The 69,580-nt window shown below is 38.7% G+C and overlaps 1 protein-coding gene across 1 annotated transcript; it reads right to left on the bottom strand.

Moving 5' to 3' along the window:
* Positions 1 to 29,335: 29,335 nt before the first annotated feature.
* On the bottom strand, positions 29,336 to 66,787 carry SS18 (synovial sarcoma translocation, chromosome 18). The gene is made up of 10 exons (XM_010182009.1): positions 66,705 to 66,787; positions 65,386 to 65,470; positions 52,779 to 52,932; positions 48,152 to 48,373; positions 39,366 to 39,533; positions 38,554 to 38,658; positions 36,306 to 36,398; positions 35,462 to 35,584; positions 32,892 to 33,025; positions 29,336 to 30,748 (listed from the first exon to the last, which is right to left on the bottom strand). The coding sequence occupies exons 1-10, from the start codon at positions 66,779 to 66,781 to the stop codon at positions 30,722 to 30,724; spliced, it is 1,188 nt and encodes a 395-aa protein (XP_010180311.1). The 5' UTR covers positions 66,782 to 66,787; the 3' UTR covers positions 29,336 to 30,721.
* Positions 66,788 to 69,580: the final 2,793 nt, after the last annotated feature.

Here is a 69,580-nt window from a genome sequence, read left to right as displayed (position 1 = left end):
CTCCACCACCTCTCCTTGCTGGCCTTCAGCAGCACTGCACCTTGGCCCATCCCACTGCAAACAGTTGGGTGCAACAAAAGTGTGCGGTCACATTTGTCACAAGTGCAGTAGGAGCCTGAGTCACACAAGGAACATGATGCATCTAAATACAGGACAAAACTGTTTATCACCACGAATAGCCTGCATAGAATCAGATCAGAGAGCAGGAAAAACGAAATGCAGTAAGCGACAGCTGAAAATTGGTTTGGGCACCTTTCTTTATAGTATATAAACTTACCACCACCTGTTTGTTTAGTAGTAAGCAGAATCCATGAATTAATTTAAAAGGTGACTTTCAGAAAAATATTTAGCAGGAGGAGATGTCGTGGAGAGAAAGCTTAAATCTTCCAGAGTTACGATCTTTCCTGTGTGAGGATGTTGCGTGGCCTCCACAGCGATCCAAAGTGGCAAACGCTTCCCAGAATGCTCTGGGAGAGCTGACACACTGAACTAATCTTTAATTTATTGATGCACTACTTCACTGAGAGATGTAGTATATCAATAAATGGCTTTAGTTAAGAAGCTAAGGTCTAAGAAGCAGTGGTAGGAGCTTGCAAAAGTACATCAAAGCTTACAGAAAATAAAATCAAGAGCTTGTGGGAGAAAATTGATGTCTAGGAAGGACAGGAAGAACAAACATCACAAACTTTTAAGTAGGAGTTTTGTAGGAGACAGTGGTTTTGGCCATCTTAAGCACACATTTTGCAGGTTTCTATGTCCTTTTCAGTTGTTCAGCAGCTTATAAAAAATTATTATAGAATTAATAACAGCAGTTGCCAGTAACAAAAAACAATTGCCCTAGGATGAAATAGGAAATCACTGTCCTACTCAGGGCAATGCGTTCTGGTAACTGATAGCTTTTTTGAGATTATATACCCCAAATAGCTTAACTTGCTACTGCAGCTGGCAGTGCTTAGAGGCTTGTTTGGCTTGATGGTAAGCTTAGCAGACAGGGAAAGGAGTAAAAGTGAGTATGAGTTCACAGAACACAGGAAACAGTATTTGTGGCCTTTTTTAAAACTCCTATCTTTTTTCTAAAGAACAATTGAAAGTACAAGAAAACTAGTATATTCACAACAGCTCAAGAAGTGGACTTCATACCTGCAGCTAGTATCTCTGTATGTATTTGCTGTCTTTTCATCTTCTGCACATGAGTACTAAGGTTTGCTGCCCATGCCCAACCTATGGACGAGGTGCATTGCCCCTTGCCCATTCCCAGGCAAAGCTCCCAGAGCTGGCTCCCTCAGCCAACTCAAACCCTCCTTGCATTACCTCAAAGGACGTGCAGAGCTACAGAAGTCAGGTGGCACAGGATAGCAGGAGGACTCAGTGCCACAGCAAGTCCCTCACACTGCAGGTGAACACATGAATCATACAGTCCTATAGCATCTGTGGCACAGACAAAAGGATGTCCCGCATCTAAAGGTTTTTATAACATAGTTCCTAAAATCAACATCTGTAGATGACATTGGTGTTAGTGGCATTGCATGGAAAGCTGCTGGAGATAAAGGGAGAAGCTTTTGTATTTGAAGACATGGGCCAGGACACTTGAGGCAGGTCTTACTCCTTGCTCCTGGGTAAAACTATTCAGAAATGGGAAAATGCTTCTTCTATAACCTTGACGCATTCATGCAGAGCACAACATTTTTGTCAAATTTCGCTGGTAGAACCAGGCAAATTTCTCAAAAGCACTGGGTTTTCTGTCACCCCATCTCCCTGTCAGTCCTCCCCTGCACCACCATGAAATTCTCGGGAGCCCCAGACAGGACAAGGAATAAATGATGCCAGACACACAGAGCACAAAGCAGACAAAAAAGGAACCTGATCCTGCTGCCTAACAGCTGTGGCATTGCTGGAGAAGGTGTGTGAGTGCAAGCTCCAGCCCTGGTCTTCTGCTGCTCCCGTCTCTAGAGCAGCCATGGGGCACTGTGTCCCAGTGCACAAATTAACCTAACTGTGCCTGATCAGTGATGACATTCTTGATTCAGACAAAAAAACAAAACCAAACCAAAAAACAGTGATGCCTATTCTGCTGTTTGAGCTTCCCTTCCCTACTTCAATGTCCTCTAAAAGCTCTTCCAGTTTCCCATCCCTCCCCTGAGCTCTTCCCCTGACACAGCCCTTTCCCCACAGCCTATGCCATCTGGAGGATGCTAGGTGGGCTCCTCTGGACTCTCCGCAGCATTGGCTCTCTCCCTCCAGCTCCTTTTTTTTATTCAAAAGAGATAACATGAGCATCAACTGAGGAAGTGAGATGTATCTCTGCTAACAGCTGCTCCTTAAAAACTTGCAAAATTGGTAAGCCCTGGGAAGGTTTCTCACCCAGGGGTTACAGCTCTGGAGCACACCCTAGCCCTGGTCGTTTCCTCTCTGAAGGGTTCTTGAACTCTAGTGGAGCTGTTGAACAATCCTTTACTACATTCATTTTCTATGCCAGGCACATCTTCACAAATGCAAATCACCTATGCCCCAACGCAGTGTTTTACATTTGAAAATGCAATGGCACTCATTTATTGCAGATTTCACCTATTTTCACCTGTCCACACCCTGTATTCATGTTGCAGTTTCATTTAACATGTAGCTTTTAATGTCACAAGCATCCTCTAATATGTTAGGCTGGACATGCAGGTCAGGATGGGGATGTTTGGCCAGGCAAGAAGGTGTCTGACTGTGGAGGTCTTTGCTGTCTCAGGCTTTCAGACACCTTGCAGCATCGCTGCTCTGGCTTTCACTTTAAGTCAGTCCAGTGGTTACAGATTTCTACAATGCCTTTGCAGTTTCAAAGCTTCCTCTTGAATTTCATACTCGGGCAAAGCTGCCAGTGAAAACAATGAGCCGTTTGCCAGAGTAATGAGCATAAAATTGAAGCTGAGGTCAGTAAAAATTATTGCAGGAGAAAAGCTGTGATAACTGAGTATGTGCAGCGCTCCTGTTAGCTCCCTGTCAAAAAGACTAAACCCTTCATTCTGTAGATCTTTTTATAAATCCCCCTGGCTTACAATTTTCTCTATAAAACAACCATGGATTTAATATGGCTCTTAAAGAACAGAAGGAAAGGAAACACCCTGTACCTGATCTGCGTCTGAAAGGTAAAGAGGGAATTTTATATAAAGCAGAGCGAGTCGGAACTTTTTTATTTCCATATTATTGGGGCTCTGATTTTAAGTCGGAGAGCATTTCAGAGAATCTCATATTCTGCCGGTTTTTTTTCAAAATGATATGTTTTTAATCCTCGACTTCGCCAGTAGTCAGTTGCTGCTTCTGTCTCTTGCTGCCCACCTCTGACTTGCTGTCAGTATTTCTGGCTGACTCTATTTGCAGCTCTCCCTCGCTGCACTCAATGGCTGCACTGAGGTTTCTCCCTGCAGCCGCGGAGCCAAAAGCCTTAATACAATCTGGAAGCCAGGCAAAGTCAGCTGCGAGAGGCTGCATGGGAAAGGGGTAAAAACACCGAGTGGGCATACTGATCACTCTGTATTTACAGTAGGAGCTAGCAATAGGCACAGTAAACATTGACCTGAAAACAGGACACAACAATTTTTTTTTTAAATTATTTTTTTTAATGATACAAAATCTGTTATCTCTATAAACCTTTATTAAGGTGGGCTGGGCAAAAGGTTCTTACTTCTTCTTCTGAAGATTAAGCCACATCTGTCTTGACTTTTCAGGAGTATTTGTAGCCAACTGCAGAACCAGTATTACTGCCAAAATTGTGACAGAAACTAAACCTGAAAAAAATGAGGTTAATGTACTTAATGGTTAATGGTCAGAGGATTTAAAGCTATTTGTTATTTTCTCTTAGTATCTTTTTACCATACCCAAAACTGGTCAGAAGAAAAGATTTCTGCTATTCACTGTCTAAATTAAAGCCTGATTAACCTAATTGTTCTGAATTGTTCTCTTTTACTCAGCCAAAGTGATCTCCAGCAAAAATGAGGAAGATATCTATTCTTGTCCTTATTAATCTAGTGGAGTGAAAATCAAGTGTGAAAAACTCAAAATTAATATTTATTATTTAATTCTTCCTATACTTTATGCAAACCCTTTTTTTCCCATATTCCAGGGCACATTCTAGGATGCTACTTGTACTGCTTTCAGGAGAGGGCACATAAAAATTAGTCAGATCACTTACGCAAAAAAGCGTGGAGGCAAATAATGCACTCTTCCCCTCATTTTAATAGTAGTAATAATTATAATAAAAAATAAATAATAATAAATGATAATCATAATAAATAATAATAATTATTCAGAAGAACTCTCCAGCAGAAACACCCAGTATGAGAAGTAGAGGATGCCACACTCACTTTAAGGATCAGTGAAAGAACTCTTCTGAAATTTGGTAGAAATTTGACTTATGGATCTCAAAAAAGAGCACTTTTTGTCAGTGACAGTATTTTCCCAGAAGCTGGATGACAGGCTGAATAGGCCGCAGATTTATGTACAGCTAATCTGGCTGTGTAATAAATGTCCATGCTCAAAACATGTATATTATAGGGCAGGGATCCAAGTGTCATACAGAAAAAGTCAGTACCAAAGGAGGTGACACAAGCTTTTCCACCAGTTCACTGCTTTCAGCCCAGTTTTGGGAGGAAGCGATGTTTCCATGATCAGGCTGTCTGTCAGTCAGTCCTCCCCTAAGAATTCTCCAACCCATTAGCGACTTTCCGACAAATTTGAAAAGAGCGATAGAAGTCTCAAAGATATTAAGTTCCTACAAGTTTCATAAAAACGAACAGCTGGATAGAGGAGAAAAGCCCTGATTAGTGCCTCAGTGGAGGGGAAGGGAGGCAGCCCGCCTGTGCGAGCTCTGCTGCTCATCCCCAGCCTCCTGCCCCCAAACCTTGCCCCATCTTCCCCCCCCAGCTCTGCGGGATCTGGCACCCCCCAGGTCTGCCTCCTGGCACTTGCATTTGGAAACATCTGTGCAAAACTTGTCTTTTTTCTCCCAGTCTTGTTCAGTTAAATTCATTCCTTGAATCTCAGCTTCATTATGGAATAGCTTTGGTCAAACAGAAATAGCATTATTCAGTGAATAAAGTGTGTTCAACCAAAAATCTCACTTCGCTCTTCTTGTGGTTCTCAGTATTTCAATTGGCAGCCTATAAAACAAAGTTTTCCCCTTGTCTTTTCAAAGTCACCAGGAAAAAGAGCCAAAATGTCCGAAGGAGACATGCAACAGGGAGCTAGGGAAATTCTATTAAAGGGTTCATTAATAATTGATATATAAGAATATTTTCTTGTGGAGACAGGTTAATCTTAAATTCCTTCCAGGAGGAGCACAGTTCTGAAGAATGATGAGAATATTTAGGTGTCCCCATTAAAAAATGCAAAGGGCAGTAGTTAAGTTCCTCACCATAGTGGGTTTTATTAAGAAGTGAAAGGGAATTGAAGCTGTTTTTCAGAAGACGGTTATTCAATATGTCTTGTGCTAACAGTTTGCTGTTCCAGAGGAACTCTTTGGAGAGCAGAGTGGAGGCAAAAAGACCAACAGCAGAGGTACTGGCAGCAACAGGCTCCTTACGTCTAGCTGACAGTTTTGGCAGAGCAGAAGACCATCTGGGGTTAGATGTCATCGGCTATTTATGGGGATTTGCGTATTTATTTATTACAGTTTTGCATTTCGAAGAGGGAGAACCGCACTGTTTCTCTATTGACTGCAGGATGCACTTTTAAAAAAAGTCTAGGGAAATTTTAATACCCACAACCCAAGCTAACAATTAATAGGAGCTGCACGCATAAATTCTTATCCTCGTTTCCCGTTCAGATCCTGCTCCCTTCCCACAAGAAATTCAATTGCTGAGAGGTAAGTATTTTCTTTCCAGGGAAGAGAAAAGAAATCGCCTGACCTCCCAGTTGACTGGCATTGCCTGACCTCTCATTGACCTCACTGCAATTGCATACCCACTGCTTAGAAAAACAAAGCCACCTTTCAAAATAGGGCTGCTTAAACACTGTGCTTGGGGAAGATGACGGGGAAGGGAAGCGCTACCTGTTTGGTTTTAACATTTTAGTAAGTCGACAAGACATACCGAGAGGAGAGATGAAGTCCTGAGAATGCCTAAACTAAGTTTTCTCTCCATTGCCAATGCCCTTGCTACTGTTCTGCCATTATTTTTTCATCCTGCTATTGCAAAAATGAGATCAAACCCAAGCAAAGAGGAGACTTCTTTAGCTGTTGTCCTTTGGATCACTCTAAGAAAGTATGGGGGAAACTCTTAAGATGAGGACTTAATATTTTCCTTACTGAAGTCTGAAAAATCAGATGCCTTTAGAAAACATCTGAGCAGGTGAGCTACACAGACCAAACTCTTCAGACAGCAAAAGACAAATTTCTTTGGAGCTCCTTTGTCCACCAGAGCTCCATAAGGATGAATTCAGTTCTCTGGATCTTGGTGCCCCTCTTCCATTAGTAACAGACCAGTGCTCCCCAGTTGTCTATTTTAAAACACCTTTTCTGGAGAACGCAATATGAAACAATATAGTCTAGCAGTGCTTCTGACATGTTCCCCCACCTTGTCTGTTCACAGCCCCACAGGCCCTCTTTTGGGTAGCCAGGAACCAAGTGAGACAAAGGCTCGGGGTGCACAGATGCCCAGGAAATAGTTCCTATAGCAACAGCAACTACATTAAAGCATTTTGAACTTTCTTCGTACTCATCAGGCTTTAAGGTTCCCAATATCATAGAGACCCTGGAAAGGCAAACGCTATCTCTTGCATAGCAATCTCTGCACTGCTCCCATCAAAACCAGTTTTGTCTTGAGGGGAATTCTGCTTGGGATATTTGAAAGAAGATGTGTCACAATACCAATAAATAAGCACCTGAGGACAATGCTCACTGGTTAGGGGAAGGATGGACTAGGCTGACCCAGCAAATATATGCCACCTTTGGGATCTCTGATCCTAAGGATCTAAGTTTATGTAACTTAATATCTTATATTTCATTACCATTGGTTCTTATTTAAATACTGCCTTGTTCCATCTGCTTAGTAGCTATGCTACATGTGACAGACTAATAAACACAAAATAATACAAAAATGGGTATTTTATGTGGTATCTTCCTCCTTCAGAATCTTGCAGATGTTTGAGTCCCAGTGATATTTCTTAGAGGATAGAGTTTGCAACGCTATAATTAAGCAACACAGTACCATTAAGTCACTCGAGAGGAAATTAGGAACTAAACTAGTGCTGTGTGCCTAGGAAGCCAAAATTGTGAGCTGAGATCTTTATTCAGTGCATGAAAGTCTGCCTTTTTCTAGTTTACTTTAAAAGAGGTGTTATTCCTATTACACACCATCAGAAGATGTAAAAAGTGAATTAAATCTGTATTCAATGTTTATTTTACATGTAAATTGGGATCTTAAATTGTGGCAAAAATATGTTTTTGTCAACAATGCTTTCTGTTTTGGTAGTACTGTATTAGTTTTTAACGGGCAGGAGAAATGTGCCGGTTTGGAGGCTTTCCAGGGGTTTGGCAGTATTCCACTGTGTCAGTGCTGAGTAAAAAAAGAGATGTTATTCCTTCTTGTTACAATAAGAACTGGGTGAAGGTAACGTCCCTTCTCTGAGCCGTCCTGGCAGAGCTCCATCTGCAGATAGGCACTTAGACCAAAACAACCACAGTGTAAGGCAGGGAAATGCTGCGTGGTAGGGTATGAACTCCCAGTAACCTGACTGGGACGCTGGTACTAACACTGCTCATACATATCAGCTTCTGCAGCAAAGAGCCCTGTGGGGTCAGGAGCATCGTATCTAATGGAGGAGACGACGGTCTCCCAGACAACGCTGAAGGATTAGAGTTTGGATAATCCACTATCACAAAGAGCCTCACATCAGAGGACCTGTTAGCTCATATGGAGATTTACAAAGCAGGGGAAAGCTTTTCTGATTGCTTTCTTCGATGCTGATTTTAAGACACTCAAGGTGGCCCGTCTTCATACAGCTCTATTTGGGCATTTGCCTCTGCTTCCAACCAGCAGATCTGCATTCCTGATAGGTTATCACCTTCTCAGTTGTCTGCTACTTGCATGCCCACAAGGACTTCTGTTTTGTCTTTGGCAGCCACCAGACCACATCTCAATTGGATCCTTGGATTTGAAGCAGTGGCCATCCCCTGAAGAGCCACAGTATTGCCTGACTCCAAGAAGTCTTTGTAGATGCCGAACTTGTCAAAAAGTATTGTCCTTCCTCTCCCCTTTTCAGGTGATGTGCTTTCACTCAGCTACATATAGAAACACCAGCAAGATATTGATGTACGTTTTCAATTTGGTTCTTAGACTGATCTTTCTGCTCCTAAATTGCCACTTCAACAAATTGCTCCCCTCACTGGTCTTGACACATGTCTCCCCTGATCTTGCACTGGGCTAGAGTTTGGCAGCTTTCATAGATGTGGTTATCTATTTTTCCTCTAGTTTCCAGGCCCTCAGACACTCTTCTTTCCTCTCCACTCACTTACCTTGACTGAATAGGATTTACGTAAAAGGGAAGGATAGCTTTTATATTTATGTATATATGTATATTTATATATCTATGTGTATTTACATACAAGCAAATAAACAATTCCACCACAATCTAAGTGATCTCAAAGTCTTGCTGCACTCTCACAAACCCAGTCATGAATGTGTCACCTCCCTGTCACACTGCTCCCAAGGTCAGATTTCAAGCCTGGTCTTTCTAGAGTGAACTGTTGACTCCATTGCAGCAGCAACTTCCAGACACCATGAACATCATCCTGTTGTGTACACTGCTGTGCAAAACCAGTAAAATACAAGAGTCCTCTTCTGGCTTGGCAATCTAAATAGATAAAACAGATTAAGAAACATAGCAAAGAAGTTTTATATAGTGGTTGAACTCATAGACATTTAGAGTAACATGTTTATCCTGCTCTGTTTTTCCTCAGTGGGGAGTAGCAATGCCATTTTGATGTGCTACACTGGCACAACAAACAACATGCTCAGTCATCCTAATCATGCCATTTTTTGTGGTTAGAAAAGTAAGGTGAGGCTTCAGAGGGGGAAGGTGAGGACCTGAAACTGTCTCCAAAAGGTAGTCCTATGGGCTCCCTCTGCAGCTATCCAGATGCCATTCATCTTACCCTAAAAGTTGCTGCTCGTGTGCAGAGGTGCACTGTGCTCTGTGGTCTCTGGAGGTGCCAGGTGATGAGCTCAGCTCAGACCCATGGCTCTTCACTACCTTTACAGAGAGATGAGTCTCACCTTGTGCAGCTTGACAGCATGTCTGTGGCAGCTCTGGGAATGAGTCTTTGCCCAGCCCTCGCCTCCTAGAAGGACACGTTCATTGCTCCAGAGGAAAATAAGTCTTTGTGAGTTATATATAGGGTATGGCAGGACACAAAACATCCGATTATTTGGTGAAGGCAAATTAATCACACTAATTATTGGCATGCCAGACACTGTTCAAAGAGGTTTGAAAGGTGAGAATCACCTTTGTCTCATACAAACTCTCTGCATAGCAGGGAAAAAAAAATCCAGTTTGTCGGCTACTTCCTTGATTATGTTCAATAAGAGTACACAGGGCTGGTTTTATTTTCACTTGGCAATTTCTGTGTTGCTATGACTTCACTAATCTCCAGTCCATAAATCATTTGAGTAAACAACACACCAACAAGCTCAAATCCAGAGGAGATCTCTCCAAGGCAATTTTTTTTTTCATCTTTCTATTTTAAAAGGAGAACTCAGGAGATAACTCCTACACGAGATGTCACCATGAGAAAAAAACCTCCTGACGTTCCCAAGGTTTAGCTTTAAAGCATATCATTAAGTGTAGGTATTAAAGTGAATAGAGAATAGCACAGTATGGTCAGCTGAATTTTTTTCTCTCTCTGAGTTCTGCTCCCTCTTGACCCTTACATGAGGATCCTTCTGTTGACTGGAGGGTCTCTGCTTCTCCTCCCACTTCAAAACCCGTCCTCCTAGCAACAGAAAAACTATCGATGTGTGGAGGCTTTCAGCCCATAGCTGGGCTGCCTTGAATGTCAAAAGGGGTTGGTCTCACAGCTACAAATCAAATGTCATTTTACTTAATAATGTATTTCATAGTGGTCTGTATCTGGTATGGTTGTTTAGTTGCACATCTATCCTTTGAGTTTCCTGTGTAGCTGCAATCCAGTGCAAATAACCCTGGGATAGAGGAAATGTGCATCAGCTTTATAGCACAACTTAAAATATAATCCTGCAGGGAAAAACGCTTTATAGGAATCAGAGGCAGAAAAATCAAGAAGCAGAGATGCACTTATATGAACAAGTAGTCAGTTGGTCTAAGTCTCTGCTGCCTTGTATCTGGCTATTAACACAGTGCAGAATGAGTTCAAAATACGAGGAAAACAATGAAAGACCCGGAAAGTAATATTCACACCATTGCCCACTTTGTGCAAACATGAGTAGCCACACACTGTGAAAAACAAAACCAAACTGTGTAGCCACAGTTTTGTTCATGAGAGGGGGCTACACAACAAGATAACTCTGGAATACAATCAGAATTTTAAAACACACCTTTTTTGCAGGCTGTGAATGAAGATTTTGTGTGCCAGCCTTTGGGAACTCCTCACCTGGGCAGACTAATGGTGCCCTGGACTGGCTAGAGAAGGATGGCATGGGTGTCTTGTAATCATCTTTTCCTGGATGAATTGTATAGTCCTTTATAATTAAAGTATTTTCTTAATAGTTGACAGGGGAATGACCTGATGCATAGGGGATCCATGCCTTGGTATGAATTAGCTACATTGTGTAATGACAGCAAGAAACTTGATTTCCTTAGTGATTAGTTTGGCCATCTGTAAAACAGGGCTATGATTTTTCTCATAGTCAATAATGAAGAAGCCTAAGGAGTTCTTACTTTTATTCTCAGTCCTTTCAGTAGAAAAGTCTGTTTGTGTTACCATGTCAGGATTGGGGTTTTCTTTCTGACCACCAGCTTTCCTAATTCTCTTCCATTAAGGGATCTATCCTGAATTTTCCAGCATGTCATGATTTTTCCTAGCTGTTTGTTGCCCCTTTGATGCCGCAAGAGACAGATGCTGAGATAATATTTGACAGTCTTTGTTTTCGGCTCATCTGCTTGCATGCGTGGCTCAGTTTCCTCCGTTCCCTGGCTCTTGGCTCTCTTCAGCATTGCTCCAGGCTCACCACTCACAGGAGCCATAGAGGCTTTCTGGCCTGTCAGTTTTTGAGAGAGTTTGCTCAGACGTATCCTTGGGAGAGTCTTCACTTCATTCCAATAACAGCAAGAAATCCCCAGTACGGAGCAATTTAAAGGATGGTAAGAGGGTGGAGACCCGCATCACAGAAGTCCTGGCACAGAAAAGGAAGCCCCAAGACACAAATCTCTTTTCTGTTCCTGTTAGGCGTATTTCCCCTTTGCTTCCACTTTTCTTCTTTCACATGAGATGATCTGCCAGAAAATATTTCCTCAACTATCTTCAAGTGTTCATCTCTTTTTTTGACTGCCCCAAGGGCAAAGTCAGTCCCTGTTTTATTATCGTCTTTTTCTTTTTTTTTTTTCCCACAGAGCCAGTGTAGAGCAATCTCCAAATAAAAGCACTGCTTTTTCACCCCAAGTTGTCAAACTGCTTTACAAAGGTGAGCAGGCAATGAGGGTCCCATCTGCCCAGCGAGGCCACACAGCGGGACCTACCAGAGCTCACGCTCAATCTGTGACTCCTCCTCTCTGTCCCACCTGGAAGCACTGTTAAATCTGGACATTAAGCAAACACAGACAGGAGAGCTAGGTAGAAAAGTGGACCCTCTCTGGGCACATCACTTCAGAAAGTCCCATAGGAAAAAAATCCAGTTGTTTTTCAGAATGAGAAGTTGTCTTTAACAAATGTGAATCTGTCCAGAATGAGCTCTTCATTCTGATTTTTAGAAAGAGATTACACTGATTTCCCCCCCCCCCTTCATGCCATCATCTGAAGACATCTCAGTAGCATCACCTGTTTTCTGTATGGAGAGTCTTTACTTGTGGGTACCTTCTGCAGCTACGCTATGCTCTGTGCACCAGTAAAACAAAAAGAGAAATTAAATTATCAATGAAAACGTCGAGTGTTATCATTTCTCTCCCCTTCTCTTAGAAAAGTTTCCCTGCACACTCCTAGTCCTCTTTTCATCTGCTTCCCTCAATCTTCTGCCTCCCTTCCACAAAAAAACACAATATAACACAGCTTAAAACCAAATGAAAATTATTGTAACAAAAATGGTCAGACATAGAAATTTTTTTTTTTAATCTAAAAGTGGGATGTAATTCTTCTTCCCAAAAGTTTTCTATTGGATGGAATTTTATGTCACTGGAAATTTTTGAGCATCACAAGAACTCTTAGTAAAACATATATTGATATGTTGAGGTAACACATTTTTAAGTTAAAATATGTTAAATTATGTTAAAATTTGGGAGTCTATCTTAAAACAAACACACACACACACAAAAAAAACCTAAGATATGCCCAGGGAAGTTGTGGATGCCCCCTCCCTGGCAGTGTTCAAGGCCAGGTTGGACAGGGCTTTGAGCAACCTGGTCTGGTGGGAGATGTCCCTGCTCATGGCAGGGGGGTTGGACTGGATGAGCTTTAAGGTCCCTTCCAATACAAACATGATTCTATGATATTCCTTTTTAATATTTACTTTCCAAACAGAAACTATGGTAAATTAAAATTTGTTTTAAGACAATTTTACAACAGAAGTTTGCAAAATTTCGAACACATTCATAGTGAAAATTCTTAATTAGAAATATATTCTTTTGGTCAATTAGTCAATTAGGATGACTAATGACAGTGTGTGCAAGTGAAAGGGCTAGTATATGTGTACGACTGAGTCTTAAGCGTGTTGCTGCTCGCCATTTATATTGCCGTTTGTAGTTTATTTGTGTTTGTCTTTTATCTACGGCTGCTTGGAGTGTGTAAGGATTTAATGCAGTCAGACATTCCTACAAAGAAGACACCTGGTTGGAGTAGCTCGCTCACCAAAATCCAGAACCTACCACTCCCAAAAGCCTTGCAGCTACTACCAATTGTCGTTGCTCCTAAAATGATGAGTACTTACCTTGCAATTAGGGAAGCCACCCAGAATAATCAGATGTGGAGGTGGTGGTCCCCACAGCTGCAGCAGCCACAGCCACCACAGGCGACAGCCACTGCCTCTGTGGTTCGCTGGGACTGAGACCTTGGGGACAAGGGGGGACAGAGCAGGGAGAGGGGGGCAAAGAAAAGCTGGGACCCCCTCCAAGTGCCTGGGAGCAGGACACAGGGCAGTGAGGGGGAGGTACAATGGAGTCTAAAAAAGAAAGCATTGCATTGAACAATTAATTACCAGTTTTTAAAATAAACCAAATGTCATCTAATCACCAGCTTATTTAGATATTTGTGCAGTTGATTGAAAATACGCAAAGAAAGCAACATTATTTAAAATTATTTTTTGAATGTTTGGAATTTATTAGAGTTGACTGTGGAAAGGAGATAATTAAGGATTCTAAATATAATTAATGTGCAGATTTATAAAAAGCACTGCTTAAGTTAGGGATTTTCCAGCAGTTAGCAAGATAGTTGATACTGTAATGACAACTTTACATTTAAAGATGTTTGCAGTTCACATAAATATGTATAAAAAAATAATTTCACAGTGGGTGCATATATACCTCCATCTTCATTTCTGAACCCCTATACATGAGCAAGTATAGGGGAGAGATGAGGCCATGGCAGAGAAGAAAGTCCAGGCTGCTGCATGACATGGATTTCCCTTGTTTTCAGTATGTGTAGAGTCCCCACTTGAGCAGGCAAGGCGAAGTGTTAATTTCTGGATATGTTAAATGGTGTTTTTTCAAATAAATTTGATGTACAAACAGTGCAAAGGAAGGAGAGAAGAGTTTAAAACATAAAGGATTTTTTTTTTAAAAAAAGACAACAACCACTATTTAGAATAATTTATTTTAATCTAGCTCATGATTTTTGGTCACTTGAGGCCTGAGAGGCAGGGAGGCATCCTTCAGCAAGAAGGGGTCCTTTTTAATGGAAGGTTCAAGCAAGAAGGCAAAAGTCTTCCTGCAAAGAGGTGAGTTTTGTTTGGTTCTGCATATGCTCTGTACACACTTGTGTAAGAAATCTTTGGTTTTCAGGCCCTTTGCCACATTTACTTGTGCATTAAAGTCCCAGCATGCCCAAAGCAGGGCATTAAATCGGTCCTAAGGGATCTAAAGCAGTTTAGATGCAAAGTCCCTTTGCAGAGATGATGCCAGACGTGCTGCAGGGAGCCCACGAAGAGTGGATGGATGCTGTGGGCTACTCACACCCAGGACATCAGCCTTAGGAGTGGTCCAGGAGTCTGTTAAATGCTCAGAGGGGGAAGTCGTCCAGCCTGTGTGATGGACCACATCAAGCCATCGTACCAGCCAGGCACCAGATGCTGTGGACATTCTGGAAGGCTGTGAAGCTCTGGTGAAGGACTGCTATGGATTTAAATAGCTTTAGGCTGGGCATCCACATCAGCTGCTGGCAAAATGAACACTTCTAAAGCAATCTTAAAAATGCCCAAAGCATTACAAGCATCAAAACTGTATGGAAAGGCCAAACTTCTCTGGCTAGGAGCCTGAGATTTGGCATAAAAGGACAGGCACTCGCTGATTTCCAGTAGGTTATAGATACTTGGATCTCTGTGCCACCTTTTAAACTGGCACTTAACATCTAAAGCTATCAAAACATAGAGTTTGCCATCAGGTACAGTGAAAGGTAATACTTCACCCATCAGGAGGACAAAGCTTGCCAGATTTCCCCTGCACTGTGCTATTTGGTCTTTGTTTGGATAGGATGCTCATCGGTCCTCAGGAAAAGAAAATTCAGACTGTGCAAGGGAAAGCAAAGTGCAGATGGCGAGCTTGAGTCTGCAGGAGGAAATTCATTCTTCTCTGAAGGAAAAATGCCAATATTGCAAATAATGTTTCCACAAAACAGATCAGGTAGGTAAAAGAAAAGTCTTATTTCTGGGCAGACAAGGACTGGGTTTGTTTTTTTGGTTTGTTTTTAAGATCCTTACTGGATCCCTGCTATTGCCTGACTGGCTGCTGCACCTGGAGAGACTCCCTCACATTTAAGATAACCACTTAGCCTTCTGGAGAACAAGAGCAGTCAGGGCAAGACTTGTGTAACCTCAGCAAACTGAAATCAATCCCTCCTGTAATGGCTTTCCCAACTCTTCACTTTTGTTTTTCTCCAAGCTGAAGAACATGTCTGAAACCAGCAAAGGAGGATTTGATACACGGTTCCCCTCCATGGGCATTTCATTACTACCTTTAAAACATGGGCTTACAGTCACTTTCTGAAAGTCAGATTTCCTTTTCTCTAGTGCTTTAAATGTGAATTTGAGGCTGTAACTTCACACAGGCTTTAAATGAACTTTAGAGTCCTCGATGCTCTGTGTTCAGTTTGAATGAACACATTCTAAAATAATGAGGACAAAAAGTTCCTTGAGCTGATGTTTTCCACCAGCATCTGCGATTTAAATACTACTACAAGCCATTTATTGTGGTAGACCTTCACTGATCATAGCAGTGTTCAGTGTCTACCCTCTGCTGCCAAGCACTGTTACTCAACTCCCTGTTTTAGGGTACCTTGACTTTGCATGGGTATAACAGCAGAGGAACATCTGACACCCCAAAATGAGTTGAATATTGCAGGCATTTATTACTAAGCTATGCAAACACCCTACCCAAGGTCCTAGAAAAAAAAACATTTGCTGAGGTGTGAGCTAACATAGAGCTGAGACTGGAACCTCAGAGCCACCTACATCCTCTAGGTGTCAAGCTTTTATGTGGAGGCTCTGCTTACCTGTCTCTCTGCATAGCAGGATACTCACAAAATGAAAACACATCCCTAAAAGATTACTGCTACTAATGGAAGATAATGCTGTGGAAAGGAGGAAGATAAAACTCCCAGATATATGTTGCCTGGCTTTAGGGCTTTAATGGGAAAGAAGAGACCTCCTGAGGGGTTCATGATACTCAGCCTATTCTCCAATTGCAGTCTTGCTCTTGTTTAAGATCCTGATGTTTGGCAGAGAAAATCCTACCGAAGAGGGAGTCTCTCCCACTGGAATCTAATGAGATCCTGGTTTGGGGAATAAACCAGAGATCTGAGCAGTAGACGCAGCTCTCAAAATTCCAGCTCTGGGATTGCTCCTCAGCCACCCCGTGAAGCAACAAGCAGTGCTGAAGCCCGCGGCCACAAAGTCAAGGTGTGAGGGCAGCACACCAGGCAGCTGCCAGCTCTGACCAGGGCTTCCTCCTCAGGGGAGGAGGTGGGAGCTGAAAATGCAAACCTCAAACTTGTGGTCTTTGTTACCCCACAAGGGTGAGACTAAAAATAACCCATTAAAAATCACAATTACTCCAATCAGAAACAAAATAAATCATTGTACCTCTCTGGAGCAGCTGTTCCCCTCTGCCTGCGAACCCCAATGACAGGAGAAGGGTGATTCACCAGACTGAAGTGAAAACCTTGGGAGGTGGGAGGGGAGCTGCTGCGAAACTTGGTGCCACCGAGGAATGGATGTGACAGTAGGTCACAAAGATGTATCTGCACCTTGGCTAGGGTCTGGGGTAGCTGAGTTTCGAAATTATATCTGGGGTTTCTAAAGCTACCCTGCTCCATCCTGTGTAGATTTCAGATATAATGCCTCTGGTTTTCTAATTAAGGGGAAAGCCACAAGCAAGGCAGAGTCAATCTCTTGGAAGAAGCTTCCCTCTTCTGCGGTTGTTTCTGTCAAAGGGAATGATTAAGACGACTATAAATGGTATTAATGTTGTCCTTAAAAAGTCATAAGGAAATCTGCTGTGAGCCAGGCTGCCGTTCCCCTGGAATCCAGAAATGTGCCTGTTTGTTTCCCAAACAGCCATTTGCCACAGACGGAGAGCAAAAGGAAATACACGATGTGGGATGGTGACTGGAAGAGCGGGAGAGATGGGCAGTGCTACTGGAGTGGCACAGCCAGGGCTTTCCTGTGGCTCCAGTGCTAGAATGTGTGACCCCTAGGATCTGCCGTTGCTACGGAGCTGGTGAGGTTCGGGAGAGTCACAACAAAATACTTAGTTTAGAAATAATTTTGTTCCCATATCATATTAGCTGTATTTCCCTTCTGTCATTGCCATTTACAAGGATATTGACATATAAACCAATGTTAGTTTTGTTAGGCTCGTTTTCTCTTCCTATCTATTTCCCCTCTGAAATCATGAGGTGAACTATTTGCAGAAACAATGCATTCGATAAATATACTCCTTTTTCCTTTTCACACATTATCTGGGAACAGACATTGATTTTTTATTACTTTGTTCATTATCTAAAGTATTTGTCAAATTGTTTACAATAATATTCCAAACCATGCATTGCTACCAAGCAGCCTGTCACAGCTATCATTAACAATTTGACTTAGTGATTTATTTTCTGGAGTCGAATCTTGAATAATTCTTCATGTCATTTCCAAATCCCAAAGACACTGTTAATTTGCTTTGCAGGAGAATCTTCTAGTCCCTGTCATGCATCAGGGTGACACTGTGCTAGGTGCTGCATAAACACAAATCAAAAAAATTCTTATTCCAACACGCAGTTTAAGTCTAGAAGCAGCTGGATATCACCAGAAAAGCCAGAGCACAGGAAAAGGTGAGTGTCATGGACACCGGTTTAGCACAAGAGCAGTCAAAGAGTTGTCAAACATTTTGTAGGCATCATAGCAAAAAAGAGTATCTCTAAGAAGAGACTGAAAAACAATGAGATACTTTACTTAAATACCTAACTAATTTTTGTTTATTCATTGATCTGATAGTTATCTCCCCTATGTTATTTAATATCGCTTGAGTTCTTCTCAAATCTTGCAAGCTAGCTGCATGAACAACTCAGGCATCAAAAAGTCTAGAAAAACAATATTTGTAGAGACATTTGTGATCTCCATTACCATTTCATGTAATTACATTTTCAGAGAGTAAAAGAGATCACGAACACAATCACAGCAAACATTATAAAATGTACTTTCTCAACCTTTAGTCTAAAAGACAGTTTCCTAAATTCAACCAGGAAACACTGTCGTTTTAACTGCAGTCTTCCTGCCTGATAAGGAAAGAGTCTACAGAAAGAGATGGAGAAAAGACTTCACATATGAAGAATTTTCCCCATAATTTTCCACAAGGAGCTCACAGCTCTTTAAAACTAATAATCGCCATTTCAATATATAAAATCAAGCTTCAGCAGAATCAGGCCGGAGCATATAATATGTGACTGCTGGGATTATATAATGGGAAAGTCCTCATTGATTTTTATAAAGTGTTGAATCCCAGAGATTTTAAAATTAGGCACTGAGGTTGACCCAGTTTGGGTGGAAAAAGCTGACAGAATCCCAGGGAAGAGCACAGCCCAGGGAGAAGTCTCAGGAGGGACAGTTATCTTTAACCTTTCAGACCTGTGCGACAAAGAAAGAATTCTGAAAACTCTGGGTAGAAAGGAGGTATTCAGTTTCAAAATTTTAGAATCTGCTACCCCCTCCCCTAGATCTTGACCCTGGTAGAAAACTTGTACATCAAACTTTTTTTTCAGAGTAAGAAAAAATTTTGGAGTTGACTGAAGCTGCCATTTCATTCATTGCTCCACAAGCGTGGAAGACAAAAGTAAAATATTTTCCAGGATATGATTCAACTAAAGAATAGAATATGCAAGGCTAGAATACCAAGACAGAAAGGGTTTTCATTTTAGCTGGAATCAAGAAAGTTAAATTCGTAACCAAATGTGGCATAGATAAACTGTTGAAATAAAAGATGCATTTACACTCAGAATTAATGTTTGAAAACTGCTCTAAGAAATGCAGTTTTCCAGCAACTTAATGCTCACCTCATTAAATGAGTCAAACAAAATTTGATCTGGACAAGTGTTCTGTTGAAATCGCAATTCAATTTTCTTTCAACCTATTGCAGGCTTCAGCCCTTCTTATAAATGTGACAGGACCATTAGCTGAATAGATTTGGTTATACGTGCTGAACAGCATTTCAGATATAAATTTGTTTATCTGTAGTGCAGTAATATTAAACAAGCATTTGTGTTTCAAATCAGGTGGGGATGAGGAGTTGTATTGGTACCTGAACTTATGATACCAGTGGATGTATTTTTAGCTGCTCTGAAATGGGAAGAGGACTGAGTACACATTATTTTGACAATCTAGTTATATAGTACTTGCCATTTATGGATTAAAATCCTCACTACTGTTTCAGCCTCATTATATTATATAAAAGGGCTAGACTAGGGCTTTAACACATTATTTACCTGATCTATAAGAAGGAGAAAGGTAGAGAAATCACAGAATCGTTAAGGTTGGAAGAGACCTCTAAGATCATCAAGTCCAACCATCAAACCAACACCACCATGCCCACTAAACCAAGTCCTGAAGTGCCACATCCACGTGTTTTTTGAACACCTCCAGGTGCAAAATCCATCAACAGAGGAGGCAGAACAAGGATGGATACCTTGGGTCTCATTTCCAAAGACGTCTCTAAAACCCTGGGCACAAATAGGACAGGGAGTCATCAGTGAGGCAGGGGAGCCCAAGCTGGCTTATGACTTGTCAGTGTAGGACTTCTGTGGTATATCACACAGGCATTTTAAGGCTGATTTTATTTGCCTGTGTGGAAATTTGACACCATAGGACTTTGGAGGAGCTCAGGAATCCCATGGCCTGGCCAGCAAGAGATGGGAGAATATCTGGAAGTGGAGCTCACCCCTTTCCTCTAGCCCTGCCCCACACTGGGATCCTCCCGAGATGAACCCAGCGTGCTGGGCCCCACACAGGCAGCTCTCTGTCAATGGCCCTGCCAGTGGTGTGGGCCCAAGCCACACGGTGACATCCCCAGCTGTTTGCTGCTGGCACTAGGGGTGCAGCAGCAACTCAGCAATTGGTAGCTTTGGGTTTTGAGTATCTGGGTTGGCTCCTGCTGCTGGTGGCTCTTGTTCTCACTGTTCACTGTGTACCTCAGGTGTCCCAAGACAACACTGTCTGGGACTGTGCTGGGAACGGATAGGGGGATTTACCATCTCGAGTAGGTTTTTTTTTAAAGTATTCCTTGTTTTTCTGCTAAAGCCAGATCAAATTCTGGGTCATGTCCAAGTCTTGGTGGAAATGTGAAGACAATGCACTACTGTAGTACTGGCAGAAGGTGGCAATGGCAGCTGGTGCTGTCAGTGAGGACACGGACAATTTCTCAAATGAAAACCACTGGCCTCACAGCCGTGTTTTGTTAACAGAACTGAACGTGTCCCATTCATTGCAAGCTGGCTTTGCTTGAGTCCTCCTTCCTGTTTTTAGTGGAAGAAAAGTAATTCCAAGTGCCTTAGAAACAATTTTTTTATTATTTTTTTTGTTACATTATAATCTTCCCTAGCTCTTACAAACCTTTTGGGGTTTTTTACCTACAAATTTTAGTGTTTCCACCTTCACCCAAAAATCAGAAGTGCAGTCTTCCTCCACAATACAAAGCACACGATGGCAGAAAGGAGCTCGGACAAACTTTATTCCAAGGCAAGGAGAAGTCAGATTTCATTGATCTACAACTTGACATTCAGTTCCTGCAACTGAATAGAAAAAAAGGCATTTATAACCTATTAAAAACCCAAAGATTATTTTAGTCTTTTTTTTTTTTTCTTGTTGGAGAAATCAGTCTTTCAGAATAGCCTGGGAGTTTCAAATAAAGAAGAACTTTGCTATGTTTATTTAGAGAACCTAACCCCTTGGAGCCAGCATTTTCACTAATGCATTTTACATTAGCGGGCTGCATCAGGAAATCCTGACTTTTGGTGCCAGGGGGGTAATTAATATCAGATCATGTTTGCAAAATGGTTGTGTTTATGTGGGAATGAGGACTGAGCTCTAACTGGCAGGATTTGAAGTACTCAACTTTGCTATGGGCATTCAACAACTTGCTAGAGTGTGGGATGTTGAAATTACAGCACTAGGTCTTGATGGCTTCATAGAGCTATGGCTGCTGAAAAGAGCTGCGGTTTTTAGGATTCTGCTCAGAAACCTTTAAGGAGAGTCTGAACTGTTTTTCTTAAAAATGTGAGGGAAGTGTAGATAATACAGAAAAGGTTCTTTTCCTCCTGTGGTCTCAGAGGTTCCAGGAAGTGCCAAAATATGCATAATACAGTTGTCGTCCCTCAGCATATCGCCCCGACACTGCTCCCTAGTCCCTGTGTTTGCTAGCTAGGCAACATCCACAGATGGTGCAAAAATGTTTTTTTCAGCACAGTTCAGAGAAATGCTTGCTTTTGTTCTGGTCTAAAGCAATAGGTGCAGCTCAATTAAATAACTCTGAAAAACAGCTCCTGCTGAGCTCCGTGTCTTGCAGGGGCTCTGCTGTGCCACCCCAGTGCTCCTCACCCCATGAAGTGCAGTTTCCCCTGTGCATGGCACCCAGCTGCTCAGCTGATCTGCTTCTTCCTTCAGTGAAAGAGGAAGGACACTTCCTCTTCCTCCCTGCTCAAGCAAGGGTGTCTGGGGAATGGGAACTCCTTTCGTGATGGTGATACAGCCTCCTTCCCTATCAGGGCCTACAGCTCCAGCCAGGACATCTCCAGCTCAGCTGAAGGTGGTAGAAGGATATCCTGAGCATCATTCGGTTCCCAGTATCACAAAAAGCACCCCCATCTTCTATGGGTTGAAGAACAGCCTATTCAGCAGAGAACTTGGATTCTCACCTTCCCGAAAGCCTGCTTTCTCAGCACCAATTGGGAATCTTGCCCTAATGCTTAATAAGGTTGAAATATCACTCAGGAGTATGGGATCTTCTGAATCATAACCTCATGAATTTGTGTAGGCAAAGTTTAAAATTAAAGGATGTTTTCTGAAGTTAAAAAGCAGCAACAGTACAACCGAGCAGCAGCAGCAACTGATGTTCAAAATGAGAGCTTTACCTATAGTTTCCCAGTATCCATTTTGATGGGACGTGGCAGCTGGCATGTTCTCTGCAAGACCATTTATTTACTCCCTCCCCATCAGATCCTTTGCTGGAAAGTTCATGGCTCCCTCAGCGGTGGTGGGGATTAAAAGCAAAGGTGTAATCTATGTTAGAGCTAATATAAGTTTTGTACGATAATGAGCCAATATACTGTTATGGATCTTGTGGTCAGCTCACTGCGTTTGATGAATACAATCAATACATGTTATTCCCCTCTGAATTCCACCCACCATCATCTCTCCATACTCACCTCTTTTCAGTACTCATTTGGGGATAATTATGCCCACCAAGAGCCTACCTCTAGTGTGCCCACTGTCTTTTCTCCTGCCATAAATTGGTCTGACACAGGCACTAAGATAACAAATCTAGACTGTATCATTATTATTGCTGTTATTTTACTAGTTTCTTGATACTACAATAGAGGTAGCAATCTAATCATTTGCTGTAACTATAGTAAAGTTAGATGTACCTAATGAATTGTTCTTCATCAGGTATTTGTGTAACAGATTACTCCTAGACTTAGGAATAATGTCCTAAGCTTGAATACTCCTCAGCAACACTGTCTACAGCCTTTGTTCTCTGCAAAGTAATGGACCAGCTCTTCCTTTTTTACCAGTATCTCTGAATAGTTTTATTTCACTTGTGGCTTGCCTTGATTTTATTTCAGTGTGTTCTACTACTCTTTTAAGATTAATCCTATAACAGTGAGATCTTTCTGTGCACTTTTTCTTTTGTTTGAAGGCACTGATGAGCTCTTGATCCTCCACATTGGAATAATTTGTACTTCTACCCATAGGACAATTTCTTTAAGCACTTGCCAGTTCTCCTGAACAACTTTTTCTTTAGATATTTTTTTTCCCTATGACATGTGTCCTCTCTATTCTCTGAGATTAGAGAGAAATTCAGAAGCTTTTATTAAAGTTTGCTGTTTGCTAGGCTTCCTGAGGAAATGTGAACTCCTTGACAAACCTCAACCAAATTTCACTCAACTCTGAGAGACGTTTCAAGACATTACATTCTTACAAGGGTCATGAAACAACCCAGCTGAAAAATAAAAGAGATTTGGTAAATACATCAGATCAGCAAAAACTGTTGTTAGATCTCATCATTGTTAGGCACCAAAGAATCCAGCTGTAAACTTATTCTTGATGCTAGTATACAAAACCAGACAATAATATGCTCAAAACATAATTTGTTCCTCTGCTTCCTTCTTTTTCCACGAGTAAACTCTCACCACCTCATGATCTCTTACTCGAGCTAGCTTTAAGCCCTGCACTGAGAGGTTGATTCCTCTTCACTGGTGAGAACCAACACAGAGGACCTCTTCCATTTCTCTGCTTTCCCCATCCCTGCTGTATCAAAATTCTCCTAGGAACCTGCCTGTATTCTGCTGCATTCCCTTCCCAAGACACGCTTGCACAGTTACCATTCCTCGTTATCATCAGCTCCTACATTTCAGGTGACTCGGCTTAGTCAGTCGAAGAATGGCCCGCCGCACCTCAGGCAGATGAAATTTAAACTCCATAGTAAACTCTCACCGCAGTGACAGCATTTGCTCTCTTCAAGTTTGTTATTGCCACAGGTTCTCAATTGGTCAATCTTCCATACCTCAGAGCATACATATTGCCTTATTCTCTCTAGGAGGAAGGTACATGGAGCAAGTTGGAGCAAGTCCATGGGAGAGCCGCAAACATGATCAGAGGGCTGGAGCACCCATTCTGTAAAGACAGACTGAGAGAGTTGCAGATGTTGAACATGGAGAAAAGAAGGCTCCAGGGAGACATTAAAGCAGTCTTCCAGTTCCTGAAGGTGGCCTACAAGGAAGCTGGAGAGGGACTTTTTACAGAGGTATGTAGTGACAGGACAAGGGACAGGGGTAGCAGGTATTTGAAAGCAGGAACATTTAGACTGCATATTAGGAACGAATTCTTTACTGTGAGGGTGCTGAGACACTGGCACAGGTTGCCCAGGGAAGTTGTGGATTCCTCCTCCCTGGAAGTGTTCAAGGCCAGGTTGGATAGGGCTTTGGGCAACCTGGTCTAGTGGGAGGTGTCCCTGCCCATGGCAGAGGGGGTGGAACTGGATGATCTTTAAACCCAAAACTTTCCATGATTCTGTGATTCAATGTAAATCCACTAATTCATAGCTGTCTCTTGGGTTCAGACTCCTCAGAGCAATGGAGAAGGTGGTCTCAAACATATACCAAAGGAGGAACAATAGATGATCTTCTATTCCACATGGGCAGTGCCATAAATAACTGCTATCTGTTCTTTGTCACAGATTTCTTCCAGTGACTTTAGCAACAATGCTACCTTTGCATCTTTGTCAGGCTTCAAGTTGAGTCTTGCCTGCTACCCTTCTAGAAGATGGGCATGGTCAAAAGGTGAACTATTATGGCTTACAAAAACAGAACAGACAAACACGGTCCCATGATAAGAAAGAGCAACAAAGAAGAGATCTTCTTAATATTCACCTAAATATACAAACAGCTCTACTGATGGCCTAAGACAGGGTATTCTACGAGTCACTGAGGCATTAGACCAGCATGTTGGAAAGACACAAATACACACCAGCCCGCGTGACACCACTCAGCATCCTCCTACAACAACCCTCAGTGGAAATGTAGGTAGCTCAACAAAAAGTCCTTTGACCCACAAGTTCCCTTCAAAAATCTGATAGAAATTGGTTGTGCAGACACACTGTCGAGTGTTCATTCAAATGGTGACCAGCTGTCAGTGGTCACTTAACTAATGGCAATAGGGCAGAGTATCAAGAAAACTGAAGTAAGCAGGTCACCTCTATTGTGCTCAAGCTCACAGACCTCAGGTCTACTGTGTTTTACACTCCAAATTTCTAAACAGTGAAAACAAGTACTGAAGCAGTCAAATTAATTTCTCTGTGTTCCTTGCTCCTTCCTCAGCAGAGTGGGTCTCACCTAAAACTCCTGTTTTTCTGTCTTCCTTGTTTGCTGCCAGAGAGCAGGCAAACACAAAGCAATATGGAATTGAAGAGCAAATAATCCAGGCCACAGAGAACTGAGCTTCTGAGGTAATAAAGTATCAGTGCTGTCTTTATAGCAAGAGCATAGCAGCAGTCATAACAAGCACCGATGAACACCAGGCTCCATTAGACATGTTAGCATGCACACAAGGTACTTGTCGCGGCTACAGATCTCCTAGTACCCACCAAGCATCTATTTATGGCCCTAAAATCAGCCACTTGCCATCAGCCAAAAACTGTGGGGGATACAACGGAAACCTTCATGCCTGCCTCAGTTTTGCTATGTCCTTACCTTTCCTGAGCCTACACAGCTACTGAAGCAGACAATAAATCTAAAACCGGTGTCAGGCCAGCAAAATACTTTGTCAGACTCACATGGGCAGGCTCTCTGGGCTTACGAAATTAAAAACTCTGACGTTTATGAGCAGAACCTTTTCTCCCCCCAACAGTAAGTTTCTAAATAAGATATTTTACAACAGAACACAAACACTTTATCCAAGCTGGAAACAGCCTTAGGAGCAAACAGATGTAGTTATCTAGGTGCTCAAATAAGAAGAGCTCTGAAATGATCTGTACTGTTGCTGTGGAAAAAAAATAAAGAGATAAGAGATATACCGATCATTAACCTTTGAGACTGACACCGTATCAACTTAGCAAGAAACTATCTTAACAAGTAAGGCCATAATCACTATTTAGATAGAAACTCTAAGAGCTCTTTAAATTGTAACCCTGTGAAAAGGAAGTGTAAAGACTCTGGGCTAAGAAAAGCTGTGACTGAAAAAATGTAAAGAAGGCAACTTAATACTGGAGACTAGAAGTTTTTCACTTGATTTGAAGTTTGCTAAAAAGCAGTCAAGACACATAATTGATGTAACTTAATTTCATAAAAGCAAAATCTGTATTTCTATGATGCCTGCCAGAGCACATGGCATTTTTCTACAAAAATATCTGTAATGGAGCTGTGTCAGGATGCCAGCATTCTTCTGGCAACACCAACTGCAGTAGGCGATTAGAATTTATGCTGTGTAAAATTAACTTTCTGATTAAATGAAAATTACGAACCAAAATGCAAAAGCATTTATATGGCAAGTCACCCCTCACCATTTGTTTAAGAAGTGTCAAGGCAAGTGAGTATAGCGCAGTGCTCTGAAGGGTTCACAGACCAATAGCTCTGGCTGTTCCTGCAGCTTCCACTCCAGCACCACAGCTCTGCCCCCCACAAAACCCGAGGTATACATATGTGAAGGCACTGACATACCGAATTATCTTCATTACCTAAGACCGAGTGAAGAATAGTAAGGGAAAAATAGAAAACATTACCTATAGAAGACTGAAAAAAACTCCTCTTGTAAAATCATCAGATCTCAGACAGGGGAAGTCAAAGACATTCTGCTGGATTAGACAAGAATTTTCCTTGAAAAACTGTCACAGGAAGCTTTTGAGAACTGAGTGAAAGCATCTTGCAAGCTCGAAACATAAGTATTTCACTTCATCTTGTTTTGGTGATATATTTCACAACAGTGGCAAAAATAGTTTTCTGGACAGAACAGTGCCACTCCAATTTGTTTTTTTAATCCTACAAAGCCCCTGGCTTCAATAACATCTTGAGGACTGAGTTTGCAGTTGTGCATGTTGGGAAAAAAACACTTCCTGTTACTGATTTTCAAGTTGTTGCCTTTAATTTTCATCATGTCTGTACCCCTCCACAAATTACAGTGTCTGCTATGTACCTCTGGTTTCTACATATCGACTTCTAAAACAAAAAAACCCCAAACACTTCATTTATTCTCGACCACCCATTATCCACTTATCTTCTACCTGAGCTATCTTTGTTTGATGTGGCAGAGACAAGGATGAACACAATTAACTGAGTGCTGATAAAGATCTGATCAGTGTTACGCTATTTTGTTACGCGTTCCATACCACTACTTTTTGAACATTTTGGTGGCACCGTGACTCCTGACACCCACTAGACAGAGGTTTTACTATGCCAGAGGCAGAATTCCTCCGGAGAACTGATTAACTGCATATGACTGAAGTGGTATCATCCCACCCAGTAGCTACTTTCTTGTATCCATAAACATCAGCCATTTCTTAAGTTCTGCTATGGTCCACTGCATTTCCACAAAGTTTTAAGTCCTACATAACCTAAGTAGCACCATTTCCACCACATTTTGCTACTGGAACATGTATTTCTATCTCCAATTTATTTGTTGTTAAACAGCAATCCCAACAGAGCGCTGGCATAATTTGTTATCAATCTCAATTTTTTATATTTAGCATTTTTTTCCTTTTGTCCCCCCATCTTACCTCATTTCCAGTGCTTCGCAGCCCACCTTACCGCATGCTTTAATTTTATGGTAGCAGCTTCTCAGAGAACCTCAGGATTTGTAAGCACACAAAGATCAATTCCATTGCACTGTGCTATCATCTTTTACAGTAATTCTAGCAGATTAAGGGGCACATTTTGGGGCGTTTTGGTTTTTTTTCAACATACCTGTCATTTAATATACTACTGAATTATTTTTGTTAATTTAACTTACTACTTTATCCAGTTACCTATTCACTTCAGAAGGTCTGTCTGGGATTACTTCATGGGATTTCACCCTTATGCTCCTATTTTATGATACAGCAACTGTTGCCCATGCAGGAAAATCAGCTACCTTCTTTTTAAACTTCTTCAGCATTCTACCTGGACTTGCTGATGTAACAATTCCTCTTCATTCTGTAAATTTAAGTATTCCCTCCTTATCTGGAATCTAAAATCTGTCGTTTTTTTAAAATCACATTAATGTGTTTCAGCCTCCTCTGTGGTAAGAACTGTGGAAGTACAATGATATTTTCGCACTGAAGTCCTTGCTCCTCTTTAATCGTGAGTATTTTCTCAATCAATCAATTACTTTAAATATTTTAAAGTAACTTCAGATATAAAAACGGAAGCAGGACTGTTTGCAACAAGATACATTTAACCTGCTCTATGAAGTGGCACATTTTCTTACTTATGTTACAACACTGTGAAGTCAATTTAATTTGAAACAGTGAGCCAGCTTCTCCCTTCTGCGTGTCCCTCACAGAGCAGAAAGGGAAATAAAACCACCTGAAGAGTAAAATATGATGGCAAAAATCACAGCACTATGGCAACTAAAAATAGCTTAACTCATTAACTCCTCCTCTCTACTGTTTGGACATTTTTATCATTTCTGTTCACATATTTGATTTGCTGTGTTCATCCCCCTCTTAGGTCTTATTTTCTACATTTCTGCATGTAAAATACCAAATTTAACACCTTTTTCCTGGTTTCCTACTGGTTGGATTTTATTTAATAACGAATACTTACCAAAACAAATCTTGTATATCTTGCTATTTCATCCTGGTCCCCCTCCTTTTTTGTTTAGGGAAAACTGGTTCTTTTTTAATATATAATTTTAGTAGAAATACTTTCACAAGGAGCTTTCTCCTCTCAAGTTGTTGTTCTGGCACAGTATCAGAGGAATAAGGTAATTTTTGTCACCACCAATTAAAAAGTTTTACGAAACAGGACTGTTATAAAACAATTAAACCTTGCAAATGCAGTAGTCTCTAGGAGGGAAACCCTGGAGGAGATTCTGCTTATTAAAATTGCAATTTTAGTTTCCATTAAAAAGGAGAATAAGACAACAGAAGATGGGCTGGCAAGACAAATTATTTCTTAATGTCAGTCGAGCTTATTTCAAATGAGATAACATATCTACACCAGGTTGGGTTCAACACATTTTTGCCTCCTCAACTCATTTATCTAATTCAGTCATCTTGATTATAGCCTCATGGACCTTCATTTTCACAGGAAGAATTTTGTAACAAACAACCTACACAACATGCTGATTACTGAACAGTTAATTCTAATTAACTTGGTTATGGCAAGAGAATTTTGATAAAGTCCTAGAATGCAAATACGGTTTGGCTATTCTGGCCAAACTTCTGTAAAATAAAAACCCGCAGAAGAGCCTCCAGATGAGACATCAGAGTGATAGGGATCTAATTTAAAGAAACAAATGAGAAAATTAAAATCACAAATAATTTATTCTTCCGTTAGAATTGATGGAGTACAGTTTTAAATAGCAATGAAGTACACAGTGGTGGAAAATTGGCACAGAACCTACAAGCATTTCATTCATAATAATGTTCCTCATGCCGTATCTGTTCAAACCTTGATGTGTATTTTCTATCACCTTTAAGAAAACTGTTTTCCCTTTAAAGAAAATTGAAAATCTTGTCTTGCACGTATAATGTCATACATATTATGAACACTGGTTGTTTTTCTCCCCCAACCTCCAAAAACGTGATCAACAACTGAAAAAACTAATTTTACTCCTGGGCTAATTTTAAATTTTGTCCTTTAAAAAAGTTGCCATGAATTCTTGAATGCGCATATTGCTGCACAACAGAATATCCATTTATTTATCTGATATACAGTTGCAGGACAGTCTCAAAACCCATTTTTTGTGTACTATGCTATTGATCAATGTGCTGCCTCTATCTGACATGCAACACTATAAGCATTAATGCAGTTCAAAACAAAATTTGGCATTTACCTCACCAACAGGTTTTGCATTTGATGTTATAAAACATCCCTTGGTCTCATGTTAACCAATAAGAAAAATGGACATACACAAAAAATGCCCCCTTTCTAAAAATATTAACTCCCAGTTAGGAAAGTTTAGATAGGCTTTACAGACTCTTCTAGGCTATTTTGATAGATACAAATTATTCAACTAAAGGTTAAAATACACTTATACAATACAGCCCTGTCATCCATATTCTTTTTCATGTTCTTTGCATATTCAAGTCAAGTAAAATTAACACTTGTCATTTTCTTTGTTATTGCAGTTATTAAGAGGGATTACAGCTTGCTTATGCAGAGCTGTGACAAAACACTTGAGAAATAAAACCCAAACGTTTATCTTGTTACCCAAAAAATGTTGCAGAAAATTGCCAAACTATGTTAGAAACAATTTTTACAAAAATGCGTCACTCAGAAAAACTGGAAAGCTTAAAAAATTAATCTTTGCACAAGACTATATTATACTGTCCTTAATTATGTTCCCATTTAGATAACTGGGATCTTTATTCTTTGTACATGAACTATCAGCGACGTATGGTGCTCTCCATCTTTTTTTCGCTGTTATCTTTATTGTACACCATTTCAAGACTTATACAATCAAGCACTTATGCCCCAACCCATTTTTAACAGTAGATTTCTTATGCTGTCCAGCGAGTAGTGTACTGTCTTGCATATTCACCACATGAAAAACATAATATACAAAATATTGCTGCTGTAAAAACTGTGCATTTCCCCTTTCCCCTTACAAAAAAAATCTGTGGAAAAAATATTAAAATTCCCATAACCTTCATAAACATACAAAGCTGTTTGCACCTTTCAGTCTGTAACAGTCTATTTGACATACAGTTCTCAACTCACTGCAAATTGTTATGTCACGTATTTTTCTGTCCAATATTGCCATCTAGAGTAGAGACATGAAATCAGTTTCTGAGACTCTACTGTCTTTAACAATTAATTCAAAGACTGTATACCATAAACAGCCACAAGATTTTTCCAAAAGCTAGATGGAATGGGAGGTTCTCATCTCGGGAAGATGTCCACAGTGCTGAGGAGACAATATGGCTGCTAATAGATATTGCCTACCGGAATGTGAGTACCTTTTCACTGTTGGTAATTTCCATACTGAGCCTAAAAAAAGAAATTAAAAATACATAATTAGACCACAAGGCTTATTTTCTTCTATTAAAAGCTGAAATCAGAAGACCATCCAAATAAACTATTATGTTAAAACATGGAAACAAATAACAATAAATCAATATGAGCAGGTAGAACAGTCTCATCTCACAGAAAACCCTTTGTTTTTTAATGTGAGACTGATGATATGGACTTAGAACCAGGAACCTAATTTGATCAGAAAACAGTACCTTTAAATTCAATAGACTTCTGAGAAATTTGCAGAACACTATCAGAAATAAAATATGGAAATTACTTCCCAACTAAACTTTGAAAACTATTTCAGAAACACAAGGTCACCTGAATTCAAAGTAATTTAGGAAACTAACCTGCTTTCAGAAATACCTAAAAATATACATGTATCAAGCATGACAGAATGGACTGATATACCTACATCAAAAATCAAGGCACATTCCAGTGAACATAAAGATTAGTCAATACGTCCTATGGGAATTAATTATTCCATAGATCTGATACATAGAATTATTATCCTCATTCATATTCTCCATTTATTTTGACAGAACGTCATGCACTGCAGAGAAGGGCAGAGGTGAAAGCATCAATGCCATATGCTTGCCATGATCCTTCACCACAGGTTTCAAGGCTTACAGAAACAAGCAGTGTGCTCTGAAGTGACCATTCTCCAGACTGCGGTCCCGGCACCATTCCATGTTCAGCACCATCATGATCAGGCAGGATTTTAAACTCCAGCTTTATGTTGCTATGTCAGCTTTTTCCATTGTAAAATTGGCTCCTCCTGACAATTGGTCAGGAAGAAGAGTTTCCGAACGGCTGCCAGATGTGAATTTAAGCAGTGTCATTCCTATGGGAATGGCTACTATAAAAGAGTGGGGAGGTCTTCTATAATTGAGTTTCCCAGTGGAACTTAGATTGCACAAACTGGAGCAGCAGAGCCTATCTACAGAGTGAGTTATCTATTTCTACTGCAAAGAAAGCTGGAAGAAACTCAGCAAACTGAGATTAAGTTTCCTTGACCATACATTTGCCACAAGCATTTTCCTTATTATTTGCACAAGGATGCTTGCTAACAGTTCAGTGCATGAGCATTTTATCTGTTAAATAAGTAGTAGCAACTGCACCTCTAAACAGCCACACTGAATGAGTTTGTTCCTTCTTGTCTAATTTCTGTAGAAAGGAAGCCAACTGTTTTCCTTTCACAATGCAGGCAACTGTGGCTATTCTCATTTCCAAGGGAAAGTTCTTGAAAATTCACCTGATCTCCTGACGTACCAGGATTTTATTTAAACACCAGAACCTCAGCTTGATAGTAAGGTATATTTATTTACTCTCCACTTTTGTTATGATGAGGAAAGCAACAGTGTACGTTTTAATGACAGTTCTTAACACTTCATATTGCAAAGATTAGATTTTTATAGTTTACTACCTTCTACAGGAATAAAATCTCTGCTTCATTCCCTAATTAGAAGTATTTTTACAGCAGTCCTCCTCTACAACTCCAGCCTAGAGTTTTGGTGATTCTTATTTGTTTCCTTTAAACTTATCTTAGTAGTGACAGAAAAGCTGTTGATTTTTCAGGTCACTTCTTTCCCATGTTCAGTGTTCCTTTAAACTGCTCAGAGAAAATGTGTTGCAAAAATAGGCTTCATGTCTGCCCACACAGCTCTACTGTAGACAGACTTCAGTTGCACACTTGAGGTGGTTCTGCAACTGCAGAGCGGGATTAGTGGATTTGTGTTTGTGGAAAATCAATTCAACCATTTATATTACAAAGCAGTAATGAAGAATGACCCACCAAGAGATTCAGGAACCTCATCTTTCATATTAGTTATTCATAATGAGGCTATGAAACTTGAACTTTTTAAAGTTCAAAAATATTGTCTGAAGTGCCTCACTTTGCCAAATTGCATCAAAACTTTGCAAACTCAGAAGAGAATGACTATTCACATTTCCAGACAAATGATTCTGAGTAACTCAACTGGAAATAAAATCAACAAGAACTGTATATACACACATCTGAGAGACCATGTCCTCAAATTCATTAGTTTAAAGGTCTGCAAGAAATTAATACAATCAAATACGTGTGTAAGAATCACAACTTCCTCAAATTAAAGATTACCTGGTCATATCCATAAGGCCTCTGCTGTGGTGGCTGTGGTGGCCCAGGCTGTGTGGGTCTGTATCCCCCATACTGCTGACCTTGTCCTTGTGGATAATTGGGATACTGAGGTCCTGGACCACTCTGGGAGGGGCCTGCAGATCATTAAAATGTAAATGAAAAAAAAGAAAAAAAAGATTGTTTAAGGTGTTAGGGAGAACAGTAAAAGCATTTAATTTTGCCACTGAGCACTGCTTAGAAGTATCACTGCTGTGCAAGTAGGTCTTTTCCCACCTAAAAACATGGCAGGGATTAGGGGTCCTCCTCTCACCTTGGAAAGCACTACACAGAAACATTTACCTTTATTTATACATTCATTATTTATTACCAACGCATGTAGTTCTACACACGAGACCACAGGACAGGGAAGAACAAGGCAAGAAATGAAAAATCATACACTTATAGCACTCTTCCAGGATTCAGGGAGGCACACTCTCCTCCAGCTGTATGCTGCTCCAGTTCCAGAGCTTTACAATGCCAGGAGCAGCCAGATGATCAGCTGCGTTCAGCATTTGGACCTTTAGAAGAGACCAGCAGCACCGCTGCCAGAAAGTCAGTTCTCACACCACAGCAGGCAACCATAAATGCTATGTCAGGCAAGCAAGTTACATGCATAAAATGTGAGATGTGACAACTAATAAATGCTATTGTGGGATGGAAAAAAGCACCCTCTACTCCATAGTCCTCTGGTTGCCTTAACTTTCCAGGAAAAAGATACAGAAAAAAACCCAAATGCACCATGACACCATATGGATCTTTTGCAGTAGCTCTAAGTTACCTTTTTCAACAACATCCCTTAAAAACTGGCAGTCAGGAAGAGCTGCAACTCTTTAGAAGTGCTTTCTCTTAAACAAACCAACTCTTTCAGCCGCACAGAAGAAACAGATGTGTTAAGATGTGTTTTAGCAATAGTGTGATTCAGTGCTAGAAAGAGGTAGTTTTAGTTACAGCCAGTGGATGTTAAGATTACATCAGCTGGTAACTTTCAGTAATTCTGGATCTATAAGACAGTCAAAAAGATGACCTGGAGAAGAAAAGCTCCATAAGCTATTATCATTCTCCTCAGGCCTCAAAACACCCTTGAACTATGCAGTTTCAGCTTTCTACAGTGGAACAAAACATTAAAGACTGGGATGCTGATTTGCTTTTGCAAACTAGAAAACAATTAAATATTAAATTTAGCAAGGATGCTACATTTTAAAAAGTGCTATAGTCATATGACAAATGAAACTTGGCTTCATTTTTTTTTCCATTTATTCATGGTAATTCTTTATACTTTAATTCTACATATTCAGTGATGGATTTTATAAAATAAAAACAAAACTTCAGTATCTAGCTCTGCTAAAAAAAAAATAAATAAATTGAGGTATGCTATTTGAGTTTACAAAGTACAGTGGGTAAGTTGCTTCAACAGATTTCTTCATCCGTTTCCTCTAGTAATTTAACCTAAATTTTCAGAGTAAGTCAAATTTTTCTTTACTTACAACATTTAGAATAGTGATGGACCTTCACTCTGATCTTCATTCTGTTCCTGTGCTACGTTTTGCAGAATATAAGTACATGAATATTATTTTAGAACTATCAATTCATCTATAGCCTCCAAAAAGAGAAAACTTGCTAAATCTCAGTGGATTATCTTAAAACTTAACTCTGTATCAAAATAACTGCATTTAATGCCGATCTGTCATTTATCTACATGGCAAGTAAGTCAGCCTGCGCTTCCTCACATACCCAAAAACACTGAAAGCTTTAGCATTTAAACTTGCAACAAAGCTGAAAGTTAAAATACACAGAATGAGATTTCAGAGATTCCTTCCTCTGTGATAAACATATACTGTTTTACAATATGCAAGCACGCAAAACTTAAGAGAACATTATTTTCAATATGCTATTCTGACCTCAAGTTTTCAGAACTAATGCATAAAAAAATACACATTGCTAATTTAAGTTTGGGAGGTCTTCCATGAAACCAAGGACTACATGACCTCACTTATGGCAGAGATTTCTCACTCTTGCCATATATCAGACAGCTTGCACTACTAGTGCAAATTTATAACACAGACTCTCTTGAGAGCAGCAATGGCAATGCTTCTATTAATTACCTTACTGGGCAGTACAAGAATTTTAAAGAACAATTAATGTATGTTGGATGAAATTTGACACTAGTTTTTAAAATATCTCATTCTGAATGTCAAATCCAGGGACGAAAGGGTATAAATGGCTTTCTGCCATCTTTCTGCCCTCCTGACTCAAGAGCATAGTATTTCTGGGTCTAAATTACAGACACCTGTTGTAATGTTTTCTAGCCACCCTCCTTTTCTATACCACCATATAGTCCTAGATTGCCAGCAGACCTACTTCCCAAAAGGTCCTGTCTTCTACGCCTTCTTGTTTTAGCCCAGTAAAACAGCAGGCACACAGTTTTTTTGCACAAGCCTGGCCTTGCAACCCAGTAAACCAGGGATGGAATAACACATGAGGATCTCCCTTGGCCTTTTCTGTGATTACTGTCTGTGTCTTCAGGTTCTTACCATAACCCTGCTGTTGTCCTGGATAGCCTTGCTGGCCTGGATATTGCTGCTGCTGTGGTGGATAACCCTGCTGTTGGGGTGGTCCTTGATACGCATCTTGCTGCTGACCATATTGCGAGTTTCCTGGAAGATGATCGCAAGAAAGCAAAAACTTATAAAGATACCTACTTGATTGATTTTTTTTTCCTTCTAAGATGCACAGCCAACAACACATGAACAAAATGAAAATGCAGTATTGATTTCAAAAACTGAACAAAATAAAGAAAACTCAAACCAAACAGAAGGAATTCGGCCAAACAAACTGCAGTTAAAGCCAATTTTGCAGAGTTGAACTGCAGCATTTTCAGCATCTCTGCCAAACGAGCATTACATTTACTGGAACATCACAGTCATAAGATCATGACTATGCTAAATAAAATAAAAAAAAAAGACAAAATTAAGGACAGCTACAAGAGCACAGACTAGCTACACAAGATCAGCAAGCTGTTTCCTAACAGCACTATAATTATACAAAATATATACACACACAAAAAGATATACAACTGAACCAACAAATTTATGTTTAAATAAAAACTTCCATTGAGGTAAAAAAAAAGTCTCTAGGAGTGTTTTAGTCATTTTACTGTTGTTAGAAATGGCAAATTGTGGTTATACATTTTAGGTGTTTGCAAGAAATTATTCTGAATGCTTCAAGTTCCCTGCAATTTTCAAGACAGCCAGCAACTAGTATTCTACAAGAGCTCTGCATGGGTATAAGTCGTGTTGTGCAAGAATTTCTGTTCCCGTTGCGGGTGAGGGAGGAAAGGGAATGTATGTGCGTATGTGTGTGAAGGTATATAGATACCTCCTTCGTAGTAATGTTGTGAGGAATCCTCATAAGGCCTATCGTAGCCTTGTTCAGGATACGACGGTTGCTGATAACCGTAATCATTATGACCTACATCAATTCGACAAGAGACAGGAAGAAACGTTAATGGCCTCTGAGTGAAAACCCTAAAAATCTTTCATTTCTCAGAAAAATGAAAAAAAATTTCAACTGGATATACATGAAAAAGAATTTTCAATTGTATTAGCCAAAGATTTATTAATATGATTTCCTTTCATTTTGAATTAACATGTGACAGGAAAGAAAAAAAAGGCTTAATGCAGTAGTTTTAGCAACATCACAGCAAGGGATGGTCTTCACCTTGTGATAATCCTTGTTGGGGGGGGTGGGGGGAAGGGAAGGGAAGTACTTTATCTTTCACTCAAAAAAAATGAAAGCATTTAGGCCTTTCACATGTAAATAACCTGAATTAAATTAGAATGAACAAAGAAAGCAATTATCATACTTTGTCTAACACCTGTTCTGCTGATCTCCAATTCAAAAGCATATGCTAAAAGCAGTGCAAAATATAACAAATAAAGCTCAATGAAGTTATGAACCACAGTCTACATTAAATTTTACTTTTAAGTGACAGAAAAACAACATTCTCAAGGTCTTCCCTACAAATCTAAAGAAAACTTGTCCTCTTATATTTCAGTCCTGAGCAGAATAATTTTCTAAGACTACAGGCATCTCTAAGAAACCAATACACGCAGTAAGCTCGCCACGTGCTGCTTTTAGAACAAATATGTTTTGTTTTACAGATGACCAAAATAGATCTTATTCCCAACTTGGTCAAGAAAGCAAGCCAAAATTTTGTTTAAATTTGAAATAAAATTATAAAAGTTGTATACATTTGGAATAATCTTTTGGAAAAAAATAAATAATGAAAGGAGAATACAGGTCTAGAACTAAGCGGTCTTTGAAAATAGTCGTGCAACTGTACCATGTGTCATTGACTGAATCCAATACAAACACATAAGCATTACCACAAGTCTTATATTCTCTTTATGTTACATGTAAGAATGATAATGAGTTAATGATAAGGAATGAGTCTTTAAAATAAAGAGGTCTTAGAGAAGTAATCTATGCTGATACAAAGCTGTCAATGGTAACATCTAATTGCCCCTACTACAGTAAATTGCCTGTGACCATCTAAAGTTCATGTGCATAACATAAAAGTTCCACACTGAAAGCTTAATTATGAGTTAATGTAACTTGTAAAATAATTCTGCATGTACATCTCCAAAAATAACACAAGTAAGCTTATACAGATATGGCTTGATGTATCTTAAAATTAATTTAACAGAAATTAAAATTCAAACAACTAACTTGTATCTTTTTATTTACAATGAGTAGTTGCTGTGGCAATTACACAGCTTGGCTTTGCACACATTTTTAAAACGTTAAAATCTACCACATTCCTTGTACTTTGTAAGACACCATTAAGTTGCACACATGGTTATCGCAGTAGTCATGAGTCAGCATCTTTGTTCTGCCAGTCTCTTGCTCAGCCTAAAAACAGGTTAATTGCAACTTTTCTAACTTATAACACAATCCAATAGCCTTCAGCACTCTAAATTTCAAGAGGTAGGAGAACAGATTTATGCAATTCAAAGTTACAGTCTTGTCTTGAACGTACTAGGGGGACTTCTAAAGAGGATTCACAATTACAAGGTCCTCAAGGCAGGGACCATTTTATTCCTATATAAAAAAGTAGGCTAGAGGCCCATACCATCCATAGCAGCAATAATACATTTATGCAACTTCTATTTTTTAACTTGGTGTTTACTTTAATATAATATTTACAGAAAAACCACACCTTTTTAGCAAGTTTTTCCACTTGAATAAAATTATTAATAAAAGGATATTGCCCCCTTGCTTAAAGTTATAACTGTTTTAATTCATCTCGATTATACTAGATATGGTAGTGAACCTTCCATACTTTTAGATAAACAAATTATAGAATTTTCATTTTGAAATACTAAAACTGTTGTTAAGAGTTTCAAATGGGAGTATTACAAATTACATACTTTGAGTAAGTTGTAACAGTAGTTAGTCATAGTAACTTAAACTGTAGTAACACTTCTGAATTTGGAAGGTTTTCTAAATGTGAGGTATGATATCCAGTTACTATTCTTATCCCATTCCCTAATTTTGGGCATATGACTACATTAATATTGGGGAGGTATAGAAAATGGTAAAGTTAACATTTATGAGAGATTACCATCAGGGTAATATTGCTGGTTCATGCCTTCTGGAGGACCTTGTCCACCATGACTGTATTGGTCCCCATAATAGTCTTCCTGGCCTGAGTACTGCTGTGGTGGGCCTGAAAAACCACAACCAGTCAATACGTAAATAACTTGTTTTCTCTGTTATAAAGCCTGCTAATTTCCGATTTTAGTATGAGAAATAAAATTTACTCCCCACCCATATCGTTGCATTTCAGACAGCATATGTAATTTAGTTTACTTAAAAAAAAATAAAATATATATACAAACACACACACACAGTTGTTTGACTGCACTAGACTGAGCACATACATACGAAACTTCAGTTTTGAGCTCATTTAACAAACATGGGTATAGCAGACTAAAGTGTTAAAAATGAAGCTACTCCTTTTCTGAAAGGACTTATTAAAAAAAAAAAAGAAAAAGGAAGCAGGATTGTAGAACATCGTTCCTTTTTTTGTAACTGAAAAATTCAGAACCAAGCAGGTACTCTGTTCCTTTTTTATACCTATAATTTAAATACTGAAACAGAATTCTGCATCAGCATATCCAAGATGTGTATTTTTAGATACTTTGTGTCAGAAAGAACTCAAAACAAAAGAAATACTTGTCTTCACGTTTCACGGTGATACCAGTAATCTGTTGCTGCAAGAACCACCCTTAAGAGGGTGACAAAAAGTCTGCAAACAAAGTCTGTGACACCCGATCATTTGATCAAAATCTGGTGTAAGCAAGGAAGTGATTTAAAATTGTTTTAAAGATGATTATTTAAAATTCATGTAAAAGCACTGAAGTGAAGTCCTACCTTGCTGCGGCGGCCTGTATGGAGGAATCTGTCTCTGACCCATCATGTGATTTCCTTGGTTAACTTGGCCCATCATTCCCATGGGTGGCTGCTGCCCCTGGTAGTGCTGCCCACCTGCTTGTGGCATGTTGTATTGCTGGGAGGGAGGCTGCTGGTGCATCATTGGACCTGAGAAAGGAAAAGTAGCACATATATCTTCTGTAATGCATGATTTGTAATTAAATCTCCCCAGAAGAACACAGAAAACCCATCCTTTAGAAATGGACCAAAAAAGGCTTCTAGTGCTCTCATAAGGATTGTTTCTGGATCTACACAAACGCAGGTGATCAGTTCAGTAACCAAATTACGAAATAGAGCTCAGTGTAAAGAAGGATCTTTCTAGATGACTGTTCTTCAAACTACACAGACACTAGTTTACTAATGCAAACATAACTGAAACACTTCTACCATTTTTTGTTTGTTTTAAAAAGCATCTGCAAAGAAAGTGTAGATGAAAACCTGATGGTGAAACCTTGACAAGTCACAGAAAAATTATTTTAACAACTTTCACAATTTAACATTGTGAACACCTCAGGGCATAGTTTTAATACACATGTAGTTGGTATAGTCCATCACTGAGCCTCTTAGCTGTTATCACAAAAGAATTTTATTTAGCCTATAAAGACAAACCGCTGGTACCAGGGAGTCAAGCAATCACACGACAGACATGAAGCAGAAAGGCCCACAGGAATACACAGCACTGCCCACCACTGAATAGTCCCAAACATCCTGTAACAAAAATCCTCTTTCATATCAAGCTGCATCAAGTTTCTATCAGCCATGAGAAAAGACCAGGAGAGATCAAGTACTGTCCATGCTTTATCAACCGAGAAAATCCGGTTAAGGCTGAGCTTGGAGAAATGCAAACTTCAGTAATGAAAACAGACAGTTAAAGAGCACCCTACTGACACCATACAGCAATGGAAAGATGATTACAGCATTTCATTACATGACACTGCAGGTTAGGTTAATATAACTTTTAACAAAGAACAGCTTTCTCACTTCCTTTGTAGTACCACTTCAGAAAAGTTATTCCAGTATTAAAAATATCACAAGGAAAGAGTTGAGACAAGAAACTAAGCTTCTTAAACAACATTTTTATAATACATTAATTCAAACCACTTAACACATATTGTACACTTTCTAACAGCGAAACTCTAAGCTTTTTTCTCTTAAAAAAATTATTTTACAAATTACAAAGATAACAAGTAGTCTCACTAAAAACCCAAACAAATCAAATCAAACTAGCAGAGCACTCCTTAGCCTCATCCCAGTAAAAAATGGAAGGTATCCACTAGTTCTCTATATGCTAGATTTTCCATTTAATATTTGTAAATAACTAGGTGCTGGAACACAAACAAAGTTCTACATAGAAACTGCAGTACTGGAAAATTAGCTAGATACAGTGAAAGGAAAACATAGTCACTTAGATCCTGGCTACGTGGGGTTATGAGAGAAAGTTAAGCCAAATTAATTAATGGTATGAATTCAAAGTGTGTTAGTTAAATCCCATTAAACCCCTGTGTGGAATCTCTCCGTGAGAAGTAAAGTGGCCTTAGTTCTGTTAAGCTTCATTTTCCTCTGAAGATAAACACTGGCTACTCTCAAAATGATCCAGTTATGCTTCTATCCTTCAGCATGGCAGCTTCTGTGCCTCAATTTTAAAGTTTAAAAAAAAAAAAGGTTTACATCAAAATACTGTAATTATTTTTCACTTTGCAAAAACATTTCATTTTTTGATCCTCTGAACAAGCAGGTAATTTAGATCATTCCATTTCACTGCTCCTCTGTTTGGAGTTGCTGAGAAACATTAGGCAGCCTTGGAAAAAAAATAAAAACTTGTTGCCATAATATTCCTAGATCTCAAGAAAGCTTGTTAATTAACAATATTAATATTAGTCACAATACAATGTGATAAAATGTGTTGGGTCCCCATGGTGCAATGTAGAGGTTTGCTGTTTGCTTTTTAAATTAGAACTTCATTAACGCTTTGTAGAGCCACAATGAGAATTCACTACCCTGTATCATACTGCGTATTGTGTTAATAACAGAGTGTCTGGCTTCCTTCCAGTTTGGTTCACATCTCTTATTAAGAGGATACCTAGAAGAAGAACCACGGTCTCTATCGTCTCACATGACAGACGCATTTTATACAGTAGTTCTGAGAGGTGTGGGAACTTTGAATTTTTCTTTCCGAAAAATCAAGCTTACATTAAAGCTACATTTATTCATTGTATAATACTTAACATGACATAAAACTAACCTAGAAAACCCCTTCAGAAAACTTCAAATAACAAACTTAAGATCACTAGTTCATAATCTAAGATTTTCTAGTATTTGTAGCACATTTTTGCAGCTCATTTAAATTACAGCTCTTGAATCTCCAATCAGGTCACAACAAACTACACTCAGTGGAAGTCATGATCTCTTCCAGGCTTGGAGGTAAGGCTCCACATACAGAAGTTCATAAAACTGTGCGGTGCAAGAGAATGCTCAGTGCTTCAAAAACTCCCCTAAGAAACTCTTTTTTGGTGAATTTCCAGAAATATTTATCCTAGAGAATATAAAGTATCTGATTTGTAGAGAGTCCAAAATGAGAAAATACTGTGCAGGACTATTCCTGTAAATATGCAACTACACAAGCAAACGACTCTTTCCAAGAACTATATTAACTCTTGTAGTACAAAATCCCTGTGTTTCCATATATTCAGAAGGCAGCTTTCAGATGTCAATATACTGGAAGCATTCTTGGGATAAAAGTCTGAAGAAAAAGATGCAAAGTAGTAATGCTGTAGGTCCTGTGAGGAGCGCAGGCAACTTTGGTAGTCATTCAACAGGCACTGGAAAAATGCAGTGTAGACCCAAATGAGTCTTGTGGAATAAGTGAATGTATAAAACTAGCCAGACAACAGGTGAAAACGGAACTGCTCACTGTTCAATTTAATTGGAAATAATCTACATTTAATTGGAAATAATCTACATCATCAAGAATACACAGCGTTTTCCTCAACTGCTCATTTCAAAGTTGCCTATACCTACACTAAATGAAAAATAACTGGTCCTGCTCCAGCCAGTGTCTTGTAAGAAGTACTCACACATAGGGAAGAAGAGGTACACAGACTGAAGTAAAAACCTGATCTTCTTCTAAATGCATATATATATATTATATATAAAATAAGAGAGATATATAATAGAGAGAAAAAGAAATGCAAACTAGAAGTGGATACCAGATAAACTGAACAAATTAGAGACCAGAAGTGTACTTACGGTGAAAGAGCTACAGAAAAACTTACTGGTTTAAAAATGTTTCCTTAGCTTTGCCTCTTCTGCTGAAACTGGCAAGTGCTATGAGAGAACAAGAAGCCAACAAGTGAGGAACCACACTCACAAATGAACTGGTGGCTCTGCTGCTCTGTTTAAAGAGCTGCAGGAGCAGCCGGGTATAACCAAAAAGCAACAGCACAAGCTACTGTTAATCTTCAGTCTTCAAAAATACATTGGTTCCGTAGCTAAGAAGAGGTCTATTCTTTAGGCACTTCACAATGTGTACTTGTATCAATAAAGCAATTGGATAACCACATCTGGAGTATCAGCAACGAACATCATTCCAGATTTACCACAGTAGATCTCGTCATTGTGCCCACTGTTACACAAATAACAAAATAAGTATCTAGCAATGCAGCAGCCCTCAGCAAACCTTTTTGTTGTTTTTCCTTCATGTTTAAAAAAAAAAGCTTATTTTTGAAGTCATGGTGATAAGTCTTAAAAGAGCTAGGTCAGGAATGCTACTGTAGAGTAAATTAACTTGCAATTTTCTCAAGATTCTTGATGAAAGCTACAATTCTGATGCACTTGGTCAACTTAACCAACATCTTAAAGGTGTTTTAACATGAGGGGCAGTTTAAACACTAGCTCAGAAGACTTTGAGGATACATTAGAAAGTAGCACAAAATTTTGTATGACTTAGGCTGCAAATTAAAGGTAGTAAAAACTTCTCCACACTCACTTATTTCACAAAATCCTCATCTCAAGCTGAACCATAATTTCAGGTGTCATTGAAGGAAAAAAATACCTAAAAATAAGTCATACAAAAAAATTCCTTAGTTACCAATGTCACGTTTCATATTTTACACTAGGGAAGAAATGTGAACGAACGCACACTGTGGCACCTGTTTGTATCTTTGTTTTTTTCAAGATAGAACTGCAGTGTCTCCTACAGCTAAATAACACATTTGTCATCCTACAAATCCAGCTATTGCATGATGGCATTTCAGAATGTGGAGGCAGTTTTCTTTTTCTTCAGTAAGTTAAATGTCCAAAAAACAGACTGCCCTGCTTTGTCCATGACACCGTAACTACTGTAAGCAGTGGAGGTGTTGGAGCTAACAGCCTCTGCTTACGTGGGAATGAACAGATGGTAACACATTCACAAAAGGTCCTCAACCTCAGAAATCATTTTATCCTGATCTGTCATACCTTGACTATGTCTGTGTCTCAGATAACATTGGATGTTCTTATCTTTACGCTCTTTCTTTATGTGCACAACAAAAGAACAGGAATTCTACCCCGACTCATCTGTGCTGTCTCTGTGATCTCTTCATATTTGCTTGTAATCAAAAGAGCTCTAAAACTTTAGTGGAATTTTTTTAAGTTTATATAAATGAAGCTGTCACTGAAAAAATCTCCAGCACCAGATTTGACAATTGGTCTTCTGCAAATGATTGAGCCAATGTGGTATTTTCATGTTCAGTTCACCTGCTAAAAGTAAACTAGTTCCCTTCCCTCACCCCAAGCAACATACAACACTCATTAAATACAGACTGAGGAATTTGGTACCTTTGCTTGAAGTGCTTCTGGCAAGGGAATAGAATTCTAGCAAAAGAATCCAGGAGACAAAGTTTCCGAGATGGCCAAGCTACGATTTCTTGGTCCTTGCTTTTAAAGTATTTGAATACTACTTACTATTATTACTCTCTGACTGTGAAAGATCTGCTCAATATAAATTGAGAAATTTCCATGTAAGTTTCAGGTTCCAGAAAAACATGCTTACACTTCCCCCTCTGAAAAGTCAAATATTGGCAAGACTTGAAGTGTGTCATTCAACAGAAGTAGCTTCCCATACAAAAGAAGAAATGTACCCAGAAGAAAGGAGTTTCTTCCACATTCACTCAGCTTCTGCTGCTTCCTATCTTTTCCAAAAAGGTAGCTGATATCCTTTGTGGATGTCCCATGCCGCTACAAGTATCTTTTTAATCAAGAGTCATTTACAGAATTGTCCACTTAAAACATTCTGCTTCTCAAGTCCAAAATAACACATTCTTTTAAATGGACTATATAAAAAAAAACCCAAACAAACAAACATGAAAACTTTGCTTCTCCAGATAGCATTTTATAAACTAGTGCAAATCAATAATAAGTACGAAGTGGAGACAGAAAGTTAATCCAACAATGGGTTCTGTTACGATGTATTTTATTTCTTAATTAGCACTTCTTTGGTTTTTTTCTTACTAACACCATCTGCCTCAAAATGTGTATATACAGCAGGATGTTTTGTTAGAAAATGCATAGAAAAAGTTATGTCAAAACCACACAAAAGTTAGATCAGACCTTTTTGCATGTTATGGAGTCTTTATCTATTATATGATAGCATGCTTTTTTGCTAGAATACTGGGCTCATTCAAGACACATTAGATATCATTCACTGAAAACCTCTTCCAGTATTTTGTTTCCTAATTGTTCATGTGAGATGCCATGCCTAGTCAAACACTGAAGACAGAATTACTAATTTACTCATGGGTTTTCTTATGGCACTTGTAACTAAAATGTCCACATCTTCATAATGAATATACTTACAGAACACCCCTGTGAAATCAGATGGTATTATAATCTTACTATTAGATTCATTCCTCTACAGATGGGGAACCCATGCAGGGGAATATTAAGATCAAAAACATCTACTGATTTTTAACAGTCAACTTGAGATACTAAGACCTTAACCTTGCAGAGTATTTAGCTAGTGCTGTTATTAACTGGCAGATACAGTAGGATTTCTCATTCTCCATATAGATTAGCCCTTTGTAAGAAAAAAATGCATGTACAGGGGTTCATGCATTGTGAACCTCCTGACAACAATACTGAAGTTCTGAAAACTTTCCTTTATTTCTGTTTCTGAATGGCAGCACATGCTACTGATAAAGAAATCTTCAAGTCACAATCTGTTTACTCCCTTTTAGTTAAACCACATCTCAATGCACTTCCTAGCACCTTGTTCTTGTTCCTTCACTTAGATGAGAAGCTTGCAGTGTCCATGCTCAGCTGAGACCCTCTGCCCAGCCAAACCAGATCTTGGCTACCTATCTAAATCTCTCATGGTCTCACAGACTTCTCTGCAATTCTCTCCCCTGCTGTCTTGGAGTCACAAGAGAGTGAAGATACAAAAGTATTTCCTCTATTTCCTCTAATCTGTCACCAAATCTCAATACAAATACAACTAAGAGTAGGAGACGAAAGAAATGTATGAAGTAGAGATGACTGGAATATTCTTAGGTCAAAAACCTCAGCCACCAATATGTAACAAACATGCACATCTTCAGATTCAAAGACTTCTTCCCCTACAGATATTTAAAATTTGACTAATTTGGGACATTATTTTCACTGAAGCAGCAAATAGCACCTTGCTGGTCATAAAAGAGAAGTTTCAAAGCCTTAACCTAAAGCAGGAGACACCTGGACTCCTACATTTACATATGAAGTGCTCTATTTACTATTGCGTTCACAAGACGCTGGAATGTTCTGAAGAATGTAATTTTTCACCCCACTGCCAGAAACGGCTCTCCACTTCTGTGAAACTTCTGGAAAAGAAATCAGTCTTGAAGCGGACATTTGCAATGCAAAATGTCTCAGCCTAAAGGGTCAAAATTTGGCAAAATCAGAATTACACAATGTGAAAGCTTACTGTGGCCCTAAGCACAAGCAGCGGTACCAGCTCTTGTTCTAACTAGAGATTTTGCTCTTGTTCTTGAACACATAATTTGGTTAGATATTGCTTTATTCTTTATTCCCCAAAGCCACTTCAGTACTATTATTTCTTCAGAACAGAAACCTTTCAAGTATCTTTCTGCCTAACTTCTAATAAGCCATTTTCAAGTTCGACAAGAGTACTGAAAATACAGCAGGGGAATGAGGAAGAGTAAAGAACACTACTGCGAGATGGAATAATCACCAGTCCTAAATTGTAAGCCAGTCTTAGAAAGTAAGTTGTTTTCTGCAGAGTGACTTAGCGGATGGCTCCCTCACACATACCGCCTACATATTTATTGCTAACTCTCTGCAACTAAGAGCTTTCAACTGAGCACGCACAGGACTTTTCTAAGGCATCTTACACGTACAAAATTATTCCACTGTGTATTGCCCAGAATATACAGATAACTTGCCAGTTCAGAGAGACAGTCAAAAATATTCCCACTTGTGATGGTTTCCTCTGCTGTCACGTTTTAAGAAAAATGCCATTAACAATGTGGATGATGAAGGACTCAGACTTCCCACTTTCACTACTGGTAAGAAAACTTTAGAAACAGCTGTTCTGTCTTCAGTAATTTTTGGTGTCCCATTACTTTGTCTTTTGTCTGTTTTGAAACTTTGTGATCTAATAATCAAACTGATCAGTATGACCTGGTCTGTTTGCACATCTCAGGAACAAACAGTATCTGCCTAACAAAGTGGAGCTTTGGTCTCCAACAAGAGTATACCGCAAAAAGAAGAACCTACACCACTGGAGGATTATTTTTTTCTGCATTGACCAGGAAGAAGCCTCAGAAAGAGAAAAAGCATGTTCTCCTACAATGTCAGAAGAGACAAAAACTTCGACTCAAGTCATATCCTTCAGCTAATACGTCCATAAGAGTTCGTATTTCTTGGAAAAAGACTCCCATACTTGCTGTAAACAGGATAGAAGCATTTTTTTTAAAAAAAAAAATAAATCTGCAGTATGTCTTCTAGGAGGTGGTATGTCCAGATCCAACATAGTAACAGACTTAACAGGTAAACTGAAAACACTGACTTGATTGCTGACTTGTAAAGCACATTTATAAGAATATGCAGCAAATACACAATTTAATAATTTGGTCTGTTGTGACTTTAATGCAGTATTTTAATTCTGCAACGTCCTCGCACTTCAACAAAGGCCATACTGGATACACCAACAGGATACATCATCTGTTTATGCTATGTAAATACTCTAGACACAAAATTAGGTTTGAATTTTACTACAGACACAAGGACAACTTCTGAAAACAGTAGGGAGTAGCGGATTTATTCCTGGAACTGAGTTCTATTTCTTTAAGATTAACAGACATTCCACGTTAAAACAGCATGCAGTGGAAGACAAAGATTAATTAGGTATAAAAATCTGAGGACTACCTGACTTTTTCAATTTACTCATGAGACTGAAGAGTAGAGATGTATTTTATCAACTCAAGCAATAATAACACTTAGATAGAAGTGTAAAGTCTGAGGAAGATGAAGCAGTTCAAACTTAAAACTCATTAAGCAGATCCATTCCCAGATTTTCACACAATACCTGAAAACAGTTCAATATTTGCAAATAAAGTCACTGACACATGGCAGAAAGGAGACGTACACAGGTACAAATGTATGTGGAGAAGGAAATTTACATGAAAAAGACCTTCAAAAGAAGCCTGTACCTGAGATATTTCGTTTTTACCTAAGCTAACAAGCACCTCACTTACCTTGATTTGGTTGCATGTTCATGTTTGGTCTGGGACCGTAGTTGCCCATGGGCTGTCCCTGGCTCATGGTCATCTGATTCTGCACTGGCATACTCTGTGAGGATGGCACTGAGTGATTATAGCCGCCCATTGACCCATGGCTACTTGAAGGCATGTTCATGGAACTGTTCGTCATATTGAGTTGATTAGGTCCAGGTCCTTGCATAGGCATATGGTTGGGTCCTTCAGAAAGGAAAACAGGAAAAAGGTGCTACATAAGTATCATAAAACAAGCAAATATAGTCATACTGAATCACAAAATTAAATGAAAGTTATTCAACACACTTACATCAAAACAAAAGAGTTTGCTTATGATGTCCCAGTTAAAAAAAGTTAGAAAATTCAGCACTACTGTGCAATACATTTTCTTATTATTGATTAGTTGAAGCTACTAAGGTATAAAATACCATACAGCTTCATCTTATACCCACATGATATACAAAACTAGTCTTTAGTACTTGCACAACACACCCTGAATTTCAACCTGAATCGCACAATATCAGCTTAACAGCCAGCTTGGTAGCTTTATCACAGCTACACATATAATTGTTACAATAACTGTAACGTTTCTGTTTATTCAAACTACACTAGACACTTTCTTGAAAGTAACCTTTTTTTTTCCCCCAAAAGTCAAGCAGTACTAACAATGACATGGTATAAACACATGTAGAATGAAAAGAGCTGGAGGTATATTTAACATTGTTTGAACATATAATCTGTAGCCAAATATTCTGCAACTGTATTTACAGACTACTAGGGTGGGAGATGATGACTGGAAGGACAGTCCTGAATTGTACAATCAAATTATGAGCTCACTTCTCATGTCGCAAAGACTCAAAGCAAGAGCAACCTGTTCATATACCCATGTAAAGGCAAACTGTATCTCTCCACCCTCTATTTCCCCTCTTTTTGACAACACAGGTTGGAACTGAATCATTCTCTGAATTGAATCTACTCTCAGTGGATATTTTTAAAAGTATAAACATTACAATAGCATCTGATCAGTTTACTCATTACTTCAGCTGGGATAGATGAGCAGCTACTAAGAGTAAAATCAGTAAGAAGAGTGACTGGATATAAATATGACAAGTGAAAGAAGTAAATGAAATGCAAGGATTACGCATGTAACGAGTGCCACATGAAGAATTTATGAAGATATGTGCAACGAGAGCATCTGACAGAGTAGGGCAACTGTAAATAAGGCAAGTGTTGATATATACAGAATTCACCAAGAAGATGCCATTGTTGCCAACATGCTACAGGTTTTTCTATTAAGCTACAAAAACCCAAGAAATACAGAAAATTTAGAAGAGGAACCTAAAAGAAACTATGCCAGTAGAGTTGTAGGAAGATTTGGTTACATATCTCTCTGTGGGGAAAAAAAAATTATCTGCCTTCAGTTGTAAACAGTTCCCAAGTCCTGTCTGGGCTCAAAGAGTAACCGTACTCATCTAGGACAGAACGAAGGCTAAAACAAGGACACAGAGAGTTGTACACAAGGTCACAGAGGTAACACCAACTGACCTGCAAACAAAAAGATGCAGTAGAAAAATACAACAATAATCAAGGAACACAGCTACTAAAAGCCAACATAAATAAAGAGAAAATACATTAAGAGTATGTTTACTTCTGTGCCCTTTTCAGACACTTTACTGAAACAAACATGTAACCTTATTTTATCACAGAAAGTGAAAATGCTAAAAAAGGTGCAGTTCACTGTTCCTGCAAAACAAGGTGAGCAGAGATAGTTGAATTGTACAAAGCCAGATCTACCACAAATACTGAAAAAATAACTCAGTCAGTAGGATTATGACTGTGACAGAGAACTATAGATGCCTATACTCTTCAATTCAACACTGCCTAACTCTGTAATAGGGAGAACACAAAGACAGTTTAATTCTGAAGAAGTGAGGTAATCTCTAACCATGGCAGGACTGCTACAAGACTACTTCTCTTAATTTCTTTCTTAAAAGAAAGAAGGAATACACAGCATTAGAGCCAGAAAGTCAAGGCCTGGAAATGGTTTTGTTCCTTTCCGTCAGTAATAGATTTCAGAGAGCTAGCTGACCATACAGTGAAGTAAGTTTATAAAAACTGGTAATTAAGAAGCAAAAGGGGGAAGGTAAAAATCATCACAAGAGAGAAGTTGAAAAAAATAAAAACACCTTCTCTAAAAGGCTGATTTACATTTCACATCGAGTAGCATCAAAATGGGAGAAAGCACTTGTAAGAAAAAGCTGGTCCATGAATGAAATATGAATGAATGAGATATGAAGTGTGTATCAGCAGCACTTCAGGACCTTTATTAATCAGAAAACAAATATGAGAAAAAAATCACCCTTTGCCCTTTAGGTAATGGGACAGGTCTAGGACAGAACTTTAATTCAACTCATGCCCTGACGATCACCAGGCAGTCCTTTAATCTTCCCATCAACCCTTCCACCCACGCTCAGGCCTGTGGAAGCCCCTACTCAGACAACGCCATAGCTGGTACTCTCAAGAGCCTGTATTTTATTTCATCCAGGCTGGTTAACTCATGGTTGTCTACTCTGAAGCATCTTGGTTTGCACCTTAGCGACTTTATTCCTTTTGGACAGATCACCTCTTCATATATTTAAGGTTTTGTATCTGGTTTCTATTACAAAACATCTACATAACTTTAGAGTAAGTGCCCCATAAACAGAAAGCAAATGCATACACTATAGAAATTATTACAAATACGTCTGTGAAATACAGAAAGGCTCACATACAGGCAAACTATCAAGCACTTAAAGAAATAATCATCCAGCTATCCACTTAACAAGATAATTCCATTTCCCCTTCTCCAACGCCTAACTATGAAGCAATTTTAGCACGTCTTTCTGATATTAGAGATGCCCTCATCCTAAGCTGTTTATCTTCACATCCTCAGAGACAACCTTAAACAGACAAGGGAAGGAACAGACATTCAAAAAAGAGAAAACACTGGAAGAAAGGCTAAATTGAAGCTTAGTGGGAAACTGTATTTAAGTATCTGTCTAGGTGAATACCAAAACAAACCTATTTACTTTTCACGTATTTTCATAAGAGCTCTTTTCTTATTCTATCTAATTACAAAATATGTATGTTTAAGGAGTGACTTTTCTCCCCCGTGGCTCTGCAGTGAAGTCATTATGCTCACATTGTGACTTAGTAATCCTTCTCCTTGGAAAAGATCATTATAATAACAATAATATGATTACACTAGAGGGTCAAAGAGACTGATTTGCGAGAGGCAATGCTATTCTCCATGGGAGGTGATGGATCTTAGATGGATGGAGGACTCCACAACCAGAGTATCTCTGCCCTACTTAGAGAGCAGCATATATTGCTCTTTCCTCTTCCAAATGCAGACCATGAGGAACACGTATGATGAAACTAACTTCTTGTCTGGATCTTTTATTTCATTTCTTACACACAGCCTCTGGAGGCTATTCAGCTACTCTTCTCAGAAAAGCTGTCACTAACACTATCAGGTCCATTTTATCAAGATTGGTACAGAAATTAGAGACTACAGCACTCATTATATTTTTTATTTCATACTAAGTTTTGAATTGTTTACTGTGTCTGCTGTTGTAGAGTTTATCCTTGTCACCACTGAGAGAGGAATTTTCAAAGATCCTTTGACAGCAGTTTCCTTTCTTAGAAGAATCAATACCTTGAAGAGCTTTTATACAAAAAGTTCCTCCTCGCAAAAAATGAAGGGGTCCTGAACAAAAGCAATCCTGGGAATGCAATTTTAAGCAGAAAGCCAATTCACATGAAATAGGCAGTATGACTTTATGAGTGGAAATTCTGGAAAACAGCCTCTACATAAAGAGGCAAGCTTTTCCAGGGCCTACTCTATTCAGATCTGACTGCTAAAGGGAATAGCTACCCCAAAGCCAGCACTGGTAGGTACAATATGGAACTTTATCATCTTGTTTCACTGCTTTGTTTCTGACTTCCCAAGCAGTTTTCTTTTTATTACAAAAGAGGATGGCATAAAAACTGACTTAAATTTACACCCAGAATAATAATCTGGAGGCCATTTCTTTACAAATCCCTTACGATTCAACATAACTTCAGTAATAAAGAACACAGAGGATTGCTGGAAGCTGGATGACTTTCTGTGTTAAAGCAATATTATTTTTTTGCCCAGATTTTAACATTTGCCCACATTCAAAACGCCCTCTTTAAGGTATATCTATTTTATTAATATCTAATTAAGCTACGATGATTTCCCATTCTCTTTTTATGGAAGGATTTGTGTTCACTCAGTCACAGGCCAATACCTTTCCCCAGTAAGCCTTCTAAAGCCAGCTGTACTGCACGGTTTCAAACAGACTAAATTTAGCCAGTTCTGTTCATCAGAGGAATGCTGTGTGTCAGCTACATCAAAGCCCAAGGGCAGCCTGATAAACACTGAATACAGGTCACGTAGCTCTGTAGCTAACAAACTCTAAGAGAGCTTGTACTCGGGGGCATTCAAAGCAGTTTTGTCATCAACAATCTAGTATCCCTTGAGCCCCCATGTCGTTTCAGTTGCCAGGCAACGCTGGTGTTAATGTCTTAGAGGAGAAAAACTTACCAGGCATCTGGCCGTTCATCTGGTTCTGCATGTGTGGTGCAGGAGGGCCCCCACCTACCATACCATCTGAAGACATGTTGTGCGAGCGCGGAGGTGGGGGAGGGCCGCTCTGACTCATCCCTCCTGGACCCATAGGCATATTCTGTGTGGGTGGCTGAAAGGAGACAGTTTAGTCAAACACCAGAAGCAGTTAGTCTGACAAATATATTGTATGTACATATGGTATGGCAGTTGCCTATACTGTTAAGTGGGGTATGAAAGAAAGCACTGAAATGCATTTCTTGCTCTTTCTGATAGGTTTAACTCCTCCCAATATTAATTTTGGCAACATGTTTAATAGTTCAGTCAATTTTACTTTATGTACGGACAACACTACAGCTTTAAAATTAAAAAAATTACAAATGAATGCCGCATTAAAAAAAACAAACAAACAACTATCTGAACAGTTGAAGACTGCTGGAGTCTCTCCCTCACACACACAAAAGCTCCCCTTCAAAGCAACATCTGTTGAACAGAAAAATAACTCTTCCATTGTAATTCTCTCACATCAACAATTTGTTGCTGTTAATAGACGTTGCACCGGGACAAAACAGGTACAACATGAGAGGAAACCCTCTGAATGCTCATAGATGAGCAAAAATTTGCACCTGGGTGTGGTAAAAGGTTTGCAATCTCTTCCCCTCTCTTCCCCTGAAGCACTGAAGGCCTAGTTCATAATTTCGTGCCAAACACCCCCTACAGACTGGAAGCACATTAGTGCTGGCCTCCAAAGGTCCAGAGACAGCTGCCTAGAAAGGATGTTTTTGGCAAATTTCCTAATGAAATTGTGAGGAAAATAACTGAATAACCTTGAGAGTTCAAAGAGGGAGAGCAAGAAAAACAGTGAATACAAGAGGGAATTTACTACTAGGTTCTACTCACGGCAATGTAAGGAGATGCAGAAAATGCTAGTAGCCAGCTTTGTTTTCCTATTAAAAACACCTGCGAGACCCGTTTGAGCCTCCTCACATAGCTTAGCCAAATGCTTTCTGGGGAATAAAAATCATCTCTGTAAGAGTGAATGCCTGAGTCTCTTGGCTTTTGAGGACCCTCTCTAAGAGGCCATAACTATTCATGCAAAAGCCTTCCCATGAAACAATCATGTGTGTATTTTTCAACATTTCTCTTCAGAGAAACAACCAAGGGGGTGATCTCTAGGTTCCCGCATAGCCCAGACCCCCTTATACCTACACCAACTCATCAGGAAGATCACAAAGACAAGACATAGTAAAGTAGACAAGAGTAAACCCTTCCAAATGAGTGCAAGGTAGGACACCTTTCTGGCCTTGGAGATGGCAACATCAGGGTAATACAGATGCCCATGTATTCACTTGCCAGGGGGAGAGGGAAAACAGTACTCGTTTATTTTCTTAACATTTCTTTAAATACATCAAGCATGTATTACTTTCCCTGCAATATTAAAAAAATATATATCCTCAAGAAATTTGTGAAAAGCTTTTTTCACCAGGAGGAAGGAAAGAGACAAAGGAAAATACAAGCAAGTAGATGATTTCTCTTACTGAAATCCTTTCATTCCTCTGTGATGAAAAGAATGACCTTTTATAAGCAAGTTTATTCCTCATCCTATGCCAGAAGCAGCAGAAGGTGAATGAGGTAAGAGTGAGAGGCAGCTCTTCTCTGAGCTGTGAGAGTGGAACACTGCTCCTGATCTCCCTCCATTACTGAGTAACCAAAGCAAGGCCATTTCAGCTAAGTCTGCCTTCCTTCAAAAGCTCACAATCATCCTACTTTTGCATCTAATAGAAGTTATTTAAAAGTGATATCCAGAGAAACAAATAAACTATTTTTTTATTTAGAAAGTATTTTCTTGAATACCAACAAAACCAACACACTTGGTACCTCCACATGAGTAGCTGGAGCTCAGCGTGTAACAACCCCATGTCAGCAGAGCAAAGCCAAAAACCATCCAAGTTGAAATGTTTTCAAAATTAAAATGAACTTCTTAGGTTCCAAGTATGGATCTTAAGCAAATCCAACATCCATGCAACATGCTGATAATGAAAAATGCTATGAGATACTAAAAAATATTAGATCATACGCAGGTTTTAGCTATTCTGCAGGTGTTATTGCACAAAACATGGGCATACCATTATGCATGGAAAGATGGAGGAAAAAAAATTTAAAAGGTTATTTGAGACAAAACTATATATTCCAACTCTGAAATTTATTCTGAAAGTTTTCAAAACAACTACTGTTTAACATTAAGACAAATGTTGCAGCGTTGACAGTGCAAACATTCAAAGACAAGGAAAGAAAGTATTAAGGATTTTTAAAAATCCTGTTAGATACAAAAACCTGCAGTAGACTTCACAAACCACAGGAAACTAAGGTAACTGAGGCAGTAAAAACACCTAAAAAGGTACTACCAGAAAATATTTTAGCAAGAGTATCTTCTTGATATGGAAACAGCCCAAAGACCTCTGTGAACCTATTTTGGATTCTTGAAAATACTGCAAGAAAAAGGTCCAAGCTGGTAAAAATTTCAATCTTTCATTAAAATAAACCACCGCAGATTACTATTAGAAAGTAGGCAAACACTGTACCCCTTTTTATGAAAAAGTACTAGGACCAATTCTAGGAAACATAAAATTGTTTGCCTTTTTCCCCAAGCTGCAAGCATATTGGTGAAAAGAATCATAAAACTCCATGGATGATAAAAATAAAGATGAGTTAGTAAAGTGTCAATATAGGGAAGATATATCTTTCTAATCTATTAGAAATCTTTAAAGATAGAAATTAAACCACAGCTGCATATTTAATGAACTTAATACACGTTTTTTGACAAAGACATTTGTCAAAAAGTATCCAGAAGTAACACACTTTCACTGATCAGAAACTGCCCAAAGGGAAGAGATAAGCAATAACCTTACGTGAAGTTCAAAGAATAAAGGAACATATAGAGGTTCCCTGATAATATTTCCTGGTGAACATCAAAATTTGAAGATGTCGCAACATTAATTACTGAAAATTGTGGGAAGGAATAAGCAGAATAGTGCCAGGTGAAATTCAACATGGCTAAATATATGACAATTACACTGAATTTCAAATCACTTTCTTCAGAAAGAGGAAACTGCAACTATTTAAGAAAAAAAAAAAGTAACTCACTACTACTCAGACAGTTTGGTGGGGAAAAAAATAATTTAAAAAAAATCCATAAAAACTATTCAAAATACCTGTGTTCACTTTCAGATTATCTGCAGTACTTGATGTATCAAAAGTGAGGTACAGCATGCAAGAAAAAAAACCACTATGGTATTTGTGATCATTATACATGTTCAATTTGAGGAAAGTAATCACAACAAGGTACTGCGAAAGCAGGATTCCAGAAACAAGCAACCAGTGATTAAAGACTCTGAATGTCTTCACCTGAAATATGTCAAAAAGGATTTATTTTTTTTTAACATCGAAAGGAAATGAACTTAAGAGGATATGACAGAAATACAATGTAATGTAATATACATACAAAAAGTAGATCATCCAATTTATGCTTTAACAACAAAGAAAACCCCAGGAGAATGGTCAATAAATTGAGGAATAACATTAAACATACAAGACACCACATAGATCACATAAACCTGAGGAATTCATCAACACGAGACACTAAAGTTTAAATAAGATTCAGAGATAATTACAGATATGTATATGCAATCAAAACAGTTATATTATATAGAATATTTTTAAAGTGTGTTATAAGCCTTCATGTACCAATCCCTACCTGATAGTAATTAAAGAGAAATGTCTCCTGCAGATATAATTACTCCCCAGTGAAATTCCTCTAGTGTATTTTTCTACTGGCTACCAGAAGAAAACAAGAAAAAATTGTTTTAACATGGCAACTTCCCTATTTCTATCAGATTTGATTCAGGCTTTTACAGGTAATAAAACTTCTTTTAAATCATAATTTTAAAAAAATTAAACACACACCCTCCCCCACAAAAAACCCACCACAAAAAAACCCCCACAAAACCTGGGTCATTTAACCTTTTTTGTGCTTTACAGAAGTTAAAGAAATTTACTATCCCCAATAATATGCACTAGCGTGGTAAAGACTTTTTAAAATACAGAATGACCACACAGCATTCAAAAGCCAAATACTAAGAAAAGAAAAAAAGAAAATGAAACTTGCCCCCACTTTGTTAAAGTTACCCAACATAAACCCTATCCATTCAGTCTGGGTATGAAGGGTGAAGTGACATCCAAACGTAGTTAACAGAAACAAAGGAAAGGCTACTTCCCTTCTTCTGCCGGATGAGTGACAGAAAGGAATGTAAATAAAAATCACTGCTGATTTTATTCCAATTATAAAGTAGAAAATATTAAATATTTTACCAGTAGTAAAAATTAAAGCACTAGAAGAAAGATGTTAGACACAACTTCACTTGCTAAACACTGATTTTTGGCTCACTTCCCCAAACACACAGATTACAATTTATAGCTGCTATGAGCATTTAAAATTTATCAGAGCATGAAAAAAATAAATTAGAAGCTATTTTGTCCAAGTCTGGAAATCTGAACTGGAAAAAGACTGAAACTGACCTGCAGTTGCAAAAGAGAGACATTTAAAAAAATATATATTTTAATTGATAACTTTCAGCAAACAAAATCCTACTAAACCCAAAAGTTATTAGAAAGCATACACTTAAAACAACAAACCACATTTCTTAGAAGACTTTATTTTAAATAATAAATTATATCAAATGCAAGACAGCAAACAATAAAAGCTGCCATGGTGGAATTGTACACCTGGAAATTTCATCTATCATCTTTTCTCTGCCCTACTTTATATTATCAGATTTTTCTAACCATCAATAGCAGGTTGAAAGATTTGCTTATGGGACATTTAATGTTATAAAACCTGAGGCAGAACACCAATTCAGTCATCAATAAATAGTAAAAGATAGGAAATACTGTTAAGCCTACTAAAACACAGTATTGATATTCAATACAAATAACAATATATATTTAAAGTATGCTACCAAAAATATTTTTTTTTTAAATTCTCTCAGAATAACAACTGAAAGCCGCCTGCTCTTTCTAAGAGAAGCTCTAACTCAGGATTTAATCAATCATCTTTGTTTTCAGTTCTCAAATACCACTTTATGCAAAGCAAAATATCCCATCCCAGGAGGTGCCCTGCCCTGCTAATACCACAGTGCTGGTATGGCAGCACCTGCCCCAGGCTCAGAGAACAGTGCTCTGTTGATAGGTGGTGATGGCACCTGCAGAGTCTTTACTGAAGTGTCAGACTGGAAAGTAAGATCTTAAAGGGATACATTTTTTGAGATTTGAAACAGGCCAGATTTATTGGGTTATGATTCTTCTTTTACAAGATGCAGCTTACTCTATCACTGAGAGAATCTTAAATGAAAAAAATAAACAAACTTTATCAGTTCTTGGCAATTGTAACATTTGTGGGTAGGGAGGATTCCTACATGAAATGTATTTACAGTCACATCTAAATAGTTAATTACAAATGTAATTGTGCTCTCACTGTTTTAGTATCAGTTGTGACACTAGCTGTAATTCTTAATTCAGTGTCTAAATCTTGGTTTACATCAGTATCTTCAAAAAATCAGAGAAATGATGACTAAATATTTGAACAAAATGTTAAGAGTACATAATGTAATACTTAAATACTTTGTTTAAAGAGAAAATAGGAAACTTTAGTTGTTTCAAATTGCACAAACCACTGCATATATCACTATATAAATATTCTTCAGTACCATTTAAACAAGAAAAATTAGCCCTTAAATACTTAATGTCCACATAGCAATAGCTCTTCTGGTACAGAAAATTAATTCTTGATGCAGCTAGAAATTATTTAAATCAGAAGTTAAATAATCTGGTACAAATTCAGATGGTTTTATTTTAAGTGACTAGGAATAAGTTAACTGTGGACATTAACCTGGGGAACACTGAGCTACAGAAACTATACAACTTCAGGGGTATTTTATAATTCCCCTGTAAAATGCAGTTCATACCTGTCCTCAAAAGCAGGAGCTTTCAGTTCCACAGCTGTCTATCTCCTGCCTCTTCAGCTTTTAAGATGGTTTAATGTCTGGTCCAATATTTACAGCTTTTGCTTCATTTAGTAACCTAAGAGAAAAAAATCCACCTCTTTTCCAGCTAGGCCATATATAAACTCAAATTAAAGCAGAAAGAATCCTGCAGACCCCTCAGAGTGTTTCACTGGGGAAACAGCAAAACCATACAGGCTAAAGGACTCAGCATCTATGTTACCAAACTGCCTGGTACAGCTCTCAGCTAAGGCTGAAATTGGTATTTATTGCATAGATACTGTGCTAAAAAGCAGCAAACAAACCACATCTTTAAGTACTACATTTTAAAGCATACTCCCAATTCAAATTGGCTGTTATTTTTCCTGATTTTTAGAGCAGCCACAGAAGTTAGTATGCAATATAAGAAGGTTTTTTTTTGTGTACAGTGCACTAGCTCCCCATGTGGACACACCTGATTAGCAACACATGTAAAGTAGATTACAGAAGTTAGAGTGATCCTAACTTAAAGTGGACTACACTAGTGGTCTCTGAGTTCACTCCTAACATTCTAACAACTTAATTTCTTATATACTGGGTTTGGTTCTTTTTTCAGTAGAACTTCTGGCTTTGGAAGCGCCCTCCAGCTGCTCTCCATTTCCCAATGCTACCCTTTCAGTTTCGCCAACACTGCCATTTACACAGCCCTGCAGTTAATCTGAACTAATCCAGAATGAAAAGATCCCCCTTCCCACTGAACTAATCTACACTGATTACTCAGGTTGGCTCACCATACAACAACTTTAAAACATCACACAGTAGAATTACAGCTGACATGAGTACAGCTCTGTCTATGTCAGCATAACCATTACCATCAAAGGAAATCCTGTCAAATGACAGCCAAACTTCTTTCCAACATTTAAATGCCTCTCTGGAACAAAATAAACAAACCAGAAGAGCAATTTTTATTATAAAAACATGGCATACATGAATAAACAAAGGATCTGCATTTCGGAACTTCTTCTAAAAATGCAGCATACCCAATTCTCTTTTGCTAAAGAAAGATGACACTGCTAGCCCCAAAAGACGTGTATCAACACATGGAATGGTGTTAGAAAGATTCAACAATTAGGCTAGGGGAGAAGCAACCCACAACACTTAAATCATAGTAAATCTGATTGACTTGCCTTTAAATCTTCTGAAAACCTTTTACTACTTAAAATTTGACAAGATTTCCTTCCCATAATAAGTAGCTTATTCAGTTTCCTCGTATAAGCAATGTTCTCTCATGCTCCACCAACCATAAATAAATAAAAAAACCTGAGCAGCTATTTGCAATAGTAATTCTCCTTTGGTTAATATCCCATGACCACATTTTCACATACAATAAACATGTAGGCAATCAGTGTTCACTGAAAGGTCAAATAAAGAAAATGGATACAGAAGATCATGTGCTGGCACTGGAGTAAAGACAACTGAGTGGTACAGACACAGCACACCTCCCTGTAAGCACTCACACAGCTAAACCATAATACATTGTTTTTATGACTCGTTACTGCAGTCACACCTAAGAACTAAGCTACTGACAGCAATGAAGAATTAAATCTCATCTCTAACAGACCCATACTACTGTAAAACTTCAGGAAAGTCTGAAGCGCTGAGTCTCTGAGATCACTCAAACGCAGTGGCAATGATGAATTCTTAGAATACTGTGGTACTACAACACAAACCTACATGTTCCACATTTCCCATTCTTTAGTGACAAAGTCTAACTGTGGGCTAGACACTATTAGCAAAGGAAGCTTATCCCACGTATTTCTTGCTCACAAAACACAGGAAATATTTTTCACTATGCAAAATAAACATAGCAAATATAAAAGATAGAGTACAAAGAGTTGGAGGAAAGAATAATTTAAGAAATTGTGTTCTTCAAGGAGGATGCAGGCACAAATAGGTTAGCTTTTATCAATTATTGACTTCCACTAGCTTGACAAGCTTCTCGTAACAGTACAGGAACATGAAGTTTCAATTTTTCTACCCATCCCAACCACAGTGGCTTTATCTGCCTCTTGTTTAAAGAGCAGCAGGAAACTTGCACTTTTGGCTAAGTTGCTCTAACGTGAAATTCCACACCAGAAGCATTCAAATTTCTTAAAGAACGCAAATCACCATCAGTGACATGGTCTATAAATCCTCCTTGGAGTGTACTTATATAATATGCTAGGTGTGAATGCAACATCTTTCCTCCCTTTCTCAAAAGTTCTCCTACCTAATATTTCCCTTTTAAAAGGGTCTTCCCTTATTTTATTAAGAGAAATTATTACGATTTTTGAAAACTGTTTAACAAACATTTAATCAGAGCAATTACTCTTCAAAATTCAAGCTCCACTTCTGACTAACAGCTCACCTGCCTATTGACAGGAAACATTCAACCTTTCTTTTGCTCTGTCCCACATTAATTCAGTTTACATATAGCTGAGCTTGAATTTGGCATGGAATTGTGTTCTGAAAGGCTAATGCAGAACAATACACCATACTGCTTTGTGTATCTGCTTTAAAACTAATTTAATCAATGCACTAACATTCAATATACATAGAATTAAGCCAGAGGTTTAAAGACTGATGCCAGCTGTGATCATTTTGGAAAGCAGATACCACTAAGAGATTCTCTGCTACACTACCACAGATAAGAGACTTTCCCAGACATTTGGTATATAACTGGACAAAAATTTTATTAATTTAGAATTCCTCTCCTCTTCAGTAACAGAAGTTCTATTTGCAAATTTTATTTTAAGCTATTAAAACTGAGCCATATTTCTCATTTCTGGATGCCATCTTGCTTTTTTCAGCAAAAGCAGTATCAAGGTAACTCAATTAGCATACATACCTTAGACAACTTTTATGTTCAAAATGAAGGCTACTAAAAAAAGCCGAGTGCACCCTTCAGTTCCTGAGACTCTGAACTGTTTCTACAAACTAATCACACCGCAAGTACATTACAATGATAGATTGAAAAATACTGAAGTGTATTTAAAATCGCAAGACTTTCCAGTGATTGAGTAAAATCATTCTTACACTGAAGGCTCCTATTTAGCCACCTGAACTCTCACCTTTAAAAAACCCCAAACAAACAAACAAAAAAAAAATCCCACCAATAAACTTATCTTCCAATAAGGAACTTGAAGAAAAGTTTGGGGTGCAGGACAAAAGTTACCCTCTACTTTTCCCAATGAACTGATGGTCATGGGTTGTTTTCTTATAAATATCTGGCAAAATGAAGGCATACAAGGGAGGGAAAGTCCAAGTGGAAAAGTTTTTTTTATTCTTATTCAATAGTTTGCAATGACTTTTTAATGCCACTGAAACACTCACAGAAATAAAAAAAAATTAAAAAAACCCAAATAAACCAAAAACCGGGAAGATATGATGCCTGTTCTTCAGTTTGATATTTAATGTGTTTAGAAACACAGGCACACAGTACTTCACTACTGTGTTTTGGAGGTTCTTTTGGATGTCCCAGCAACAAACTTTAACTGCATCTTTGCTCTCTGCAGTTCAAGGAGATTAACGCTTTCCTGTTTCCTCCCTCAAAAGCAGCACTAACAGAATTCAAAAGACTGTAACAGTGCTGTGTTCCTCACCATACAAGCCCTTTTTGGGAAGCTAGCCTATGCCATACGGTGAGGGTAAACAAAATTTCGAGTACTGTCAGAAAAAAAAAAAAGCTGCCAATAACTCAGAAAGAGACAGTAGAAAGTTGCATCAGCTTCACAAATGAGCTTCGCCACCTCTCTCATCCAGCTGTGAAGACACTCCAAAACAGCCCTGCCCTTACTAATGCTGCTGTTCACGTGGCTGAGAAGACTGGTTGACTCAAGGAGATTAACCTCACTTTTTTTGTCTTCTGATGTGGAGGAAAGTGAAGGAAGTCATAATTTAATATAAATTTACCATGCATACAAGGACAACAGCATGACGCTGAAGTTTCAAAGTCTTTCTAGTTTCTTCACCCACAGCCTGCAATGCTTGCTTCACCTTACCCGCACTTCCAGGCCCCCTTTATAGAAGCATTTCCCAGCATAACACAGTTGGTTCACAATACTTCTGTTTTTTATTTATTAAAAAATAAAATCAACATTTATGTCCAACACAAAAGACAGGAAGGAGGCAGTAACTATCTTGAGTAATCCTGACAGAAAATGTGAGGGGAAAACATACTAAGAGCACTTTTCCCAACAATATGAAGCATTAAGACTAAGGAGTATTTTGAGATGATACAACCAAATTATCATCAGATCCAAGTAATTATAGCACTGGATCACTTAGCTCTCTTGTTCAGTGTGAATGCTATCTTACCTATTGTATTCTCTTTTCAACCTCATTTTATCACATAACTATTACTTTTTGTAAAATGTTTTAAGTTATGAAATTTCTTTACAGTGTATTTATCTGATTAAAAAGAACAATTTAAACCAAAGTATAGTTTACTAGCGGAGCAACCTTCCACGTATGAATAGGTCAGATACAATCCAACTTCAGAAGCTATCTAGACTCAAGCCCCCCTAAGTTATGTGGGAAACTACTGCAATTGTAGTATCACAGTTGGATGTATTTTACTATTAAAAATAGCAGACAAAGTAAAAATACATACACAGTATCTTAGCTCCATATTTGGAGCTAACATATCTGTTGCCACCCACAACCTTTGAATTTAGTAAGGCTGTTCAACAGCTGACACAGAAGCATGGTGAACAGAAACATAATACTTCCAAGTCAACTTGAGCTTCATCAGGTCTTAAACAGAAAGCCAATAATGGAAAAGAGTCCGAAGCAGTTTATCTTGCATTATAAAAAGCAGTAGCTCACATGTTCCTTAGTAATTTTGCCTAAAGTTTATTGGGAGGACAAAAAGAATTTAAAGAATATTTTTCTAAAAACATCAACAAAAATTCATTTTATCTGATTATGTTACACATTTCAGGCAAATCTTCAAAGTTTTGACTTGGTAGGTCAAAGCATCTACACTTAGGGAAAACTGAATATCTGTATTTCATTTTGCGTTTTAGTTTAAAAGATAAACAAGGCAGCTACTTTTTTATTCCTGCCTTTAAGTGTCCAGCTCCAACAAAAACAACTTGTATTTTCTCACTACTGTGGAAATTCCTTACATTCAAGATCAGAAATGCACATCAGACCTGATCTGCAAATGTCTTTACTGGCTCTATCTTCATTTTCTTTTAAGAAAAGAATGTCATCACGCTCAACTGTAAGAACAGGGCTGTTCACCAGGGGCTAGGAAAAGGTCAAATTCATTTCCAGTTGTCATCAGAACCAGGATATGAATTAAGCCTTCAAAAACATATTAGTTAGGTAATACACACAGCCCTCTCAAAGGTTTCTTTCTCTCCCCTTCAGCTACAAGCATGGATTTATAAGAGGAGAAGCCTCTGCAGGCACAACAGGTTGAACGTAATGAAGCACTGTTTCTATAGTCCTCTAGGTACCAACTCGAAAGGATGCTTCGCTAGTAGCAATGATTGGAGAACACTTCTCCAGAGACCAAAGAAAAAGTAATTCAATTTCAGTTGGTGAAAACTAGTATCTAGGAATGGCTGTTTTATAGACATTCTTTTTAGCTTCATATTACAGAAATGAATCAAGACTACATTAATTCAAGAAAAGTCTTATTACCAAGAAACAAAGAACTTCCTTGTGTTCCTCACAATGAACTCCCCAAGCTTTCAGATTAACAGAAAAAGCAAACAGACAGCAAGCTATTTTAACATTTGTTGTATCTTTCCTCAGTCCTCCATAAACAATGGAAAGTAGGAAAAACTGTAGGTATCTTATAAAAGAAAGAGTTCAAGAATACAGATTCAGAAAACTTCAAATTAAAAAAAGAAAGATAGCAAGTAGTATCAAAGAAATGTTTAATTTGTAAAGCAATGCAGTGTTTCAAGTTAAGCCTGTGGGACCTTATTTTTTGCATATTATCATTAGCCACCATAAAAAACCATCACTTTCTCATACAGGAGAGGCAAAGAATTTAAGAGACTCACCTAGAGTACAGAAAAGCAGACAAAGATTTACCCAACCTCATTTCATTGAGGCAAAAGAACAGATGATGTTACAAGGGGGAAAAAAAAACAAACAAACAATCTCCCTGCCTTTCCCTTATGTAAAGGGAAAAACAGAGTACTGTTGTAGGAGCGAAGAGCCACATTACTACTAGAGACTACATTTCTTAGTCAAGAAGAAAAAAACCTAAGATTATCTATGAGGCAGGCCAGATAACATGTGCACTGTGAATTTAATTCAGAATATCAGTCTTCAGTTAAACAAGTCAGATTTTGAGCAAGACTTAAGCAGTGAGATTACTACACTCCAAACAGGATGAAGAGACATTGCACCCTGTATTCACTGTACAGTAAATCAGAGGCTAAATGTTTGGTCATTGCCTTAAGCATTTCTGTGTGTTTGTGGGGTTTTCTCTCCCCCCAGGAACCTAAATGAAAACTATCACCTACTTTTACATGCTATTTTGTACTTACTGCTGGTAGTAGAGACTGCATGTTCTGGTTGGAGTCAGCTATAGTGGCTAGGTAAACCAAGTTTGTATGCAGCATCTGCTGATATCTATGAAAATGAACAAAAGCAAAACAGTCATAAATATAGTAACGTCAGAATTTAATTCTACACACAAGGTAAGTTACTCATATAAAACAAGATTCAAGAGACTTACAAGAGTACCCTTACTAGGAATCCTAAGCCTTTTCCCTCACACTTAACTATTACTCAACCTTTCCTAATGCCTCCATCAAATCTGTGCCTGTCTTCTCTACAACTTCTGCCTTGCTATGAAAATTCTAAACTTGGGTGACACTGTTCTCATCTATTTCACTTCCTGCCTCAAATTAAATCATCAGGAGACAGTGTATTGTGCAGTGTAATTTACATTGCAAACACTTGTATCATGTCCCAAGACATGAGATATCATAGACTTATGTGAATCATGACCAAGAACAGAGCAAATGTTGGATCAGGACCCTGAGCTTTGGAGGTTTTCTATGAAATTATTTCTGCTACAGAACCACATTACAGAGTCTCAACATCTAAACCACAGTCACAATAACCTTGAAAGAGAGAACAGATTACAAATATATAACTACAGGCTTGCAGACAGCTTAATACAGTAACTGTGCTACAATAAAAGCATTCCCTTAAAGCAAAAATACCTACTATTTATAACCCCCCTCCTACTCCAAGACTACCAGTTATCCTAGTAAGGGCTCAGGAGCCATACCATGATGCTCCATCTGAACACATGGCTCTGTATTTGTCCGATTACAAGAAAGCCATGGTCATCCCATGCCAGAAAAGAATAAAGGGAAAATAAAATTCCTTAATAATTCACTCCTTTCATAGCTCTCTCAGATCTCCCTTGAGATCTGAGATGAAGCAAAAAAGCTTGTTTGTTCTTGGCCAAGTGGTAAGCAAGTTTTCAAACATACTGTCAGGAAGAAGAAAGGTCCATTCCTACACGATTCTGAAAGGTTTGAGAAGACTAGTCCCTCTTTCCCAAAGTGTAATTATAATGCAGAGGAAAAAGATCTTGGTTATACAGTCCCCTTTTTTATGAGCATCATCATCATGACATTAACTTGCAGTAAGCAAGTTGCAACACTTCAGTAACAGAAGTGACAGTCATATGGCAAATATAAAAACCCATCATTTTTAAGTGTAGTATCTGCAGCAACACTTTTCTGTTCTTCACAGCATAGTTCTCCTGCAAGGCGGGGTAAACAAACCAATAACGGTGATCTAGATGTAAATTCACCCAGTCCACAGTAGATTTGAATTAATGTCTTACTGAGAGCATTCAGACGTCTTTCCTTTGTTCTGATAGTCCATTATACACTGAATTAGATGGTTATTTTCATCCAACATCTGAAATAAAGAAGTTTGGAGTGAGTTTCATGTTCTTTGTGGAAAGAAACTGAAGCTAAGTTTGAGTCTTGCTCCTTTTCTGAGAGTTTTTAAAATAGTAATAAAAAAGGAGTATTCCAGACAGTTCTACTTTAACCAACTACTTAGAGAATACCCTTTTGCTCCTATTTTCTCCCTCCGATTAGTTTTACAGCTTTCAGTTTAAGGTTTGTGAGGCTTCCCATACAAATACTTACGCTTGTTCTGCACCAAGTTCTTAAGAAGTTTGCAAAGTTTTGCATTTCTTCATTTGATCCTTACCAAGAAACTTACTTAAACATTTATGCCCCAAGTTTCCCTTTTTCTAAAGCCTGCAGCTGCTCATAAATTTAATAATAAAAGGCAATGAAATTGTTATTTATAGAAACTGAGCTTATCGGACAGGTTCATTTCAAGGAAATGCATTGGAAGGCTAGGCAATATTTACATTTAGACTCTCTAATTAAACTGTACGTTATAAATATACTGTATAATGGGCACGGATATATCTATTATACTTCATAAGTGAAGTAACGTGAACACACATGAATTATTTTACTCACCAAAATAATCAGTCCTAAAATAATGGAAAATTGCAAATCTCATGGCTTTCTACAAAAAGCTCACAAATTCAAGGTGTTTCAAGCTCCACAAAGAGGAAAAAAACAAAGTCTAGTAACCTAGAGCTGCACATTCCCACACCCCTATCATTTTAACCACTCTCCTGCACTCAGATCAGCCAAGAGTCAGCAGAACCATGACAAATCTGAGCTACCAGCCAAGTTACCCAAGTCAACCAAACTAAATGGAAACTCTACTGCCAAATGGAAAGTTTTGCATTGATTTCTCCCTTTGCTTCTTTTAATTGGAAAATTAGCTTAGATTCCTTTACTCTATCCAGCTGCTGAATTTCCCAAAACTAATAAGATCTTAACCATCCAGAACACTCTTTCATTCTTCCAAACATGGCTGAGACTAGCCAGAAGACTCATGCCTTTCATTTCTACAAGGAAAGCACACTGTCATTACCTCACCTTTACTTCCCCAGGAAACCAACCCAAACAAATTCTGTAGGGTAAAAAAAAAAAATAAGTAAAAAATGCTGACACTTTTTTTCCCCAACTAATCCATCCCTACTGTGAAAAGTGTATGGAGTCATTAACATCATGCAGTCCACTCAGGACTTATATCCATGTAAGTCTGAGCCAGCCAGCTGAGTCTTCCTAAATTCAGCCCAGTAATTCACCAGAACTGACTGGAACAATCCAGGAGCAATTATTTTGCCTGAAACTGCTGGTTCTGGAAACACTGTCATTACACAGACAGAACTACAGTACTTGGAGTTACCGTCCAAGTCTCAGAAAGTATGCAGAGCTGTAGTTGAAATCTCTGAAGAGGATCGCGCACACACTGCTACACAAACACATTTCACATGTACTACTGTCAAGTTCTGTTAGAAACACAGCTGACATTTTCACCAGAAAAAATAAGGAAAAAGGAGCTAATACCTTTGACATAGAAGTCTAATAGAGCACTTCTGAATCAAGGCTCTCCTCAGAATGTCTCCCACCTTCCACAGGAAGGCAGCAGATACCTAAAGCTTGGCAGACAGGTGGACCTCGACACTGCCAGTTAGAGGGTTGCATTCTTCACTGTCATCACGTAAGCTGGACCTCTTGGTGAGGGGGCAGGGGGAAGGAATGCTAGGGCCAAGAGGATAGCAAACAAGGAATACAACAATCCTAGACAGAGCTGCAGGCACTGTTTTATACAAGTCTGATTGAGCAGTTGCTGATAGGAAATTGAAACAGTTCTTTGAAAGAGTTATAAACACCTACCATCAAAAGAAAATTTATTTTCCAGCTGGATGAAGACACCTCCAGGGCTTGTGACAGCTTATGTACATTACAAAGATTCTTCAGCTTTAACTATACTTGGGTTTTGCCAGCATACCACCATCAAATTAATGGTTTGACTACAGCACAAGAAAAACTTAATTGCCTGTATTCTCCAGAGGCACCCGAGCAACCTGAAGTCTCTACTCACTACCTTTAGGCAGTTTTCCACCCAGAGGGTATGAATTTTTCATCTGCACTTCTCAAGCACTGACTTCTGCTACACTACCTCAGAGGTCTCCATTATAACTCTGGGATCTTCTTTAAGTTCCCGATCCCTGCAACGCCTACCTTGTGGATACTCTCATTTCTTACTAAATCAGAGGTGAGAGGTATCTACTGGAAAAGCTTCCACACAAGGAGCTTGTCATAATCTGAAATCTGTTTGATTCACAGCTATCTACACTGATAACAGTGCAAGCCTTCAGTTAAGTTTCTAAATACCAGTTAACTCGAACACACTCCTTTGCTTCTGCCAATACAAAACGTGGTGGATTATAACAAATCCTAGATATGCTTTTCTTTGATTGCTTTAGCGATTAACATACTCCCTCCCACAAAAGCTTAAATGGAGTTGCTCGGAGTTGCTGTCATTGGCTCCGACAAGAGTGTTCTTTAATAACACTCGAAGTTTAGCGGGGCGGAGTGGGGAGAGCCTTATTACTAGGCGGACCAAGTTTCAGAGCTGCAGTCGGCGCTCACCCCCGCGGAGGCAGGGCCCAAAGTTAGGCAGGCGTTGGTAACGACCCGCCTGAAGCCCGACTTACGAGCACCCCTCATGGGAAAGACGTACTCCACTCCTGCTTCCCCACGGTGCCAGGCCGAGTCCTAACGAGTTAATTCGCGCTCGCAGCCCTGGGAACCACCGGCCGCCCCCCACCCTGCA

The sequence above is a fragment of the Mesitornis unicolor genome, unplaced genomic scaffold (genome assembly GCF_000695765.1).
Source record: "Mesitornis unicolor isolate BGI_N332 unplaced genomic scaffold, ASM69576v1 scaffold32133, whole genome shotgun sequence".
Lineage (NCBI taxonomy): Eukaryota > Metazoa > Chordata > Aves > Mesitornithiformes > Mesitornithidae > Mesitornis > Mesitornis unicolor.
The sequence above is the reverse complement of the archived record's forward strand: the minus strand, read 5'-3'. Positions and strand labels throughout refer to the sequence as shown.

Coding starts and splice junctions, on each gene's coding strand:
- SS18 (XM_010182009.1), bottom strand. CDS start 66,781: ATGTTGGATGAAAATAACCATCTAATTCAGTGTATAATGGACTATCAG. Junction 38,659..39,365: donor ATACAGGCCGCCGCAGCAAG/GTAGGACTTCAC, acceptor GTGGTTTTTCAG/GCCCACCACAGCAGTACTCA. Junction 36,399..38,553: donor CCAGCAATATTACCCTGATG/GTAATCTCTCAT, acceptor GAATTGATGTAG/GTCATAATGATTACGGTTAT.